The sequence below is a fragment of the Protomyctophum parallelum genome (assembly GCF_964188405.1).
Source record: "Protomyctophum parallelum genome assembly, chromosome: 14".
NCBI classification, from domain to species: domain Eukaryota; kingdom Metazoa; phylum Chordata; class Actinopteri; order Myctophiformes; family Myctophidae; genus Protomyctophum; species Protomyctophum parallelum.
This window is the reverse complement of record NC_139709.1, coordinates 46,152,653-46,224,741: the sequence shown is the minus strand read 5'-3', so window position 1 is coordinate 46,224,741 and position 72,089 is coordinate 46,152,653. Positions and strand designations below refer to the sequence as shown.

Genomic DNA, 72,089 nt, shown 5'->3' with positions numbered 1-72,089 from the left:
CACTGTGCAACGGTCCTATGCTGGAAAATAGCAGATATGCAAACTCACAGCACATCATCATTGAAGACACTGAACTTGCAGATCTGCCATTTTTGCCATCCAAATGCATTATATGGTTAAATGGGCCCTAAAGGATGCAGAAATTAACTAGAAAAAGTGCCACAGGTCTCCACCAGGAGGATAGGAGAGTCTGTGATGTTTGGCAAAACGTTTAGGAGTAATTTAAACGTGTGTGTGTGTGTGTGTGTGTGTGTGTGTGTGTGTGTGTGTGTGTGTGTGTGTGTGTGTGTGTGTGTGTGTGTGTGTGTGTGTGTGTGTGTGTGTGTGTGTGTGTGTGTGTGTGTGTGTGTGTGTGTGTGTGTGTGTGTGTGTGTGTGTGTGTGTGTGTGTGTGTGTGTGTGTGTGTGTGTGTGTGTGTGTGTGTGTGTGTGTGTGTGTGTGTGTGTGGCATTTCTTCCTCAGCCTATAGTTGGAATAGGCAAAGCCGTGGATATGCACGGTTTGCCAGTGCAACTATAGTCCTTCATTCAGTCTCTCCATTTTTTCTGTGACCATTTTCCAATATTGGTCTCCGCCAATTAGAACTCCTAATTCCACTGCATCCATCCCTATATGGGTACATCTGCTATGGGCATTCCTTTGGCTTCCAAGTCCCTCCTTATCTTTCCGTTTGGCGCTTTAATCATAGAAGAGCTCAACTTGGGTGTTTCCAATAAATGGACATCAATGCTTTGATTGTTCTTAATATTACTCAAACGAGCCTTCACTTTCCTGCAGGTAATTCTCTGGGGTGTTTTGGAACCAAACACATACATATTCAACGTTTCTTTATCTATAACTGGCAGGTTAAGTGCTCTGGAAATATCCTCTTTAATGAAACTGTGGGTGCTACCCCCATCTAATAGGCACCTGGCTACTTGGCTTTGCGTTGGTGCATCTATCCAAATGGTAGCTGTCTGCAGTAATACTGTACTATTGTCAGAGTTGCTTGCTACACCACTAACTGCTGAACTGCATCTGCAACACTGTGGTCAGCCTGTCTGTCGTTGCCGTGGTCGGCGCGTCTATCATGAGCTGTATATTGACTGGCTGTTTGATTGCAAACTGTTTTGTGGTGTCTGCGCCCGCACTCTTCACAGTGAATGCCTAAACTGACCATGGAGAAGTTCACTGGAGATGTGAGTCAATGGCAAAGCTTTTGGAGTCAATTTGAGACAGCAATAGACAAAAACACGAGTCTCAGTAAAGTCACATATTTAGTGTGGTTGCATATCCACGGATAGGCTATCCCAAGCCCATATCCACGGCTTCCCAAGCCGTGCATGCCTATTCCCACTATAGGCTGAGGAAGAAATGCCACTTGACAGTTTTCAAATCAGCCTCAGAAAACATCAGGTAAGTGACGATACCCATTGCAGAAATCTGCGCGGCGTAGCACCTGGTAATTATAAAAGCCTAACTTAATTTGCTCACTTCTTCATCGCAGCTCACTTCCAATAACACCCTAACACCCAATTAAAATAAGAAGCTGGCCTATTAAAACAAGAACTACATGTCATGTCTAAATGTAATTATAGAGGGCAATTATATAGTGTATTGAAGTCTGACTTAGAACTGACACCTGCTGGACCTGTTGTGAAAGAACTGCATCCGGGCGATTGACATGCACAAATTAATTTGCAGGATCTGGAAAACACAGGCGAAACACGGAAAACATGTGTGAATTCTCTTGCCGGTCACAAAGTTGATTTGCAAAATGTAAAATAGAAAGATGGCGAGGGTCAAATGAGACATTATTGCACAAATGTGAAATTGGTGCTTCACTTGTAAAAAAAAAAGGAACGACAAATGTGTAAATAATAAATATATAATTAAGTTGTTTGCAAACGCTATAAAACACAAGTGAAGGAGTGCAAATCTTTGCGAGTTGTATTTTGCAGACAAGTGAAGCAGTGAAAACACAAGTGAAGCAGTGAATACATTTGCGACGTGTGATTTGCGAGTGAGGAGACCTAAAATACACGTGACGAATGATGGTATGTGTGCCGAATAATGTCATGTTTTTTAATTTCATGTTTTACTTCCATACCTGCCTGCATGTTATACTTTTTATTTGAATCCACAAATGATTGTACCATGAGAAAACATTCAGATACTAAACCATTTGGTGCTTGAATGATACATGAGCTGGTGAATGTCTGACAAATATAATAACCAGTTAAGTCTAGCAGTATATACAGAGTAACAGGACAAGGCCTGTATATATACTGCAGCCATTATGATCATATTAGGTTCACTTCCCGAAAGCTTTTCACAAACACAAAATTATTTTCCAGACAAATGACCAATTATTATGATTATTATTGTTATTGTTGTTATTATTTTTATTGTTATTATTAGTATTAGTATTATTATTTATCTTACAGAAATGCAGTATTGTCTTCTTTTTCGTTTGTTTTCAATACTGTAGAAAATGACAGGAAATATTTTTATCATATCATCTCAAATCCTGTTTTTTAACATAATTATGTATCACGATACATGATTATTAAATTGATTTCAATTGTCACCAGTTTATATCGATATATATCGCTATACGATATATCGTTACATGCCTATATGTGCAACAGATTGTAGATGGTGACGTAATAGAAGAGAGAGTATAAATAAAGCAAGGACCAAGGCCCTATGTCTTCTTGGCAGGTGAATCAGCAGGATACGACAGCATCACAACAAATGTTTTGGTGATTGAATTAATTGACGACTTTTAAATTGGGGAGAAAAAGTGTGTAAAAAAAGAATTGGCTATACTCGAAGAAATAAAAACAAAATAAAAATCTATTCACCTAATGCTATTGTCTGTATCTGTCAGACTGTCAGTATCTGTTCTTTACTTTAACCCATTCTGAACGGGCACCCATTTTGGTGTTGGCATCATGTTGTGCTTTAGCTATTGAAAAATAGCAGATCTACAAGCTCATATCGCGCCACCGAGTGGCGCGATACGAGCTTGTAGGTCTGCTATTTTTTGAAAAATCGAAGAGCGACTGACATTTTTAGAATCTGATCTCAGGTCAGAATGTGTTCAACAGACCAGTGTGTGTCCGGCGGAAACCTCGTATGAATCTGATCTCAGGTCAGAATGTGTTAAAATAGAGAGTATATGCAGATGGTCTTGATGGCTGCAATCTGGATTTGAACACCGTGACCATCCTCCAGGGAGCAGACTGGGAGGCAGCGTACAGCGTCCCATTAGGGGTTAATTCTCCACGCAGCATCTTTAGCAGAGATTCCACCACCATCTCATCCTTCATCATCATCATCATCATCAACGTCCACCTCGTCAGACTCACTATAGCCAGCTATGCGCCCAGTGCTGTTTTGACTGTGAGTACTTTTAGAGACAATTTCTTGGCCTGGGCCATGGCTCAGCGGTCCAGGCACCTTGGCTGGTAATCCGGTCTGTCAGTGTACCGCGGGTTCGACTCCCGATCCAGACGGCCTTTTACTGCATGTCTTCCCCCCCATCTCTCTCCCCATTTCCTGTCAGCCTACTGTCTGTCCCTCCATATAAAATAAAGGCGAAAGCCACAAAAAAAAAAAACATTTAGAGACAATTTCTTTAATTATTTTTGCCTATACTATAGTCTTATTTTCCCCCCATGTAAAGTGACTTTGAGCATTCAGAAAGGCACTATATAGGTCTGAGGTTGTTATGATTATTGTTATTATTATCATTGTTGTTACAGCTCATAATACATTCAGATGACACTTTTATCCAAATCATCCCATAAGTAAATGCATTTTGAGTGTAGGAATCAAACACTAGATGTTTCTGCTTAGTTTTCAAATCTGACTGTTAGCTGATTGCCTATATGTATGCTCATTGAGAAACAGTGTGTGGAAACACCATTGCATATAAAAATAGAAACGTACTGATAATATTTATATTATTTAATCTTGTAATACAACAGGGATATTTAGGGGATGGCAAGGCTGCAGGTACATTTGTGTACTTAACAATCTGTAAAACACAATTTCAAGGTAAAAAACTAAATTGGCTTCCGCTAGGCAACCCTTACATCTATAGTTTGGGCCACCATGCGGACACCCCAGCCTGTATATTAAGTTCAGTGACAATTATATCCCTCCCAAAGCCACTTGCACCACGGTGGATTTGAACCCCAGACTCTGTGGTGGTACGCAGCTTGTAGTAGCTACTTTGCCACTGCACCACTCGAGCACCTCCCTTTTGAACAATTTAGGATATTCCCTTTTGAAATGTAATCGTCACCCAGTACTGAAAATCTGGTGTTCAACACTCTGTGTCCTTCATTGCCAGAGGAGCATCAGGGCATTTCTCATTTTGGATTTGCAAGGTCTCTTCTTCTTCTTTGGTGCCATCACCTGTGGGTGCTCGTGTCTGCGGTGGCCGCGAGGCTTTCACTTTGAACACGTCCCACTTCTCAGGAATTGTGCCTTTGTTGAAGAGCAGCGAAGACAGGTGAGAGAACAACAAGATGCTGGCCAGGGCGGAGAACATGCAGATGGTCTTGACGGGGGCAATCTGGACATGAACTCCATCCTCTAATTTGCACACTGGGAGGCAGAGCGCAGTTGGAAGCCATAACAGGGGTTCTCCGCACAGCACTCTCAGCACAAACCCGACCAGGAAGCCCATAATAGCCCCGTAACCATTGGAGATGCTGAAGAAAAGGACAGCGACCAGTTGAGGGAGCACAATGATGTAGCTCACCTCCGACCCCAGGAACCAGAACACCATGATGCTGTTGTCCAGCACTGTGAGGGAAGTGCCAGCCAAACCCACCAACACAACAGAGACACGGACTACCCACTGGAACTCCCTCTGTGATGCCTATGGGAAGAAGTGAGTCAAATGAGGCTGGAGATATCCATGAGGTGTCAACAAATACCTTCCTGACCATTAGGTCAGGAAGGTATTTGTTGACAAAGGACATGAAAACGGATTAGAGCAAATTTACATTTTTAAAGGCCACTTCTCGAATATGTAATGTTAATCCTATCATTCTATTGTGAGGGGGAGATGGAGGAATGGAGGAAACAAACAAAGAAACACTTTGTGTTCTGTTGAGAGCTCAATCTCTCACTTTTGGAAAATCTCCACCAGCCTGCATAAAACTTTCAATGTGTTTTATGTAGACTGGTGGTGACTTACCAGTGGTGAGAGAGAGAGAGAGAGAGAGAGAGAGAGAGAGAGAGAGAGAGAGAGAGAGAGAGAGAGCCTTTAGTACACATCCTTGCAACAGGATTATAGGATTCACAGTAAATCAGAGAAGTTGCCCATTCAGAACTTCTGTCTTTGTGTGTGTGCAGACATCGTACAAAGTTGAGGCAAGTTAGCATATGTGGAGGAAAGAAAATCATTAAGTAGGCATACATACATAGGCCTGCATCTGTGAACAAGGAAACAACTTTGATAACCTAACTAGCCTCTATAGGCACCAAGCAACAAGCAAATTAATTAAGGAATTTTATTTAATTGTGGTAGAGTCAGAGGAGTTGGGCTTTCAGACAATGGCAGAAGATAGGAAGTGACTGTAGCACTAGCACTCCTGGGACTACACTCACTGTCACTGTCATTTCACAGCTTGAGAGCAAGGAGGGCCAGTTGAAGTCTAGGCCTGGTCTTGTCTTCTCACCTGGGGCCTCAGGACGGCCTTGTAGATATTGGAGGTGAAGATGGTGGCTGCCGACAGCATGAAGGAGTCCACGGAAGACATCACCGCAGCAGCCACCGCTCCGATTCCAATGAAGGAGATGAAGGGTGGGGTGAGATGCAGAAGGATGACGGGCATGACCAAACTCTCCTCCCCGCGCTCAAACGGGGATGGAGAACCATATGAGGTCAGGTTCCAGTCTGACGAACATACAGTGAGAGGTTCAGAGAGAACAGGTTAATCGGATGTGTATTAAGAGTAAGACTTATTATGATCAACAATGATTATGCAACAAAACAGCATAAAGTCTTATAAAATTATTACCCTTGTTGTACATACAGTGTTTTGTTGGCACTCAGAAGACAGTGCAACATCATGTGACAACACTTGATATTTCTATATATTTCTCTATATAGAAATAACTATATATTTCTTTTTATATAATATATAGCCATAAACAGTGTTCGTATAAACCTCTGTTTTTGACATGTTTATTTTTTATTAATTTCTTTCTCAACATTTTTTCTTTGATACCTGTTGATGCAGCCACTGCCCCCATCAGTATAGGAGGGATCGCAAATACGAGAATAATACCGGCTGCGGCAAGACACATGATCCGGGCGTTTGCCTTAGAAGAGGCAGCCAGGGTCCTTTGGTGGAAGCTTTGAAAAGCCAGGTTCCCAAAAGCCTTGGAAAGGGAGGAAATCACAGTAAGTAGAGCAGGTGATGATGGCACCACCTGTAAGACCACATGTCAGTGTTTCAAATTATTGAAGGGCCACAATATCTTATGATATGATATCTGGAAAATGGAAATTAATGTATTTTTAAAGGGATTAAATGTGACACGACAATATCTAATATAAAATACTGTTCTACTGCCACTGAGCTCCTCTGAACAGATTCTGTTGTTAAGAGTATTGATCAACAACAGTTGCAAGTGGCTTACTTCATTCACTTTCCTTGTCCAGATTTATATCAACCTAGTATCCTTCTAGATACAATCCTGTGACCCATTGCTTAATGAGTATTTCTCTTGTGAGTCTAGTGATAAGGTATATAAAAAGAAGAGTATCAGCTTACAGAAAGCAGAAAGTTGTCCATCCACCTCCCTGCTCTGTCTGCATCCACTGTCCCGACCCAGGAGGCACGAACGGTGTGGTTGAAGGCTGTCTTTGTGATATCAGAATAGGAGGGACTCATCAGAGCAAAGGGGGCACACAGCCACTGTGGAAACATGCACGGTACTTTATATATAAACACTACAGTATGTGCTGATATTTGAGCTCCATGTTGAGTTTTTGACACTGTTGGCTGTTCTTCACCTGCTCATCTACAACAAAATTATATTGTTTACATAGACTGCCCACCGACTGCCCACATAGACTGCCATAACTTCTGTGTGTTTAAAACCCCTGTCCAGTCCATCCATACCCCTAAATGTTTCAGTTTTACTGGTGACATCAGTGCTGCTCATCATTTGCAATTAGTGTGGCGTGCCTACCAGGCTGACGAAAATGAGAGTGAGCTGGACGACATCAGTGTAGGCCACAGAGTATAAACCTCCAAGTAGAGTGTAGAGAATGGCCACCGCAGCGGAGATCCAGATACTCATAGTGTATGGCACATCCAGGATCACGCTCATGGTTGCACCTATCATACATGTAGACGTAGGCACGCACACGTCAGTGACGACACACACACAGTCACGCACGCACGCACGCACGCACGCACGCACGCACGCACACACGCACACACACACACACACACACACACACACACACACACACACACACACACACACACACCCACACACACCTATTCCAGGTCACTGAAAAATACAGCATCCAATTGTATTGTGCCTTATGGCCATAATGCTAATCAGAGTATAGTGTTGGGTCTGACCACCAGGAACATAGAATCTGGCGATCGAGAAATGTGTTGATGTGTGTGATATAGGATTATCTATCTACAAACCCTGGGCAAAGGGTGGGGGACACATCTACTAAAATCTTAAGAAATGTATACAATTCTTCATATATTGAATGCTTTCCGTCCCTGAACTAGCAACAGTTTGGTCAGGTTGCCTGTTCAGTGGGGTGCGGAACTGAAGGAATAGTGTGTTCATCCGCATGTGTTATGCGCCCAACCCAGGGAAACTCTTCACTGTCAGTCGACAAGAAGAAACCAGCTATAAGACATGGTCGAAAAAAATAATTTAATGGATTAAAGGATTTTTTTTTCGACCATCTCCCCATATTTTTAGCTGGTCCACTTCTTTTCGACTGACAGTGAGGATGTAATGTATTACAACACAAGAACATACATTTGTTAGTGTTTGCGTGCACACTGTACCTAAGCCAATCAATGTCCCAGTCAACCAGATGATTTCCGCTACAAGTGAGGCCAGGGACAGAAACACACTCAATACTTTCCCATACTTGATCTGAAATGGGTCCATCATGGTCACATATTTTCTTTCCCTCATTGGCTGGGCAAAGAACAGGCCACCTTAGCAACAGAACATAATAGAGATAGTCAGATGCAGCAAACTCGGGTTGTTATACATAGGGTATTTTGGCACAAATAAATAACTGATAATCTGTCATTTTTGGCAAGCGCTATTATTGTATGATTTAGTCTTACCAATTATGAAGGATGTTGAATGGCCAATAGGGATGACCAGAGCCCAGACCAGGCCCAGGTTTGGGGTATAAACTATTTCTGTCATTCCAACAATGAAACCTCCTCCAAGCAATGTGGCTATAGGGGATTAATAAACAATTGACTCATGGATAACAGTGATTATGCAATAAAAACAAAAAAGTGATGAGAAGTACACATGAGGGTTGCTGGTTTGAATCCCAAAATGTATTTTCTCTCATTCAAGATAGTCATAACCAGTAAGACACCTGGGGGAGGCCGCGTGCGGATGTTATGAGACCTGGGCAGTGGGCACCATATATGGGAGAAAGTTCTGCATCCCGGTTAAGTTCTGATCGGACACCACTGCAGCGGGCTCAGCTTGCCTGGGGTGACCAGGGGGATGATGTCACGTGATGTCACGATTACTTGGGGGATTGCCTGGGGTGTGTGACGGGAATTGCGACTTCATGACAGAGTGACGGGAATTGTAGGTTATGTGACAAAAACGCAAGATTTCATAGTTATCGACCTTCGGTCGCAACAAAACATGTCACTGAAGATGCCGTCAACTTGTTTCTCCGCTGTCATCCCAATAACCTTTTCTTTTTATTATCAGTTCTTTGCATATCTTCATCCGTATCGTATATGGATGATCTGTCGAAATAGTTGAGTGCTGGACTACAGCAGCTGCTCGACATATGTACTGAGTATGGCATTGAAAATGATATCAAGTATAATGCCAGTAAGAGTGTTGTTCTTATTTGTAGAACAAAAAAGGACAAAAGTCAAAGGATTCCTGATTTTAAACTATCTTTTAACACTAACGTCTATAGTAAAGTCAAATATCTTGGACAACAGTTGACAGATGATGATGATGATGATATAGACAGAGCCGTAGGATGTATGCACAGGCGAACACCCTCGCAAGTTCAGTATGTGTTCAGAAGCAGTTAAGATTACTCTAGAGTTTACTGTACACCACTCTACACTGCCCACTTGTGGTCAAGCTACAAAAAAAAAAAGTATTCAGAAACTTCAAGTAGCTATAATGATGCCATATCTCAAAAAGCCTAGATAGTGCAGTGCAAGTGAAATGTTTGTGGCTGCAAGAGTCAATACTTTTCAAGCTGTTCTCTGGAACTTAATGCATAGATTCATGTGTCGCTTGGATGAGTCTGTGAATAGCATCATCGTCAGTATAAATAACCCTGTCAAAGGTTGCACCAGATACTCCTCTAGCCTTAGAAGACATTGGCTTAAAAGCCTTTATTTATAACTGTCACAAATGCCTGTCTAACATGTACATTTGGACTGAAATGTGCTATACAAATAAAATTGCCTTGCCTTGCATAGCAACAATTTGAAGAAAAGAAACATAAAAATGAGTTTCAAAACTTTTCAGAGTAATCCACTATTTGACAAATTAATATATAGCCATATTGTCTGTTTTGACAACCAAAAATATATTGTTGCTGTCGGGTAGAAACCGCCAAAAGTTTTACTTTTCAGGACTCAAATTCAAAAAGCTAAAATTGCAGCTATACAAGCTCAAAACACATCGTAGTTGCATGTATAGCTTGTACATCTGTTATTTTTGCTATACTTTTGTGGGACACTGTAATATGATGAACTATAGAGGATTAATTTATTAAGAGATAAGAGGTTATTGCCCGACAGCAATGATATTGAAACTGATAATTAGAAGAATATAAGACGTATAACAGAATAATCAAGATGGTTATTTTTTACATATATCAACAAATCAACAGAAAGAAATCGAATCAATTTTTCACAATCAACTAAATTGATTCATCTGTGTTATACTTCATTCAACAATGGTGGATTATGGAAATAGTGAAAATAGCCAAACTACAAGCTTACAACGATGTGGCGTGTTGTGAGCTTGCATGTAGATCTGTTATTTTCACCATTAAAAAATAAATAATCCTTTTTCACTTCACCCCAGCCGGCCCTACATGTATATACCAGTCATGGTGAATATCCCCACTAGGAGACTGATGTTCCTGTTGGCCAGGAGGATGGTCTCTGTGCTGTTAATCCCCCCGCCTCTCTTCGCCGTCTTCCTGGCCTTGAGCGAGGCCCAGATACCTGTCCCTAGAACCAGCAGGTAGAATATCACCATGGCAACGACTCCCGGGACGTTGATGGCCATCTGAAACAGACATGTCCAGTAGTAGACTATAATGTTAAGATTGATTCAAATGTACTAAGGGTCCACTTGACTACACACTGCAACTCAGTGACCAACTGACGCACAAGAGAATTAGAAGCCTGAGTATAATGGGGAGGGGGGGTGGTTGCTGGTGCCTCAAGACTGTGTTTACACACTTTTAAAAAATAATATTTTTTACTACACACTCCAAGTGACCAACTGACAACACCCTTGTTGGGTGTGTTTTTAGCTGGTGCCTCAAGGCTGTGCTCAGTGCTCACACAAGGCTCCTTATACTTTCTTTATATATTTACTTTGACCTATTCTTGTTTTGCTGTGAAACCATATATGTTTACCTTCTGTTGTGATCTTTATACTTACCTGCATGTTATGTTGTTCTGAGTTGTTGTACTGTTTGATTTGTGTTGCGTTTCCCAATGTTTTGCCATTGTAGTAGTAGAAGTAGTGTCGGTCGACAGAGGCATCAAGCAATGATACAACTTTACACGAGGATACTATCAGCAAAAACAACTGCAAAACACATAATAAACATGAAACATAACTTACTGCTGGTCAATGATGCACACAGGAACAAAAAGGTATGGTAGAAAAATAATGATAAAATAGTGTACAGTCTGTCCCGGTAAAACAAACTTCTCTCACACAGTCACTTTGATCACTGATTAATGACAGGTTAAGTTCATGCAGGCAGAGTATGCACTAGGCTAGAGGGTATGCACATGCATAAAATGAGTGGCAAATCAAGTTTAACGTTATTTAATGTCGTTTAATGCAATCAGATTAGACATTTCTATTTGGATGAATGCGCTGTCAAGGCCAGAAAGTAGTTTTGATGATGATGGCATGGCACACGCATACCCTCTATAGGGAGCGTGCATGAGGATGTCTCTTGGACTTTGTTACAGAGCTGGTACCGTTTGGGAATTGCCCCCAAACAAACATGTTTGGTCAAACCATGTGACTCCCATTGGAAAAGCATTGTGGTGGCCTAAAAAAAACGACCAAACATTTGTTTGATCGGTGTTTGATACGTGAATGAGGCCTTCAGGCAAAATGTCAATTATGGCCTCTCATTAGTGTTGTAGTTTTGTTCTTTACCACTAGATGGTAGCGAGAAATCGCAAAACCTATTATGTAAACAAAGCATAAACAACACTAGTGATAGGCCTATACTTTGAAAAAGGGAGGAATGCTTTGGTTAATAAAATCTAATATATTTTACTCTGACTGGATTCATGTTTTACAGTATTTGACTATTGAGCATAAAAACAATGACAACTAGATAAAGTGCCAATCGGCACAGGTCTCCACCAGGATTCTTCCTCAGCCTAGTGGGAATATGCGTGCACAGTTTCATCGCAATCGGACTCTGCGTTGAGGAGTTGTGGCCATTTGCTACTCCTGAAAACTGTAGGAGCCAATCGTGGCCAATCAGGATGGAATATGAGAAATCAAACAAACCTGTCTTGATCACATGACTATGGAGATCATGTGTACCGATTTGCGTGAAATTTGGATAAAATGTGAAGGAGTAATAATAGAAAATGTGTTTTACATATGTCGACCTCCTGGTGGCGCTATAAAGAGCAGATGTGAAAAATTCCAGGCAAAGGTTTTTCCTTGGCCTCTAGGGAGTTGGCATACAAAGTTATCCACAGATCCGTGCAGTTAGAGGTAAAAACACTTTTGGGCCAGTTATAGCGCCACCTTGAGGCTGAGTTGAAATTGTTCATGTGGCATTTCGTCCTCGGCCTAGTGGGAATGTGGGTGCACAATTTCACGGAAATCACGCGATGTGTTCATGATTTGCAGCATTTTGTTTGAAACTGAGCACTCCTGTGAATTTTGGAAGCCAATCTTAACCAATCAGGATGGAGTCTGAGAAATCTGAAAGACCGGTTTGGTTGAATGGCTCTAGAGAGACTGTGTACCAATTTGCGTGATGTTTGGACACAATCTGTAGGTGTACTGTACAAAAACTTGTTTTGCACAAAGCGGCCTCCTGGTGGCGCTATAACAGGCCGTTCTGGAAAGTTTGGGGCAGAGGTTCATGGTTGGCATCCAGGGAGTGTGTGTGCAAAATTTGGCATCGACCGGGTTAACGGTGGCCGAGATTAGCTGCTCACGGACGGACGGACGACACACGGACGGACGGACACACGGACGGACGGAGTGCAAAACATACTCTCCCCCATGCCTTCGGCTGGTGGAGACAAAAAGCATAGTCCAGTACCTGCCTGTAGACCCTATCGCAATTTGGTGTTGGGGGAATTTCTCACTTGAACTGAGTCAATGGGTCCCTAGACATGAAAAATCAATGAGGTGCTTGTCCGCCATAGTGCCACGAATGGCGCAATGGCCACATCAAAAATGGCCGCCATCGGCTATGATGAAAATCCAACCTTTTTGTTTTTTAGTGTTTAAGCACATGTAATACATTCATTTTGACTAATTGTGGTGTGTGGAATTCATTTCTGATATTGTTTTGATGATTTGGGGTGATTTTGACCTTGAAAGGTCATAGTCAAGGTCATTTTGCTATTCCACAGACCTTGGCCATAACTTGTCCATTTTTAGGAGTAAGAACAGGAACAATAAGTCTATTTCAACTAAATCTGACTCTTAAAATTAATTTCTGATATTGTTTTGACCATTAGGGATCATCCTGTCATTGAATTATTGATGTTAATGTCATTTTTCAATAATTCGATTATGATTCTTTAGTCGCTTTTACTATATATTTTCATGATTTGTTTTCTTTAAACATAAACAAAATACATGGGCATGAGAAAAACAACAACAGCACCATATGTGCTGTGTGAATAAGCCCATTGTACAAAATACTCTGTCCATGGCCCAAATGAGCCAATTCATTGCTATGGCAACCCCATAGTGGAGGTAAGTCAATATATCATAAGAATCGTTCACTTGATGGTACAAGCACCAAATTTGGTACACAAGTGCTTCAGAACCTACTCTCTCAGAAAAGTACGTTGTCCACTTGAAAAAACTAAATGGCCACCATTTTTCAAGATGAAAAAATGAAAAGGGCCTTTTGTGGCAGTTCTGGACAACCGTGGGTCCGACCAACTCGAGACCGGGCACTGCACTCCCTGTGGGTGTGTGGAACGTGTGTGTCGAATTCGGTGAAGTCGGTGGGGCAAACGGTTCTCGGGTTACGTGGATTACAGATGTACAGACACACACAGACTTGAATATATGTCAATGGGCAATGCCCATTGGGGTTTTTTTTAGATGATGGGTAAGAAGAGAGAGATGTGATGTCAGGTGGTGTGGGCTAAGAAGTGGTCAGGGCTAAGATAAAGTATATGAGATGTACAGTAAGTGCAAAGAGAGATGGTGAGGGAGGGAGAAAATGATTTGTACCAATTGACCAAACAGTAGACAGTAGTGTAACACGTTAAGGTGAGTATAGAGATGGAAATGTTCTAGCAAGTGAAGCCAGTGTATTGAGAATATGGGACATATGTGTCAGGAGTTATTTGTGACAGAAGGCTACCAGTGAGAGGGAAGATGTATACGATGGTAGTGAGACCAGCCATGCCGTACGGTTGGAAACTGATGAAAAGGAGGCACAGCTGGAGGTGGCAGAATTAAGGATGCTATGGTTCTCATTAGGAGTGAAAAGGAAGGACATTATCAGAAATTACTGAATTAGAGGATCAGCCCAGGTTAGAAGGTTTGGGGATAAAGCAAGAGAGGTGAGGTTGAGATGGTTTAGACATGTGAAAAGGAGGGATGAGGGTACATTGGGAGAAGGATGCTGAAGATGTAGCTGCCAGGTAAGAGGATGGCCAAAGACGAGGTTTAAGGATGCTGTGAGAGATGACATGAAGGTGGCAGGTCACAGAGGAAGATGTAGAAAACAAAACCAAAAGGGGTCCTCCCCTTTTCCCTGTGCGTGCACAGTGCACACACACACACACACACACACACACACACACACACACACACACACACACACACACACACGGTACTCTACAGTACACTACAGTATGTTACAGTACAGTATGGTAAAGTACAGTAACGTGCGGTACGGCATGGTACAGTATGATACCATAAGGTATGGTACAGTACAGTATGATGCCGTACAGTACAGTAAGGTACAGTATGATACCATACAGTAAGGTACAGTATGGTACCATGCAGTACGGTACAGTACAGTACAGTACAGTACAGTACAGTACAGTACAGTACAGTACAGTACAGTATTGTACAGTATGATACCATACAGTAAGGTACAGTATGGTACAGTATGGTACCATGCAGTACGGTACAGTACAGTACAGTACAGTACAGTACAGTATTGTACAGTATGATACCATACAGTAAGGTACGGTACGGTATGGTATCATACTGTACCTTACTGTACTGTACGGCATCATACTGTACTGTACCATACCTTATGGTATCATACTGTACCATGCCGTACCGCACGTTACTGTACTTTACCATACTGTACTGTAACATACTGTAGTGTACTGTACAGTACCGTGTGTGTGTGTGCACGCACAGGGAAAAGGGGAGGACCCCTTTTGGTTTTGTTTTCTACATCTTCCTCTGTGACCTGCCACCTTCATGTCATCTCTCACAGCATCCTTAAACCTCATCTTTGGCCATCCTCTTACCTGGCAGCTACATCTTCAGCATCCTTCTCCCAATGTACCCTCATCCCTCCTTTTCACATGTCTAAACCATCTCAACCTCACCTCTCTTGCTTTATCCCCAAACCTTCTAACCTGGGCTGATCCTCTAATTTAGTCATTTCTGATCAAGTCCTTCCTTTTCACTCCTAATGAGAACCATAGCATCCTTAATTCTGCCACCTCCAGCTGTGCCTCCTTTTCATCAGTGCCACCGTTTCCAACCGTACGGCAAATTACTCCTGACACATATGTCCCATATTCTCAATACACTGGCTTCACTTGCTAGAACATTTCCATCTCTATACTCACCTTAACCTGTTACACTACTGTCTACTGTTTGGTCAATTGGTACAAATAATTTTCTCCCTCCCTCACCATCTCTCTTTGCACTTACTGTACATCTCATATACTTTATCTTAGCCCTGACCACTTCTTAGCCCACACCACCTGACATCACATCTCTCTCTTCTTACCCATCATCTAAAAAAAACCCCAATGGGCATTGCCCATTGACATATATTCAAGTCTGTGTGTGTCTGTACATCTGTAATCCATGTAACCCGAGAACCGTTTGCCCCACTGACTTCACCAAATTCGACACACACGTTCCACACACACACAGGGAGTGCAGTGCCCGGTCTCGAGTTGGTCGGACCCACGGTTGTCCAGAACTGCCACAAAAGGCCCTTTTCATTTGGCGGCCATCTTGAAAAATGGTGGCCATTTAGTTTTTTCAAGTGGACAACGTTTCTGAGAGAGTAGGTTCTGAAGCACTTGTGTACCAAATTTGGTGCTTGTACCATCAAGTGAACGATTCTTATGATATATTGACTTACCTCCACTATGGGGTTGCCATAGCAATGAATTGGCTCATTTGGGCCATGGACAGAGTCTTTTGTACAATGGGCTTATTCACACAGCACATATGGTGCTGTTGTTGTTTTTCTCATGCCCATGTAATTTGTTTATGTAAAGAAAACAAATCATGAAAATATATATAGTAAAAGCGACTAAAGAATCATAATCGAATTATTGAAAAATGACATTAACATCAATAATTCAATGACAGGATGATCCCTAATGGTCAAAACAATATCAGAAATTAATTTTAAGAGTCAGATTTAGTTGAAATAGACTTATTGTTCCTGTTCTTACTCCTAAAAATGGACAAGTTATGGCCAAGGTCTGTGGAATAGCAAAATGACCTTGACTATGACCTTTCAAGGTCAAAATCACCCCAAATCATCAAAACAATATCAGAAATGAATTCCACACACCACAATTGATCAAAATGAATGTATTACATGTGCTTAAACACTAAAAAACAAAAAGGTTGGATTTTCATCATAGCCGATGGCGGCCATTTTTGATGTGGCCATTGCGCCATTCGTGGCACTATGGCGGACAAGCACCTCATTGATTTTTCATGTCTAGGGACCCATTGACTCAGTTCAAGTGAGAAATTCCCCCAACACCAAATTGCGATAGGGTCTACAGGCAGGTACTGGACTAGCAGCTTCTATGCAGCTTCAACAGCATTTTTGTGTGTGTGTGTGTGTGTGTGTGTGTGTGTGTGTGTGTGTGTGTGTGTGTGTGTGTGTGTGTGTGTGTGTGTGTGTGTGTGTGTGTGTGTGTGTGTGTGTGTGTGTGTGTGTGTGTGAGAGAGAGAGAGAGAGAGTAGCTACAAGTTACAAGTAGCTTTAATACCTTCTTTTCTATTGTCAAAGACGATAGCAGGAAAATGGAAATTATGGAATTGGCTACATACTTTTTTCTCTCTCTCTTCTTTTTATTTTTTTCACATTTCTATTTTAGTAAATAATCACTTGAACCTTATAAAACAAATGTCTTGAGACAAACACATTCCAAGTATTGTAATACAAGTTAAACACCTGTTCTCTCTATCTTGTCTGAGAGGAAATCTAGTGCTCAACAAAACAGCAGCCTTGCAAGTTTGTTTGTTTGTTTGTTTGTTTCTTTCTTTCTAATCTAGTTACAATAGACTATTCCTTTCTTGCTTGCTTCCTTCCTTCCTTTTCTTCCTTCCTCTCTTAAAAACTTACACACAGTTTAGTGTGCTCGTTACAGTTTGTGCCCCAGCCTCTGGGGACATACAATCCCCTTGTTTTGTCGTATGCGTCGCCTTAAGTTGCGTCACAGGGGCTAAAAATACACCTTGCTCACTCAATTTGCCCCGCCCCCTCCCCTCCCGGGCCGGACCAGCTTGCATTGTGCACGACTGTGCACGGCTCGTTTTTAGAGAAGGAGGAGGGAGGGTTTGGGACGAGAGAAAAAAAAACAGAAACCCAGTCTGATGTCACTGTGATGTCAACGTCCCTAATTGTAATCTTGTGCCAAGTTCACCAGCACTTCTCCTCTCGGTGTTGAAGTTGTAGTTGTAGGCATACGAGAGGAGAGACGCAGATAAAGAGGGAAAGCGAAAGGGAGAGATAGGTTTATGGTTTACAGAGAAACGGGGCAAGAAAAGGACAGAAGTAGACTGCCTGTGCCCTGTGGTGCCGAGGAGTGTTACTAACTACCGTTCTGGATTATTGGACAGAGGACATGGCTGTGACCGGAGATGAGACAGAGTCAGGTAGGGGGAGGGAGGGGAGGTGCATGCGTTTTTTTTTAATTAATATCAATGTTATTATTTTTATTGTATATTATTTTATATTATTTCATGTATAGCCCAGCCTACACATAACATATTAAGTAACCTATGACAAACGTATGGTGGAAAAGTCAAGTTCATATGTCACTGTCTGTCTGGGAAGTAGTTATCTTCTGTTGCTGTTTTTATTCAGATAGTTAATTTGTATTATCCGGCAGGCTACTTTAATCATAACCTGGCAAAAAATATAACTTTGTGTTCATGTGTTTGAATTGAATGCATACATTGCCACTTGGAATATTAGTGGGCTCACTGGGCTGAGCTCCTAAACATTGTGGGCACTTCACTTGACACCTGAAAGAAAGAAAGAAAGAAAGGAAGAAAGAAAGAAAGAAAGAAAGAAAGAAAGAAAGAAAGAAAGAAAGAAAGAAAGAAAGAATTCAGTGTAGGTCTATGCTTTGGAATAATGTAAATTAGGCCTACATGATTTGAACATGCACGGTACATCATCATTATCATCAGACCTATTGGGGCTAGCCTTAAACTATATGCCTGCAGCCTAAAATGTTGGCTCTCCACAGGTGTAGCAACTTTAGAAATATTAGACTGTAAATGTCATAGGAAAATGATTATGTATTTCATTTGGCCCCCCATTTATGCAATAAATGTAGATAAATATAACGTCAAATATAAAATAAATATTATTTAAATGATTCCATGACCCACGGTTCTAATAGTTCAAGTAACATAAAAACAACAGCCCTAGTAATGGCTCAAATTGAGCAGAAATGTTTCAGCATACTTTCACTGAAAGGTGGCAGGTTAACCAAACAAGGCAATGAGTGTTTGGTTAGCTTGCTCTCTGTCCCTGACACACACACACACACACACACACACACACACACACACACACACACACACACACACACACACACACACACACACTGTTCAAATCAAATGAGCTTTATTGGCATGACAAAAAATAGTTTGCATTGCCAAATCAAGTGTCAAATGAAAACGTACAAAAGTGTATGTACAATTATAGGCAACGTGGTATGGTGTAGAGACTGTAGACAGAGCTATGTCACATTGCAAGATGGGAAAGATAGCTTACAAAACCACAAAATTGTTCATTTTGTTGTTAGAATAGCAACAGTTACAGTATGTATGTACTAGTAGCCTACATGTGTATAACACACACAGCCACACTTCCAGGCAGGCAGTATGCAGGGAGGCGGGGTGAGAGGAGAGGAAGGGAGGGGCCAGGAGATGAGAGGGTGGGGGGTGGGGGTGCTGTGGGGGGGGATAGTCAGCCGTCGGTTTGACGTCACACCGGTTTCCTGGAACACGAGGGGGAGAGAGAGATCCGCGCACTCAGACGCACTCGCTGACGTCAGCATAGTGCCTGGCTACACTCCGCCCAGTCAGAGAGAGAGAGGGAAAGGAAGGGAGGGAGGGATGGGGGGGGGGGGACAACTGTGTGTCTGCCTGCTCTGAATGACTGGTTATGAATGAGTGAGAGCTTTTTTCAAGAGCAAGAGTTACAGAATGGTTCCAATCCGGTCATTCATGTCACTGCCTGCCTGCTCCAGAAATAGCTCCTTAATTCAATAGGTGCGATAAATATAGGACAGGCTGTTTTGTTGAGCACTCCCACACTGTGTGTGTGTGTGTTTGTTTGTGTGTGTGTGTGTGTGTGTGTGTGTGTGTGCACACGTGCGTGCGTGCGTGCATGCTGACAAATGTGTCAGTGTCGGTACTTGGAGGCCATGACGTCTATGACACCAGTATGACGTCAGCACCATCTGCCCTGCATTGTGAAATAGGCACAACATACTTGGGAGGTCAATCAGTAGGCTACTATCACATGAGTTCTGTGATAGTCAGCACTGTGATTTTCCGTTTGTCGTTGCCTAGCGTCCAGGTTATTGCACAATAGCTATGGCCAGGACAAGTCTATGACGTCTATTTCTATCTAAATACTGGAAGAGGGCATTGTAGCAGACTAGAATTTCTGATCGAGTTAAATCCAGTTTGAAGAGGTCTCCATATATGGCCATGTTAAGTTTGTGTCACCCACCATCCACCGCAAACAAGTCAATTGTATTAATATACTGTATATGGATTCATTCATTTTTTTTGGTCATCAAAGTTTTTTAATTATTTTTTCAATAAAGCATACAAAATTCACATGACTTACACAAAAGAAAAAGACAAGAAAAAACAAACAAAAAACAAAACACAACTAGCAGTCCCCATGGACAACACCCCTCCACATTCTGTTGTTGACACTCGTGATTATGTCATATGTAATATATGGATTAATTCAGAAAAAGTCATAGCTCTAATAACTTTGCGCTCTACCCTATTTCAGCCGCCACAGGAGACATGCCAACCTACCAGCTGTGTTCGCCCAGCACAGGCCTTACTCAGAGCATCGTGATCGCTGCATCCCCAGGCACCATGCACTGCCCCTCTGGACACATCTCTGAGGAAGTCACTCGCAAGAGGGAGGTCCGTCTCATGAAGAACAGGTGAGAAACGGATTGGAATAGTTTTGATTGATCGAATACTTTATTAGTGAAAAAACGTAAACAGCACTGAAATGGGGATTTTCTTTTCTGTTTTGTTTTCCGTGATCTTTTATTGAGCATTGTTGTGCTCTGTCTGTCTAGCTGTATCTGTATTATGCTCAAATATAGACATGCCCCGCCCCCAATGTATGGGTATGACTGACATCACAACAGTACTAACTTGTGACTTCGTAGTACAGAGTACAGACATCACAGTACCCCTCACATCACAGTACTGCCTTCACAGTTATGAGTTATGACATCATAGTACTGACGTGACATCACAGTTATGACATCATAGACTATGAGTCAATGTGTGAATGTCATCTTGTTCCCCGCTCGTCTCGTTCTCCAGGGAGGCAGCACGCGAGTGCCGCAGGAAAAAGAAGGAGTATGTCAAATGTCTAGAGAACCGCGTGGCTGTGCTGGAAAACCAAAACAAGACACTGATCGAGGAACTCAAGGCCCTCAAGGACATTTATTGCCACAAAGCCGAATAGAGACGTCTCTTATTTTGCCACAAGCTCTACTACTGAAGATAAACACACTGAGCTGTTTACAGACATGTGGGGCTTCCAGAACTGAATGGGCATGAAAGTACAGCACTTGCCTAAAACCCGGGCCAGACACACGTGACAGGCCAATGGACAAGGAGTATGGAGATTGGAGAAGGAAGAGGAGCAAAGTGGCATCCCACGTAAAGAGTCCTGCTTAACCACATGAACCCTAGCGTCCCTATTTTAAGTGAAGAGGTTTGGCGTGGGGGGGGGAGTACCCTGAGGGACACCGGTCCAGAAAGTATATATACGGTTTAAGTGGTTACGTTTGTTCGGGTTGCGGCAGATGTTCACTAGCCAGCGAGTTTCACTCAGGTCTGCATACAAATGGAGCACGCAAAGCTAAAGCTACACAGAACCAGCTAGCACCAGCAAACACAGCCCACCCCAACATAGATCTATACCTACGTTTCTGAGAGTTGTTGTAAATAATTCCGTTTTACTCTCATCAGTGATTGGTTCCGTTTTTTTTGTATTTCACAAATGTATTGATGCATCATTGTTATTCCAATAGGATATTTATACTTTATATTTTTCTACCCATTAGAATGTTTAACCTAATACAAAATCTTTATTTTTCATGTTGGAGTTAAGCTCTGTACACTATTCAAAGCACAGAAAGAAGTACCTGATATCTGAGTGTGGTTATTATTCTTTTTTACCTTCCAAAATGTGCCATTGGTGATACTGTACCTGAAAACATTGCAGATAAGAAAGAAAGAAAGCTCAAATACATAACTTAATTGGAATTAAATATAAAGAATAACTGCCTGACAATAGGTCTCTAAAATGATGTCTCATTCATGTAGCAGGCATGTTCAGGTTAAATTGTTCAATCACTGTATATATCTTTTTTTTTTCAAATTCCTATTTCCTCTAATGAAGTGAACAAGCAATTGTTATATGACTATAATAGAAACCCCTTCCTAGAATAAATTGCTTGTATATACTTTTTTTTAACCATAGTGACATCTGTGGTGTTACATGTCAAAATGTACAGATCTACGTTTTTTAAAGTCCATTAAAATGTCCCTTGTCCAAACAATATTTTGTTCATACTAGCAGATGCAAATCCAACATGAATGTGAACAAGATTGTTTCTTTTTCTGTGGTCAAAATAACAGATTAAACACGTTAATGTTCAAGTACAATGTCTGTGTCCATATTCTGTGAAAAGATGTGAGCTCCCATTAGCAAAACGGAGCCAGTTTAAGTCCATACTGCGAGGAAATAATTGTTGCCAGGGAGGAAGAGGTGAGGTGAAAATATTAATCTCGCTTGAGCCACAGTCTGAGGCTGAGCTACCCACAAGAGATTTAGAGATCTTCATACTTGAGCCACAGTCTGAGGCTGAGCTACCCACAAGAGATTTAGAGATCTTCATACTTGAGCCACAGTCTGAGGCTGAGCTACCCGCAAGAGATTTAGAGATCTTCATACTTGAGCCACAGTCTGAGGCTGAGCTACCCACAAGAGATTTAGAGATCTTCAGAATTGACAAAATGGTGACTTTGTTGCCTTTTCTGGTTTCTTTGAGGATATAATTTTTCAGCCCAATAAACAACTAGATGCTCTTTATTACTTATCTTAACACATTAGAAGGTTGATCAAATGGTGCATTTCTCAATTCTGAATGAAAGAATTTAGAGCTCGACGTCAACTAAACGCTCTGAGTGTGATGCCAGTGACTGAGTGTTTTTTCTTGATGTAAAGAACGTTTTATTTATATGATTAAGCAAGTGATGTTTTCCAGTAATTCGTGGACTGGAGGGTGGCTTGCTCCATTAGCCACTTAAACCCTACTTAGTTGACCGGTATCCCCCAGGGCTCTATACTAGGCCTGGTTTCGCTTCTTCTATATCTTTGCCAAATCTTCACACCAAAATAGGGATGCTAGGGTTCAAGTGGTTAAGAATGCTTGGAATGCCTTTTTCCTTGTGTCTTTCTGTTTACATAGCCAAGCAGTAGCCTGTTCCACTGAATATATTGTATTCTAGAGTTTTCTGCTGAATCTGTCTTGAGTATCGTAGTAGGCTGGCGTTTGAAAGACTACTCTGATACAAAATTACAAACCAATAATTGGTTTCCAGAGCAATTATGTCAAGGTCTCAATACGAAGGACTTTGGATTCGATTTGCAATGCAGGTTTTTGTTTTGTTTTTTGTTTCCAAGCAGTTAGATAGAAAGGGGGTCCTTACAGTATATCAAGTAATTTAATTTCATTCATCTAAATTATATTGCGATGATATAGGACCAAGTTGACCAATACTAATTTATATACACAATAGATTCCTCAGTTTTGATTCAACTGAAATGTAACCAAATGGACCTGAGTTTGTTTCAACTATATACATTTAAATTAAAAGGGATTTGTATCAAAGTCAACATGTGTACCATTTAAATGAGTAAGGAAGCCCATTCTATGCTTTCTATCAGAAGTGGTATAGGCCTAATTGAATCTCCCCACACATTCTTTTTTCATCTGGATTTTTATATCTCCCATCTTTGTCTAATGTTATATAATAAAATAGGAAAATGTTTTTGAAAGTAATTAGGTTTGATGTTTTCTTTCTCTTTTCCAGAGTTTAGCGTTGTGAGCTTGTAAATCGGGTGGTAAAGTGGTTGAACAGATTCTGATGCTATAGCAACACATTTTTATCATGAAACATGCGTAAGCTAAGAACGTAACAGTGGAATATCTATATAATGAAACTATACATATATACTATACTATGCTATACATATGTACTATGACGTGCTATGACTACATACGATGCAATTATAGTGCTGTCTATTTTCTGGGGGTCCCCGCACCCCACTTTGAGAACCACTGATTTAGATGGTCCCAGACATTAACACATCTGCACACCTGAAGGTTCCAATGTTTGTAACTGTTAACTAACTGACCGTAAATATTCCATGAGATATTTGTGTTTTCAGTGTGCTTTGAGACAACCCTTTACTGTTCTCGAGTCGACAGACAGCTGACAGGATGTTGACAAGGGTTTTCACACGTCCCCCAGCAAGAACAGACTGTTGAACTTCAAAAATCACACCTGTGTGAAGTGAGGGGCGCTCTTATCATCGTACATCATCATGACGTAACATGTCGATTTGATCGTCCACATATGACATACATTCTCCATTCATTGTCAATGGGAATTTAATGTTTGTGTAAGACAAAAATCTACACTAATAGCTGAATATAGGAGGGGCTAGCGCCGTGTGTGTGTGTGTGTGTGTGTGTGTGTGTGTGTGTGTGTGCGCGCGCGCGCGCTCGCATGCATGTGTGTTGAATAGGATGGAAGAGGCATCCAAGGACAACCTTGAAACAACTCTTCATGTGAACAACAACAAAAACATTCCTTTCTCCTTCCACAACACTATTGCATAAACAATCCTTTCCGCACTCTGAAATGAAAGTGTACCATGAAATATATGCACACATTTTGTGTAATTATTTGTTCATCTCCCTTGCATTCCTCCAAGACCACACTGGTGCCTGTAGAATGGTTATTATAACAACTGTTCAGTTGTTATAATAGTAATAGAATAGTGTAATAAAAGCCAGTGTTTCCTAACCTCTTGTGTAGGTGCCAAAGATCACAGTGGGGGGGACGTGAATCCTTGTCTGTTTGTAAGTAGTCCAACATTTTAAATATGTTGCACAAAATCATGAATTTCTTTCATCCACTTTCAAGTTTCAACCTGACAATTGCATCCCTATTTGGGGCAGTGATTGCATTGTCACAACATCTTTTTCAGAAATAGCAAGTCTACAAATTCTGTGAAAGGATGCTTGATCAATAGTAGTTACTGAAAAGATTTTGTTTGTAGATGGTCTGAACTCAAGAGAATTGTCTTGAAGAGCTTAATGTTTGAGTATTTGTCACACTTTAAGCTAAATGGAGAAGTTGTGGGTGTGTTAATAGATCACGCTTTAAGCTTGCTACATCTTCCTGAGGTTTCATCCACTGCTGCTTGAGTGGAATTTTCCACTGTCACATATGAATATGTTGGGAGATTTAAGACATATACCCCTTTCTATTTGTCAGTGGTGGACAACTCAATAAGTAATATTTGACCAGGAGGTTACTACAATTTGACTCAAGTACTAGGGTTACTTGAGTTAAATTGTAGATAGCCTACTCCTGGTCAAATATTACTCAAGTACAAGTGAAAGTTGTACCAAAATTAAAAGTATTAGAGTAGCTTTTCTTGATTGTTACACTGTATAATAGTCTACTGTAAGTGAATTGAGGTTGGAAAACAATGTGTAAACAGTTGCAAGCAATAGTCAGAGTGAGACCTCTACTGTCCCACATATGGTACTGCAGAAAAAACATATTTTCACTGTCTTTTTTTAACCCCAAGCTGCAGCACTTTAATCTCATATATTTGTCAGGTGAACTGAAACCTGACTACAATATATCATGAAATGTACAAGACCTAGTCATACCTTTAATCTTGAACTGGAGAGTCTGGATTGGTCCGATGAGCTCAGGAGCACACTAGTCGAAGAAGCATGGCTTGGCTTCAAAACCAAATTTACATCAGTACTAAACAGCATGGCTCCTTTGAGAACCATCAGGGTCAAAACCCACTCGGAGCCATGGATGAATTAGGACATACTGACTGCAATGAAAGCCAGAGACAAAAAGTGCTCTGAACTTGAATGCAAGTCCAAGCTAGCCAAGCTCTTCGACAGTGATCTCCAAACCCAAATAGGCATCCTAAAAACCCAACGTAACAAGCTAAGAAACAGTGTAACTGCCATGACCAAATCAGCTAAAAGAAACTTTACCAATGATAAAGCAGAGGAGAACAAATGCAATCCCCTGGAGCTCTGGAAGCTACTAAACAAGACCTCCCTTGAAGACCTCCCCACCTTCTTTTTTCTTTTTTAGAAAAGCTGAGGCCCCCCAATTTACAATTTACAATTTAGGCATTTAGCAGACGCTCTTAATCCAGAGCGACTTACAATAATCAAGAACAAAAGCATGGGAATACATCACAAAAGCATTTATCATAAAACATGCGTAAGCTAAGAAAGTAACAGTGGAATATCTATATTATGAGACTATACATATAAACTATATATATATAATACTGTGCTATACATATGTACTATGGCGTGCTATGACTATATACAATGCAATTATAGTGCCGTCTACATAACATGCTATAAGTCTGTATCAGATGCTATCTAAGTCTACAGAAATGCTATCTAAGGGGGTAGGGGTAAGTGCTATGGGCCATGATGGAGTCTAAAAAGGTGGGTTTTCAGACTACGGCGGAAGATTGGGAGTGATGCTGCAGTTCTGACTGCAATGGGAAGTGCATTCCACAGTTTTGGAGCCAGAACATGTACGCGCACGCACGCACGCACACACACACACACACACACACACACACACACACACACACACACACACACACACACACACACACACACACACACACACACACACACACACACACACACACACACACACACACACACACACACACACACACACACACACACAGGCCTGGAACAGGTCTGTAAGTCTGAGTGTACATCCTGTAGGTTATTGTACACTGGGGCCTATTGTACTGTACATCTGGAGCAGTGGTTCTCCAACGTTTACATTTCAAGGACCCCGCATAACTCTGAGAGTTTACAAATGGAACCAAATGGACCCTTGGACAGTGCAGTACACAAGTGAGCGTTGCAATGTGTGTGCCTTGAAGACAACACTGTCCAGGACCAATCCCAGCTCCCAGGTTCTCTCGACAGCTGCAACAGAGCCTCCAGGCCCAGGGTGTTGTCTATGGAAATGGAAAGATCCGGCAGGGGGCAGGAATTCTCAAGGAAGAAAAGAAGCTCAGACTTGTCTGACTTTCTAACAGAGCCAATTCAGATTTTACAGAGCCCAGTTTCAAATTGCAGCCATCCGTAGGTGCCCTTTGAGAGCGGTTTTGAAGGAGTCAAGGGATTCACATGTCTTAATGACTGTTGGTAGGGTGTTCCACATTTTGGTGGCATAGGAGCGAAAATAATTTAGTCCCCGAATCTGGGTTGTACATGGTTTGTTGCACTCCCTCTGGTGTTGTGGGTGTGGACTTCGTTTACATTAAGGAAGTATTTAGACAGGTACATGGGTATCTTGGTGGTGTATCGAATCTTGTGGACCAGACCCATTGCAAGATGCTGTACTCTGTCGTCGACCCTAAGCCATCCCAGCCTGTCAAAGTGGGCAGGGGTGAGGTGGGTTCGGGGGGTGAGGCCAAGTAAGAGCCTGACCAGTTTGTTTTGGGAGGTCTGGAGCCTTGTTTTAAGGGCCTTTGAGGTGCTGTGGTACCAAGAGGTGGATGCATAGTCAAAGAAACCTTGTACAGTAACCTGTTAAGGTCTTCAAGGTGTTTTTGCTGACCAGTGAGGACATCCTGTAAAGGAATCTTGTTCTTTGATTGACTTTTTTGATTACGTTGGTGGCCATTTTATCACCGGAAAGATTGGCCTCCAGGATGGAACCTAGGTAGGTAATTTCATCTTTTCGTGTGATAATATTGTCACCCACTCTAACCAAGAAGCCTACTATTTGATCCGAAGAGAAATTTGGATTCAGTTTTTCCCAGGTGTAAGGATAGTTTGTTATCAGCGAGCCAGGTGCAGATTCTACCGAGTTCAGAGCTGAGGGTCTTTTCAACCTGCAGTTTGTTCCTGTCCGAGACCAGTAGTGCTGAGTCATCTGCGAACAGGAACAAGTTGCAGTCACAAGCTGATGTCATGTCGTTAACATATATTAGGAACAGTAAAGGCCCTAGTATGCTTCCTTGTGGGACGCCACAGCTCACTGGGAGGGGACAGTGTTCCGTTCACCTCCACCATTTGTTCTCTCCCCTCCAGGTAGGATTGCATCCAGCTCACTGATGTGCTATCAAAACCAATAGCTTTAAGCTTGTTAACCAGTATGGAGTGGTTCACGGTGGTACACACACACACACACACACACACACGGGTCAGGCCCCTATGTATCCTGGCCTTATCTTGGCTTAAAAAAGGATACATTTGAAAACAAAAAAAGGAAAAACACACAAATCTTCTCCTGGGGCGGGGGGGGGGGGGTGTCCTCTCACTCCTCTGGCACACAATATATTCTATATTTTCACATGCGGGTCCGACCGTGACCATATTTGGGGGTCGTCCTAAGTTGTCATGAAAATGTTTGATAAATGAGAACCACTGATCTCTCATCACACAGTCTATGCCCCACAGTGCTCTACTCTAGAGCCCTTTTTGAAACCAGCTCCTCACCACTCGCCCTACACACTTCCACTCGGTTTTAGCATAGATATATAAATAATAGAGACGCAATGCAATGCAAGTGGATGGGAGGGGAATTCCGGTGCCGTCTCTATTATTTATATATCTATGCTCAAACCAAGTGGAAGTGTGTAGGACGAGTGGCGAGGAGCTGGTTTCAGAAAGGGGGTAGTAGTTTGTTACCGCCCACTTGAACCGGAACCTTTTCTGGTGTGGCTACAGTGACCCTGTGTGCGACTGTGACAGCAGCACGCTCACCGCCAGTAGCCCACAACTGTGTTGTTCATCACGTATTGACGTCAAGCGGATCACCGAAACTGTCAGCTGCAGACAGACATGCATCCTATTTCACCCATGTTGTCTCGGGTAGTCGACGTCGTGGACGGTGGACGAGTCGGTCCGATATTTTAGCACATAACGGATGTGAACTCCACATTTTCCGCCGCTCTCCGCTTGCATGTTATGAGCAGCAACCAGAAGGATCCACGAATGACAGGAGCCGTGTACCACGGACGCACCCACTTTTCCCAGACTGAATCGGGCGTTTGGGTATCATACTACTAGGACTTACTTGTCGCAGCAGGGTCTGAGTTCTAGGCTACACGATGGGGAGCACGACCTCCTGCTGCGTGTCTTCGAGCCCCAAGCTCCGGAGAAATGCACACTCGAGGCTGGAGTCCTACCAGCCGGAGCCCGAGCTGAGCCGAGAGGAGACGGCATGCAACCTGCAGCACATCAGCGACAGAGAGCACGTCGACGGTAAAGTAGCCTCGGCTCTTCTGCGGTGGAGTCGTTAGAGACATAGAGGGGCTAATCGGCTATGACGCTGACACACAACACAGCCTGTGTGTCGTGTACAGGATAATCATGGGTTGTAGTTTTGTATAGTCAACTAGACTAGTATGCTAATAGTTGGGCGAACAGCAACACTATTTTACCATAATAACGAGGGCCTAAATGACGTCGATACGTGGGCTAGCCGCAATACATGATATAATAAGAAAGACTAGATAATCGTATAGGCCTACCGTAACCGACGTCGTACTACTGTTTTTTTTACACGAGTTATCTGTCTATATCTTATTGTACACGCCGATGACGGATAAGGGAAAGTGTATTTTATTATGATCAACACAGCTACAACTCTGAGCTATTAAACTGATTATCAATTACCTGAACTTTACTGGTCTAGATACAATGCTGTTAAATGACTGAATTCATGCCTATGTCTTGTGATATTAAGCATTGATGTAGTATTCAGTCTATAGTAGCCTACATGTAAAACTGTACTAATGTATTGTACCTAATGTCAAATAGTGGTGTGGTGAAATGGTTACAATACTAACCCTGTATAGTATATAGGATAGCTTTTGAGTGACTGACTGTAGGTCTAGTAATCAGTCATGTGTGACATACTGTATACAAGACCTTACTGTGGCCTAGTGTAGCCTAAGTAAGAGGTAGATAAACATTTTAGTGCCATCTCCAGGCTCCCCTCTGTGGCTTATAGAAAAATATTTTGTTGGGTGATATGACTTCAAAGTTCAAATCACTATCACGATCATTACCAACTTTTATTAAAACAAGGAAAAGTAGTGAATATAACAGATCTACAAGCTCACAATGCACAGCAACGTGGCAGTTATAAACTTGTAGATTGCCTATTTGTGCTATTTTTGTATGCCACCATTGTACAATGAAGTACAGGGTGAAGTGGTTAATCATACTAAAAATTGATATGAATTATTTTGTTGATGTATAAGAAAATAATAATAATGAAAAACCCAGTCATTTGTAGAATCGGCCTCGGGTCTTGTTAACCCACATAAAGAGAAAGATGAGGTCGGTTTAATATTGGTTCTAAATAATTATGAGTTTTGATATACTGTATATATAGCCTACAGCCCTACTGCAGACATGATGCTCATGAAGGCAGATTCCTTTGTGTTATGTCTTTGTTTTCAAGGCTGAGCATGAAAGCAACTGTGGACAGCAGCCCCCTCCATTGACACATGCAAATGTGCATTACAATTGACCCATTCACGCTGGAAAGTGTCTGCTAAATGGCTATACATACTAGTCTTTTTCAGGCAACAGACAACTATTATTATAACATTAGGCTTAAATCAAACATTGTACACAAACCCTTATTTTTAAGAACCTAGACACGGTATTAAAAGTAAAACCACACCACTGACTACATGTACTCAAAGAGCCTACACCTTCAAGGCTGATCATTACTGTATCATACTAGAAGCTCACAAAGGCAGACAGCAATGTGTCGTTGGCCACTGGTCGGTCCATCGCATCACAGAAAGGGAAACTGTGAACACCCACAAAGCTGGGTTGAAAACGCATAGGTAAAGTCAGTGACGTATCACGGCCACAAAGCACAAACGGCACTTCCGCATACTCCGCATACGTCACACGGTCCGAGCACACTTTGTATGCTGTGTGTGTGTACAAAGTGTGCTCATCTCAATTGTGTATATATAGATTCCAAATACCGTTAAGGATTTGATTTGTATTTAACTTGAAAGGCCTTGCAGGTGTGTACACGTATAGCCTACTGCCACACAGACAGTAAGTATTGGGTTTCTGTGTCGAGATATTTAACTGATCTCTGGGCTTGTCACTGAACAAATAATCCAGCGTTGATTTTTTGGGGAGACAATCAATTGGGGCACTCAACAAGACAGTGTAGTTTGGTATATTTTAGTGATCTAAAGTGGTGATCTCTGAAGGTGAGACACTTGATTATAAATATTGTAACAGACCTTTGCACCTTAGTGTATAAGTCTCTCTGTCCCCTGTGCGATTTCAAGCTAAAATGAGCTCCTTCCATCGATCCCTGTCCTTGACATTGTGTTGTGCACGGCCCACAAAGAGGTTCATCCTAACGGCTCATCAGTCACAGTTCTGTTCTGTACCAGCTTCTTTTGTTTGGTCGAGGGCTTGTGATCCTGCTCCGACCAGAAGATTATGTTTAGAATTTTCTTCAAGTTATATTTAGTCTCTCTATTCCAGGGGGGCAGTCAGCCAGATATTTCGTGAAGCCTCATTTGAAATCGGTAGTTCATATAATGGCCTGTTGTGGCGCTGGACTGGACCCAAAAAGCCCCATAGCTCCATAGAGGCCCATGTATTTTGGCCCAACTTCACCTAGACTGTATTACCTTAATAAACATGGTCATGAATACTTTCTTCTTCCAGTCACTAGTTTAAAGTCTCATTTCTAATGTCATAATATTCTTTTTGGAAAATTATGGTCCCATTAATTAAAAAAATGACCATAAAGAAAAAAAAACATTGCGTATGTTCTGAGGGGCGTGGCTACCGTTACAGTCTATGTAACTCGAGTCAAAATAAAAACCAACGGAGAAGAAGGGGGGAAGTCCCGCCTCGTTGTCTGGGCAGCCAATGGCCAGCTGGTCCAAAACGGAGCCAGCCAATGGCCAGCTGGTACCAAACGGATCTAGAAAGATGGCGACTTACATCAGGAATTACCATATTATTACAGGCTTCATTTTACGTTCATGTTAGACCCGGCGAACGCTTTGTCCATATTTTTTACAGTCTATGCTCTATTCCCATTTGTACAACTCTGACTCCCAAATAGTTAAACATTTAAACTAGCCATTGTAATTGTGAAACAAATCTATTATGAGCAACCGCATGGCCTCAATTCTTGGCCAAAAAAAATCCTAAAATGTTATCAGAAACTGTTTTTGTTGGACTATAGAGGTGAAACAGACGAGCCATGACTAATACTGGAGCCTGCTGTCTCATGTCTCTCACCTCATGCCTGGTACGCAGGAGCACAACAGCAACTGCACAGGGTCAAATGAACCAACAGGCTCCAGTCCTATGTGTTTTAATTAGCAGTGATATAGCAGTGGTTCTCACATTTTTAATTTCAACAAGGACCGGACCCCACCTGAAAAGGTTTTGTAGAGACACTACAAGAGAATAGTTATAGAAGTGTATGAAGGGCAGACTTCATAGTATGGTGGTATCGTTATAAATCCACACCTATTGGCCAATCATTGCATGATTTTTACTGAGCTTGTAAGATTGCTTTTATTTTTTGCTAATTGACAACAAAGTGTGTTACACTACGTGTTTTCACTGTCGGGCAAATTCTCATGCCGGGATAAAATCATGAGAGTTTTGCTCAAGGAGTTGTGTGCTCCCAATAGGTGTAAAATGGCGTATAGTGTTCTGTTTTCTGTTGCAGTATTTTGACAAACTTAATATCAAAGCAGATCTACATGTTAAATTACTCCCTTACATTAGGTAAGGTAATCATAAAACTCTGTCCGAGCTTCGATGACGGGTCTTTATTGCTTCAGCATGGAGCAGACATATACTGTACATCAAGGGTCTGCAACAAAGTTTGTCCCGGGCCAATTTCTTTCCAGGACTCTATATGGGGGGCCGGACTCTTCGGGCGGTGAAACATTTCAGCCTTTCGTAGTCCAGCGGAATACCATAATGCTCACCCGGGGAGTCCAAATCCCAAGAACAGCTGGGGATGAACGGTCAACGGAAAAAATGGGGCGAGTGTGTTTTGGGCCGAGTGTTCCAGTTAACCGTCCAGGGTACTGGAAATACAGTAGGCCAGCGCCATTATATAAACATTTGTCATGGACTGGTACACATGGCACAAATATTGCTGTGCGTGTATGTCCGTGACTCTGTGTGGACATCTGCTCAAGACTAACCTCGGTACCCAGGCTTTTGTTTTTTGTTGAAAAACTAAAAGCGAAACAGCCTACTCTACATATGCACGGATCTCAAGTGGGCCTATGTCTAGGTTTAGGAGGTCTGCAGTCTACTCTGCACAGCCAGCAGTCATTCTCTGTGCATGATTGTCCGCATTGTGTATAAAGGTAGAAGATGTAAGCTGTTAGAGTTTCCCTGCCTAGTCCAGGCCCCCACACTGTTGCCACTTGCCAGTATACTCTATAGAAGGCAGAGAGCAGTTGCTCCCGGGAAGAAACAATAGAGCTACTGTTAGTACTGTACAATAATTGTGCTCGCAATATTCTATTGTGAAAGTGAAAAACATTAAATACAACCTACTAACCACCCCACCAAATTAACCCACAATAACACAGTAGAAAGTAGTAGTATTAAAAATTACTTTCAATTTACTGTAATTGATAGTTGTAAGTGTAATCCGGCTTTGCCATGCTTCTACCTACTTTCAATATGTATGGTTTCTAAACAATAGTGCAATCTGTGTCTGACAAGTGGTGCTTTGCTTTGATGTAACCTTGGTTACCGTCTAAAGCCCACCACACACCGGCTGCGTCCCCCGCGCGGCGGACACAGCCGCCTCCATTATTTTCAATGAACCTATCGCACACCGGCTGCATCCGACGCGCGCTGGCGCGCGGTCACGCCTCGCCTGCCGCGCCGATGCACCGCTGTTCTATTTTCCAGGCGTTGCCGTGCGGCCTCCACCCGGCTATCCGTGGGCGTGGCAATGGAATATAGTCAACAAAACTCCCCAGCCGCGTGGTAGCGCGCCGCGTCCTGTTGGTGTTGCCGTGCGGCTATGGCGTGCGGCAATACTGTGCCGCGGCGGTACGCGCGGCGGTCGCAGACGGTGTGTGTCGGGCTTTAGAGAAGAGGAGGGCAGGGTGACGTCACGTGAAAAGGTCCATGCCCATTGAGCTACATGGGGAATGGAACCCCAACCCTCCTGGCAGTGCCAGCCATGATAGCATCATAACAGTTTTAATATCATTGCTGTCGGACAGAAACCTCTTATTTCCATATTCGAACAGTTTTTTGGGGTAAATTAACGCCTTAGGTGATGATACTACAGCGTTACACAAAAGTGTAAAAAAGAGCAGATAGACAAGCTCGAAATGAGGAGTAAAGGTCCCTACACACCGGATTTTTTGCGGCGTTTCTCCGTTATCCGAAAGACAGACCAGTGTGCAACCTCTTTAAATTGTGCGCTTTTACCTTGTACTTGTAGATCTGCTACTTTTGCTATTTTTGAATTTTAATCCTGTTAAAGGTGATATAGACAAGTTTCCAGTGTTTGTACACAGAAGTGAGTGAGTGTTTCCAAACAAATGCATATCTAGCTCCACCCCCCTCCCCCCTCATTCTATTGGCTGAGCCAGGTCACTTCAGGATATGGGATTGTTGTTGCTGCTGGGACGGACGCTATGGATATTGCGCTCGTATGGCTAAATATGACATTACAAAATTATGAATTTCTATCTATCTTAGTTACAACAATGACATTGAGTTGACATGTTTTTTTAAGGGTAACTGTAGCATAATCGCAATATCACACAGAGTCCCACAAATGAGGAAGTAGGAAGTAGAGGAGACTCACTGGCTCTCAATTCAATTCTCTTTTATTTGTAATCGTGCATATAAAACATATTGCCCCTCAAATGCCCCATGCCACTACAGCATCGTTCATTCATGTGAACTACTCTGTCCACGGTTATTCATTGCAATGAAGAAAAATCGCTATGATGATCCGCGACGGCCTGTCACCGACTCACCGTTGGCGAGCACGGGTTGAATGCATGCTTCAAGCCGGCCGGCAGGCAGTCGCTGTGGCGACGCGGCGGTGCAGGGTGAAATACTATTACTCACTTCCACTTCCACCATTTCAACAAAAGCACATACAACCCACTCCACATGAACGAGAACGATATTGATGTAGGCCTAAACAGGAGATTTTATTGGGGTCTGAGTTGTTCTGTGACTAAGGATCCTGAGTTCTGTGGGGTGCTTATTGCTGCTGGTGTTGTTCAGTTTCACACCACCCAACCATGCACTATACATAGCGATTCTCATAATTTCAATAGGCTTACATATTAAATGATAAACATACTATTTCACATGAACAATGTTAGTGAAACTAAGATATGGGGATAATATTATACATTGCAATTGAAATCGCATCACGTTTTCATTATAATACTGCAGTGCTGGGTTGAACACACCGTCACAGCCTCGCGCTGCAATTGGCTAAAAGTTTAAATTCCCTCCGACGTCCCGAGTAGTAAACTGTAGTGGATATAAACAGCGCATTCAGCCACAGGGGGGGGAAAGGGGGAGTGTGCTGTTGCAGGAGAACACCTCAGCATCATAATATAGGGGAAGATACAGGGGGAAAAGGCCAAAAGAATACATTTATATATATTTTAAATTATGGCTGAAAACTTGTCTATATCACCTTTAAAGGTATATTCAGTGATTTCACTTAATTCAAATATCACTTATTTTTTTGTTTTGTTGTGATAATCCTCCCTACTATAGAGTGTGCTGGCCATATAAGGAGTTCCTCACTGTCCCCAGTTAACCCCTGGGGGTCAAAAAACCTTAGGTTTCGTTTTTGACTCTCTATCCTGATTGGACGAAAGGCTGGGTCCCACAGCCAAAAACGAAACCTAAGGTTTTTTGAGTGAAATCACTGAATATACCTTTAAAGTAACAGTTTCCACCCGACAGAGACGAGATTTCTTTTTTCCCCCTAATCTGCACAAATAATGGATAATATGCTGTGAGTAGGGTATCGTCGTTCTTCTCCTATAGTGCAGAGAGAATCAGAATTCAGAAGCACAATAGCACATTCCTCTACGTCTACCAGATCAGTCCATTCTGTAGATGCTTGGATTCCTTATTATTCAGTGCTAAACATGCATGAAAGGATATTGTGTGCACTGCAGTATGAATGACATAATGGGCCCCATCTTGCTCGCCGCCCTACCCCTTATGTCTAAACCCTTTAGGCATTAAAAAATAAATAAATAAATAGTGAAAATAGAGTTGTGAGCTGGTAGATCAGTGATTTGAACTATTTTGAAATTATTTTCAAAACAAAAACACCCTCAAGTGAAGAACAAGACCTAGGCATCATTTTAGATGGAATAAATAAATAAGAATGGCACAACAATGTTAATGGTATTCCAATGCTAATTTAGCACACACACACACACACACACACACACACACACACACACACCAGTACATATGTCTAAATTGTGGTATTCCCCCCCCACACCCATTTCTTTTAATCCTGCTCTGTATCCTTTCTTTTCTCCAAAATGCAATGTGACAAACTGACAAAAGCGGTTGCTCCAGCAGCTTCTTCTAGCCATACCACTTAAATGTATTCTGACGTCAAACGGGACAGGATGCATGTTGCACCCAGGCAGACGTCCCGCTGGCGCGTGGCTGGAAACATGCAGGCGGTTGAGATTCAACTTGTGTCGTCTCTCTTTACAAATGGCTGCATGAAGACGAGCTCTGAGGGGACCCCTTTTCCCCCCTCCCCCCCTGTGATTGAAAACAGAGCGTGTCTAATGCATGCTGCGTGTATTAGAAGTTCATAGACGGTATAACCCATTCTGACCTGAGATCAGATTCTAAAAAAATGTCTTCTATGTCAGTCGCTCTTCGATTTTTCAAAAAATAGCAGACCTACAAGCTCGTAGCGCGCCACCGAGTGGCGCGCTATGAGCTTGTAGATCTGCTATTTTTAAATAGCTAAAGCACGACATGATGCTAACACCAAAATGGGTCCCCGCCCAAAATGGGATAAGGATGCAGATGAATGGGTTCACAGCACACACACACACAGACACACACATACACAGAGTGACACCACATTTGTATTACTATTCTTCAACATCAACATTTTAGGATGTTAATTTTATAATTGGTATTTTTAATTCCTTTTTTGCCATTTTTCTTAAAAACCTAACCATCAATCGCTGTCATGCACCCAAAATAGCCAATCTGCAGGCAATGTTTTGTGAGCTTGTAGATCGGCTATTTTGAACTATAAAAATCACATCCGTGTGAAATGAGGGGCGCTCTTGTCAATTTATGTTAGCGGACATTTGAAATTGCTACATAAGGTACATAAAGGTGGTCCCTTATTGGCCAAGTGCTCCCACCGACATGTGATTTGTTATCAGTTTTGCTTGTTTATATATGACGTTACGTACATTTTCCCTTCCATGTCAATGGCGTTTAACGTTTAATCTAGGTCATATTTAGCGGAATTCTGACGTCATTTCTCCGACAAAAGCTGTTTATAGAAGGGGCAAAATAACGATTTGTCTTGTTAGGGTCCTCTCAAGTATAGTAATAGAAGACGTACAAACACACACACAGCTCCATCTGTGTCAGAGCAGATACTGATGACAGCCAAGAACTGACACCTCAGTTTAGACCTTGATGCGCTTTTGAAAGGGCTTCCTTGTCCTTGATTGGATGGGCTGTTGGTTTAAATGAGCAGTTATGGCGTTTATTCCTATTGGTCATGGAGAGCAGGCCTGCTGCTGCGAGATTAGATTTCCAAAAGTGTCACGTTTTGGATCATGTTCTGAGATGGCTGATTTTAAGAACACATCATCGCTGAATTATATAATGCGATTATACACCTTAGTGTCCCTATTCCTGGCATGTCGTAATGGCAGGTTAACATTTGGAAAAATGTGATGAGCATTCGTCATGAATGGCACATGCTACACATTGTGAGCTTGTAGGTCTGCTATTTTCGGCGAGGTGATTTGGAGCAGAGGGAAAAAAGGAGAGGAGGATCCCGTAAGGACCCTGGGCAGACCTCGGTTAACAAAGTGTAGGGCAGGCCGTCTACCAGTAGATCACAAAGGCTGTGCAGGTAGATCACATGACGTGCCCCTAAAGAATATTACGTTTACTTTAAATATAAAAAAAAATATTTTTGGCATCTGCCACTTGAATTAAGGTAACTGGATAAGATTGATCGATGTCAAAATGGCCCGTCAGCTCAAACCCACAATGCAATATTTTGTTTTCAAGAGTGTTGCTGTGCACAAAAACATCAGTAGCATAAAAAAACAAAACAAAAAAAAACACTTCATTTCTCCCTCCTCTATTTCACGTCCCAATGTGCATTTGTCTTATACTGTGTATGTAACGCCAGCTCTGCTATTCCTCAGTTACATATTTAAATTATTTTCAGCAATGATATTATCATTTTGAAAGTGGCTCTCAAGTCAAAAAAGTGTGTGAACCCCTGGTGTAGGGTCTAAAGCCTCCCATAACTTACACTACAAGATTTTTGACAAGATTTGGATTACTACAGGACTACATTAGACCAGAATATAGTCTTATAAAAATCTTTCCAAAATCCTCTTCCATCTGGAGGTGGTAAAATAAATCACAGCCCAGTGTGTGCAGCAGTTTTCTTCTCTATAAGCATTTAACTGGGCCGGTTTCACAGATCAGAATTTCAGTGGTCTAGTCGCCCTAAGCTATAAGATCAGACGACAATGGTCCTTTATGCAGAGAAGACATGGGGGCACATCTTATCCACTTAAGCTTGTAAATCTGCTATCTTTGGAACTTCATTTCCACCTATAAAGGCATGTCCAAAACAGGGACACCAACTTGAAAGTGGTTAGACATATTTTTAAGACAACGTAGAGAGGGAGAGATCTGACGGTTAGTGGGTCGACAGAGGGAAAACATGTGACACGGGTCAGTAAATCAGATTCAAACTTAGGATGCTGTTAATAGTATTGACAATAAAACACCTTGAACCTTGATAGCACAACATCAGGTTCAGCCATTTGGTTGCCCCAATATGAACGTAGAATCTTCCATGAAAAATCACTGACAAATCGTTGATGATAATATTTTGCAATAACTTAATGTTCTGAAATGTCTGATACAATATTCCTGCCGTATGTGTTAACGTTACGTATAACGTATCCTGTGGAATATAATGCAAATAAATACACAATTGTAACTTGTCTAATACCTTATTACTTAATCACATGAACCCTAGCATCCCTATTCTGTGGCAAAATGTTTTGGCACATTTGGCAAAAATAGCTTTTGGCACATTTGGCAAAAATAGCTGAACTACAAACTCACAATGTGTTGTCAGCTTGTAGATGTGTAGAGGGTGGGAAGGAGGGGGCTTCATATGTGGGACGGTCAATAAATAATGAAATAATCTATTTCATGCCACAGGGAAATAACTTCTAACTTTTAGTACACCTGTAATAGTCTACCTCCCTTTTCCCTCTACACCAAATCGCTTCACGGAAAATAGTCCATCTCTACAAGCCCACAATGTGTAGCAATCTGCTATTTTGGTTATTATTTAGGCTACATTGAAAATGAGGGCCTGCCCCTCAATTGTACTCCGAGCTTAAATAAAGGTTATGATGATGATTTAAGGCGAACTAGTGGTTGAAAACATACGTAGGCCTATTAGTATTTATGAAAATGTTTACTACATGAAAATCAAGTGTGTAAAGTCCGGGTCAAGTCCCCTATTGTAATCAACTAGAGCGGTGCCCGTTAGTGCTGCCGTAATTGTCCAAAAATTGGATTCGGATATTCGTTTTAAAAACCCACGTGGATTCGAGCAATTCGACCCATTCGGATTTCGGATTTCAATTCGAGCCATTCGGATCTATTAATAATTATATTTACACCAATACAACCTGAGACATAACATTTAAGATCGCATTGCTGGCGCAACTCTCTCTCCGCGCATTGGTGCTGCTGAAAAGCGAGTTGGAACACAACGCATGCATTCTCCTTTCTCCAGTAAAACTTTTTTTTTCTTAAATCAGCAATCCTACCACACAGCCTTATCAAAACGAGGCACGGAGGCAGTATTAATTGAATTCACAGAACAGAACACTGCATTGCTGCTGCTGCTGCCGGACCCAGTACCACATTTCATCCTTACGCATTTTATTTATGTTCTTATAATTTCCTGAAGGATAAAGTCGCTTCATGATTCTCCCGTCTGTCCGAAACAACACCGACCCAGATTCTGATCACTAGATACGCTGTTGACGGAAGATTTCACCATTCTGAGCAGCCTACACTCACTGCGCAAAGAACGTAAAAGGCTCCCGCGGCCCCGCCTGCCCTGTGCTCACTACGCAGGCTGCGCTGCTAGGAAGAGTACGAGGCAGAGATGATTTATTCTTTAATGTATGCCGGTGTCGGCGTGTCGCGTGGCAAATATAACTAATCTACAAGCTCACAAGTCACAACGCGTCGCTTACCCATGGCACCGTCTCGCGAAAACTAATAATAATAAAAAAAAATATATATATATATATTTCTTTTTTAATTCGGACCTTAATTTGATATATTCGGTTATTCATTTATTTTTTGGGTTCGGAAATGGATTCGGAAAACGAATATTCGTTGGCAGCTCTAGTGCCGCCTACTTGGAATGATGCAAGTTGGAAATGAATAACCCACCCAGTTATTATGTCTGTGTCCCTTTTTATGCCCATATATTTGTCAGGCATGCCAAAATATGGAGTCTATGCAGATGTCAGAACAGGTCAGCTCCATGGAGGCTGGGCAGGGGCCCTGTCCAGAGCCTGGGCAGAGGCCTTTTGTGGCGGTTCTCGGTACCACTGTACTCCCTGTGGTGTTGTGGAACGCATGTGTCGAATTTGAAGTCGGTGGGGCTAACGTTTTCCGAGTTACGTGGATTACAGACGTGTACACACGTACGCATAGACACTTTTATAGATAGATGTTCATGTTCATCTAATTTAGCAGAATGTTTGGCAATTTTAACATGCCAAGAATAGGGGCACTAGGGAGAGTGGATAGACACAAGAGAAAGCCAGAGATGGAAGGAGAGAGACACACAGACAAAGCAGTCCTATGATCTCCCTCTCACTTACAAAGCTTACTGTGTATCTCTGTTAAGATGACTGTTCATTCTGCGAGGCGCCAGGCATCAGCTGATGAGCTTATATATTTAGGTGTGGCCTACGGAAGCCTGGAAGCGGTTGACTCTCTCTTCCCCATGTTTCAGGGCACCCATTCAGGAAATGTGCGTTGTGGGTACTTTGAACATGGATTATTGTTTTGAGGTTTTGACTTTTGGCAAGTGTGGTCAATAGATAGGCTATTTGTGTGGGGTTGCTATCGTTGTAACTTGTTATTACGTAATAAACTGCTGTCTGGAAGATAGTAAAAACTGTAAACAAAAAAACATTTGAAGACTTTAAACCTTTCTGTATGTTTGGGGTTTGTTAGCTCAGTTCCATTTTGGAAGCGGAGTGGACCTAGAGTAGTAGTATTCAGATTTTATTTATTTTAAGTCTCTTATGATCATCTTATTGCATTGTTTCACCCCAAATCTGAAGGTCGCGCCACATGTATAAATATTTAGAGAGCATTGTCTCCAAATACCTTAAAAGGTTGATATATATATATTTTTTTGTTTTTGTTTTGCACAGCGAAATGGTTTTCCTCACTCTGTCCACAATTTAGTTGAGATTCAGAAGGATTTAGATTGCAGTGAGTAAGCGGATTCACATTTAGATTGAGATTTGATAACTTGCTCAGCTTTCTCTCAGCCTGCATATCTCTCTCTGTCTGCATATCTCTCTCTCTCTGACTCACACACACACTCTCTCTCTCTCTCTCTCTCGCTCTCTCTCTCTCTCTCTCTGTATTGTGTTCTTGATCTCCCTTCAAAACCGCTCTTTCTGCGTCGACACGTATCAAAATATGCTAATCCAGAGGTGCACTGTCCTACATTAAAGGGTTGCCTGCTTACTAGGAGACAAAACGGTCCCATTCACTTGTACCTGTAAATGTAGATTGTAGGGCGTTCTGGTCAGAGCCAGTGGGGTTTGATAATGGTCTACTTACACGTGAGGCTTTTTTTTATGTTTTTTTTGTGGCTTTCGCCTTTATTTTCTATTTTCTACGGAGGGATAGAAAGTAGGTTGACAGGAAATGGGTAGAGAATCATGGGGGGTGGGGGGGACATGTAGTAAATTATTATATGCCATATTCTGCATATACTTTCCATATATTGGCATAATATGTTAATATATTTCAAATAAAACCATAGCACCACTATTAGCCTTTTCACGTCACGCACCCCCTAGAGGGCGCTCACGGCCGCGCACCACAAGGGGTGCACACACACTACAGTTTGGGAACCACTGTTGTAGAGCAATGTGCTTCTGATAGTGAACCAGACACAATGCATTGTCTGCTCGGCACTATACGAGTAGACCGACTTAACCCATTCTGACCTGAGATCAGATTCATACGAGGTTTCCGCCGGACACACACTGGTCCTGATGAACCCATTCTGACCTGAGATCAGATTCTAAAACTGTCAGTCGTTCTTCGATTTTTCAAAAAATAGCAGACCTACAAGCTCGTATCGCGCCACTCGGTGGCGCGATATGAGCTTGTAGATCTGCTATTTTTCAATAGCTAAAGCATGACATGATGCCGACACCAAAATGGGTGCCCGTTCAGAATGGGTTAATGAAAATATCCTGTATACCTTTTGAGTTCTTCAGCAAGAATCACAGCATATTATCCATTATTTGTGATTTTGTGCATATTGGCACCTCTTTGTCTAAAACTGTAGGATTCAAATTCAAAACCATCAAAAGCAGCAGATCTACAAGCTCAAAAAGCATCGGTTCGCACCGTGTTTCAAGCTTGTGGACCTGCTGCTGTTGATGCTTTTGTGTAGGACATTAATCTATGAAAAAGCAGAAAAGTGTAAAATATGGAGATAAGAGGTTTCTGCCCGACTGTAGCGTTATTCCTGGTAAATGACTCTGTGGTGAAACCAAACAACTCCCGCGGGCGCTGCAGTGTATATTCCCTCATTTCTAAAGACGTATTCTTCCCACCCAGGTCAGAGTGTTCACGGGAGAGAGAGGTCCACGATTGATTTATTGACGAGTAATGAGAAAGTAATTCACTGCCTTCCAGAGCCCCTCTCTTCATCACTTCAGAGCGCTGCCTGGTTTGAACTGGCAACCAGTTGCCATGGCAGTTAAACACTCAGGCTATTACATTAGCATTTTATTCACAGATTTATGCTTCTGGTGTCACCAAAAGAAAAAGAAAAAGAAAAAACATCCCACAGTGCTTTAATCACGCTGGACCCAACAATAATCAAGTGAAGAAAAAGTGAATGTGCTACTCTTTTATTTATTTAACGTTTCGCCCATGTTCATGTTCACCCGATGAAGCCCTGCAATGGTGAAACATTCATTATTTTTGGCTAGATAAATAAAAAACACCGGAGAGCAGTTTGTAATGTGTGGACATGAATCTCTTTTTCTTCATCTGGTGTCACCAAACCTGCCCCTTCCTGAATAGCCCATGTGACCCCTAGGTTGTCCTCAGAGTTACTATAAGGGGCTCTGCCAAATGTTTGTCATGGGAACGTTTAATTTGTTTTCTACATTAACCACTTGAGCCCTATAGTATCCCTATTCTGAGGGGAGAATTAGCCGAAAATAGCAGATCTACAAGCTCAATACATTAGCAGCATCCGAAGTTTGAATCAGATTTGTGTCTTGTTGTTGGCTTGAAGATCTGCTTTTTTGGCCAAATGGTAGAATAGGAAGGGACGCCATGTCACATGTGGTTAACATTAACAACACAGACAGAACAGTGGAGTGACATGAAAGGGAGAGGGTAGAGGTGCACGGTGGGGTGACATGCACATACACATTTCGTGTATTGAAACCCACAAAATAAAATTGTGCAGTACATATATCTCTAATGTTGTGCGCAGACACTAACTGCCGCTACAATTTAACAATGTCCCACTCCCCCACAACATCTCCTAATATAGAGATAACAGAACATTCATTGACCGACTATAATGAAGACATTCCCGGCAGGGAATAAGGCAAATTGATTGCTGCAGCCTAGCTGGTCAATAACTCGATCAGGCTGCCCGATGCAGAGGTCGAGAAGGTTTGCACTCGGCTCTTTGAGGTTCCAACTGTAGCATTTCCCAAGTTTGTTATGCAATAGCATTAGTAAATACTAGTTCCACCTTCTTTGATCCCAGATTAAACTTTCTGAATTTCATAATCCATTGGTGATTGTAGTTTCTATAAAGAAGGCACTAATTGGCATGCTCAGCTGAACCCTGTGCTTGTTTGTATTTTTGGGTGGATGGCCAGAATGGACTGGCCTGGTCCTACTTATCTGCTGTGGATTCAATAGAATGGATTCAATAGAATGGACTCCGACTGGCCATCTTATCTGCAGTGGATTCAATAGATGAAATCAATGTCTCGCCAGTGTATTTCCCCTTTACTGTGGCCTTTTTACATGGCCTCCTACTCTAACCATTCTGAACGGGCACCCATTTTGGTGTTGGCATCATGTTATGCTTTAGCTATTTAAAAATAGCAGATCTACAAGCTCATATCGCGCCACCGAGTGGCGCGATACGAGCTTGTAGGTCTGCTATTTTTGAAAAATCGAAGACACTTTTAGAATCTGATCTCAGGTCAGAATGGGTTAATAATGAAACTGTCAGGATGTAATAGACATTTTTAGAATCTTATCTCAGGTCAGAATGGGTTAAAATCGCATCCACATGGGAACGTTGTGGCTGCGATGAAGATCTATCATCTCGGACTACATGTGGTCAGTCTGTCCGGTTCAGCCTTATCCGAGCCCCAAGTATAGTATACTTCAGAAAGTATACTATAAAACCTATGTGAAATGTTTTTAGTTTTTTTGTGTGATTATTACTTTTGTTTTTTCAATCAAGATTAAAAAAATCTACATTAAAATGTGCATACGTGTGAGAACAATGGCTTCCATACAGTGATGGAAAGCCTGCAGTTTCCATTAGCTTGGATTCCCCATCCATCAATGATGTCACTGGTAGTCACTTTCTAAACTGTCCACAGCCCTTCTCTGAGACTCAAAGACCAAAATGGTACTGCTGTGGTGGAATTTATAGATTGCCAAATCTATGTTTTACTTTTATTGTGTACTTATTTGCCTTCCATTCAATCTCATTGAATGTCTAGTCAGCAGCGTCTCACATGAACAGGTCTGGTCAATCGTTACATGGTTGATTTACTAACCCACTAAACATACAGTGGACATTTGGAAATAGGTTGCGTGTTTCTGGGCGCGTTCGGCTATGCGCACCGGGAATGTGGTCAGTTTGTTGAGTGTGGTGGGCGGTGACGTCACAGAGTGCGTTCAGTGTGCCTTATTTACGAACGACCAGTTACAACACACCATTCACACTGAGCAACCCTACCCTCAGGGTAGGGTTGCTCAGTGCGTGCACTCGGCACACCCGGTGTGCAGCGCACTGGATTTTCGAACGACAACGCACTGAGTGCACTGAATAAACGAACGACAAGAGAGCACACCAGTGCGTTCAGGGCGCATTTCCGAACGCGCCCTCTGTAAGGCCCACACCACACCAATGCAACTCCTTGCAACTACCATTTGAGATAATGGTTTCATGCAACTACTCGCAAACGTTTGTTTGCGAGTAGTTGCATGGTAACCCCCACAAGGAATAGAAAAAATAGAGTCTGCAACACTGGTATGAAAAACCACTGGTTTATTTGATTCAACGTTTCGATCCCTTAGGATCTTCTTCAGGAATGAACCCCCACAAGGAAACATGCTGAGCTCATAGGTTACCAACAGGTCAGAGCTGTAAATAAACAAACGAGTCGACGACAACACATCTTGCCTGCCCAACATGTAATTCCTGGAAACGCCTCTGGACAGTACTATTATGTTGGAAATGTGTGCATTTGCACCTGGCAGTGTGCGCGGGATATTTGGCACTGCTCAGTACAGAGCTTTGTGGGATTGTCTACTACTACTAGTACCCACAGCAGACCCTCTTATTGACTGCTAGCCATTTGCAGAGCCATGCCATTAAAATATACAGAAGTTGCAGCCATGTGACTACTGTTTTAGTGCTTGGTTCTTGGCAGCTGGAGGATGTTTCAACTGATGCAGGTCAATCCTCTCTCCCACGCAGGCAGGCAGGGATGACTCTGCACTGTTTGGTTAAACTGTCCTACAGTCAGCTTTTACAAGCCAACAATGGTGCGTGCGTGCGTGTGCGTGCGTGCATGTGTACATTATTAAGGGGGATAGAATGGCATGCTCTCATCACTGTCCATCTCCATTAGTCTGCAGAGTGTCGGGCTAATGGAGATGTAGAGGAAGTGAAGGGAAAGGTCTTCTCTGGTGCTTTTCAATGTTTTGCACGTTGGGTTTTGTCCCTGCTGGCTGCACAGCTTTCATGCGGGCCTGTCACGGTTATTGCATAATCGCTTAATCGCAATTATTTGAGATGTCGTCAATCGTTTCCATGTCGAAAAATGTGCATACATTTTCAAACATTTTCCGAAAATAGCGGAAATAGTTTATCTACATTCTACAACACGTCACAATCAACTAGTTCCACTGTTTAAATTCTTACACATTTTTACAAGTCTACAATTATTAAATTTGTCATTAATGTTTTTGTATATTCAAGTAATTTGTCATATCTGTCTTGTGCTACTACTAGATTACGAAGCCTAACAGCCAAGAAGCCTAAGAGCCTAAGTTCCAATGTTCGATGCCAAAAAACACAATTAAATCTCGAATTCTTCATTTTTCTTTCGCGTTCCTATTACTGGATACTGTAGCAATCCAGTTGATCCACAGCGATCAATAAAGTTTTATCTTCTCTTAAGTTATAACATTGTTTAACCCATTTAGGCCTGACCTCGAAAAAAATAAATAAAATCTTCTAAATCCTCCAGTTTTCTGAAATAAATATTTTCACTATTTTATTTAGGTCTGCTATTTTTCAATAGCTAAATTATAACATAATGTTTAAAACACCAAAAGGGGTTCCCGTCCAAAATGGGATAATGGCACGAACCATGGATGGGATTTTGATCCTGTAGGTCGGCAGAGGTAAAAAAGGATGCCAGACAGAACAGCCTCAGCAACTGCACCGTCTCACAGTATTTACTAGGTTCCAGGATTAAGAGCGTAGCCTGCTAAATGCCTAAATTGTAATTTAATGAAAGAATAACGTTTTTGGCATATTTCTGCTCAACACAGTTATGCGACAAAGTATAAAATAATGCTTAACTTAAGTATTTAATAGATTTGATATACACCACAAAAATAAATCTATAAAATATGCTGAGAGTTTAATCGATGGCGCAGTCCTACACTCCACACACACACACACACACACGCATGGAGTGGCCACAAAACCTACAACCATGCTGGCGGGCGTCTGAATGCACCTGCTAGAGAAAACAAGCCAATGTTCAGTGACTGCATGGGAATGGAGTTGACATGACCCATCTCCCATGAGCAAGTACATTTTTGCATCCTAAATTAGCCTTTTGTAAGTGCTATTCTAGCTATTCTAGATTTTTACCCTGGCCTTTTGCAGTTGCACCTGGCACTATCGTTTGTAAGCCTTGAGTCAACAACGCAAACTGTTCCACATGATTGCAACTGTAACACCCAAATTCCAGTTCCAGCTCCAGTTTTAATAGTGTCCAAATAACTGTAAATTCAGTTTTTCTAACTCGGACTATGTTACGCAGTCTAAAGTGAGGTATTGCTCATAACTAATTCACTTGTACTTTACTTATTAACCTACACAGGTTCCCAATTCCAAAGTTGCCTCCTCTAAGTTCACACTCAGGCCACCGTTCCACCGGGGTTGAGCCGGTTCTGTTCCTTTTTTTCCTAAATCCCTAAAAGTTGGTTCTGAAATGGAACCAAAAAATACTACTTCTTGCCCTGAAGTGGGCGTGTCACTTTTCAGGTTGAAAGATGCAGATGTGATAAAATAAAGAACAGAACCAGTTCTAGAACCAAAAATTGTATTTACAGTGTTTGACTGTTGTGGAGGCTGGGAATGAGATGCAAGCCTCCACTGACTCCTACATGTGACACCAAGTCCCACTGTTCCCACCTCTACTATTCCCTGGCCTACACCATATCCCTCACTGCTTTCCTCTTGTTGAAAAGGGGAATGCTTTGAAAGGCATAACAAAATATGAGGGAAAAATTGTTCATGAACGACGGACAATAAATCAGTTGGAGAAGAAGCTTGTGAAATCCATTAAATCACTATATAAACAAAGGCAGTAGTGTGAGCGCACCATCACGCTACAACTGTTTGGCCGTGTCTGCAACAGGCTTGTTCATTGTTAATTCATTAGCAGAGCGGTAGGTTTTGCTAGCTGACCGGGCTAGCTGGGCCGTGTCGGCTTACAACGCGCAGGTGCCGAGCGCGAGCCTTCGTTAAAGTTTAGCCGAGGTGCTGGTTGGTTTTGGGTGATATCACATATCTGCATTTGACACCGGCACACTGAGAACTCTGGGAAATACAAGGAGGAGAACGGTGTTTTCCCTCCAGGCTGGGCTGTTGTTGCTGTTGCACTTGGTTTGCTGTTTGTTGGCGATATTTGTTTCTGTCACATCAGTTTTGCTTTGTTTTGTTGGACGTGGAACATACAGGGAGGTTAACTCTAAATTAAGTATTTTCCTCTCATTTTATTCATTTATTTATTTAAATTATTTTTTACATCAACCCTATCTCTAAATCTGGTAACTTTGCATGCAGTTATGCAGACCTACCTCTCACATAGCGGTAATGGAGTACATGGCACCTGACTAGGGCCGTGCAAGTCAATACTATGACATGAGATTTGGAAGAGCTGACCACGTCAAACCCAATTAACATCACATTAATTAACTAGGTACAATAAATACCAGAGCAGCGCATTAGCATCACTACGCTACGTGGTGTGTGTCCCCCCCTCCTCTTGGAGAGACAGGGAGACTCCTGTTACTGAACATACGCTAGTCTATAGCAATGGGTACTATCACAATATAATCTATCACCTTTAAAAAAAACAAAAGAGTTTTGTTTTAACCAAAAAATATCACATTCCCCATAGCTTGTGACTTACTTTTACTTAGATTTGATGAATGCGGAGATGACGTGGAGTTTAATTTATGTTGTGACTTGTGATTATCTGTTAAACAAACTGACTGGTTAAACTTTGTAACGTTAAGCTGTACCGTATCTTTATGCGCTGTCATTGTGCCATTGTCCCATCTGACAGGCTGAGCGATGTGCTTCCCATGGTGGAATATTGAGCTTGAGAACACTGCTTGCATCAGCTCTTCTATTGTTGCAGCCAAGATGAATTAGCCAGGCCAGATGTGTGCGTGCGCTAAATTGTGCCTCAGCCTTGGATTGACAGACTTGTTGTTTGACACATGTGTGACATATCTGACATGTCTATGATACATGTCAGGAGCAGCATTCCACAGTAAAATTGTGTGTGTGTGGTGCATGTAGACTATGCACCTGTGTGTGTGTGTGTGTGTGTGTGTGTGTGTGTGTGTGTGTGTGTTCTTACTCTTTATCATGTGTGCCTGAAAGCATCTCTTGTATTTGAGTCTCTGCTGACCTTGAGGGGAAGTGTTCGCCGATAATAACGTTGTGGGCTTGTAGATCGGCTGTTTTCAGCAAAATACATCTGGTATAGACTAGAGGGGGAAAAACAAGCACCAAGTACAGTAACAACTCGGATACATTTCCCAAGTATAGGTTCATAAAACTCCTGCTCAGTGTTTGTAGATGTGTACAAGGTTTATTGCCAAAGCCCACGACAATAGAGCCTAGATAAGAGCCTATGACCTCATGGCCTATGGCCTCATGGTGCTCACAATCTTTCCATGTGAAATACAAGGCCAACCTAAAGGTGTGTGTACTGTGTAGTTGAACTGCGATATGCCAAACTGCTACGTCAGCTTGCATCATTAACTTGCATCATCCATTCTAGGAAACCTAATATAAGGAAGTGAAATGATTGGGACAAGCGTTCAAATGGGATCAGTCTCACATCCTACTGTGATGAATAATTCAGAGGACATGCAAAACAATGTGTGAATCAATTGTTGACCTTTCGACAAATTGCACCATATGACGAATATTGAGATCTATATTATATGTTTCAAGTTTCATGGCCGGTGATTTGAAAAGTTTGAATACGGCGTATATATGTCTGTCGGGGAGAAACTTCAAATCTCTCTGTATTTCAACTTTTAATTAATTGCCCGGCCAATATATATATACATACACATACATATACAACCTCATCATTACAATAGCTTTGCATTGCTTCTCTCTCGGCTCAACTAATAAAGAGAACCGTAATCTGTAATCAAATGGCTGCAGAATTCTTTATCTGCTGCCCTGCATCTAATACAGTAGGAGTATGTGGCTGCATCCACTGCATACCAGGCATTTTTAAACGCTGATTTCACCAAATAACAAAGGCTCTTTTACAGGGAATGATGGGGGCTTGTGTCAGGGTTACAGAGCTGTGCATTTCTGCTATAAAAAAAAATTCCCTGAATGCAGAAAATATTATGACCCCATTTCACACGCACATAGCCACACAGACATTTTGCACACCACACTGCATGCATACAGTACATACAAATATATCTGCGCCTCATAATCCCAAGGCGATGCAGCACAGGACGGCATGACTCGCATGCGGCTGTAGCTTTGTTGTGAGTGCAGGTGTTGGTTTAGTTGATTCTCAACCTATGGTGGGCCGTGAGGATACTGCAAGTGGGGAAATAATTTGATGAAAAATTCTAACTAATAATATATCAAATTCTAAACACAATCTTTTTCATTAGAATGCCAATAAATAGGAACAACGTATACTACATTAGTTCCCTTGATCCAAGTCGGAACACGATGGATTAATTGAATGATCATTAACCCATTCTGACCGGGCACCCATTTTGGTGTCGGCATCATGTTATGGTTTAGCTATTTAAAAATAGCAGATCTACAAGCTCGTATCGCGCCACCGAGTGGCGCGATACGAGCTTGTAGGTCTGCTATTTTTGAAAAATCGAAGAACGACTGACATTTTTTTAAATCTGATCTCAGGTCAGAATGGGTTCATCAGACCAGTGTGTGTCCGGCGGAAACCTCGTATGAATCTGATCTCAGGTCAGAATGGGTTAAGATAATCATGTTCTGAAAATGCATGCGGCCGACCATTTAACACTTCTACCGGGTTTAGTGGTCAGATGGGTGTGCCGTGAAAGCTGTTGAAAAATTAATTGAAAACCACTGATTTTAAGTCCCAACATGTTACTCAACATAATGGAACTAGAAAAAGTGCCCTTCTGGGCACAGGTCTCCACCAGGATAGGAATGTAGGACATTGCAGCTTGCCTTCATCTGGTGGTTGGATAAAAGGGCAACAAAAGTAAATTATCCACAGATCCGTGCAGTTAGAGGTAAAAACACTTTTCGGCCAGTTATAGCGCCACCTTGAGGCTGAGTTGAAATTGTTCATGTGGCATTTCGTCCTCGGCCTAGTGGGAATGTGCGTGCACAATTTCACGGAAATCACGAGATGTGTTCATGATTTGCAGCATTTTGTTTGAAACTGAGCACTCCTGTGAACTTTGGAAGCCAATCTTAACCAATCAGGATGGAGTCTGAGAAATCTGAAAGACCGGTTTCGTTGAATGGCTCTAGAGAGACTGTGTACCAATTTGCGCGATGTTTGGACAAAATCTGTAGGTGTACTGTGCAAAAACTTGTTTTGCACAAAGCGGCCTCCTGGTGGCGCTATAACAGGCCGTTCTGGAAAGTTTGGGGCAGAGGTTCATCGTTGGCATCCAGGGAGTGTGTGTGCAAAATTTGGCATCGACCGGGTTAACGGTGGCCGAGATTAGCTGCTCACGGACACGCACACGGACGGACGGACGGACGGAGTGCAAAACATACTCTCCCCCCATGCCTTCGGCCTGGTGGAGACAATGATGTTTTCACATTATGCCTCTGCTGCCTCAGTTATGCTTATTTGTGTGTGGTAAATAGCAGATCTACAAGCTCACAACGCATCACATTCGTGACCCGTTACTTGTGAGCTTGTACATCTGCTGTTACTAACATGCAACAGCAGTATGCGACGAACATTCTACAGGCCACAGCATCCAACTCATGCATTTACACTGACTCGCATATATTGACTAGGAGAGGTCAGAGTGCAGGGGCACGACACGTCGAACTGCAGGCTTGTTCAACAGCACTTTTATTTTTTAGATTTTTTTGGGGCTTTTCTGTCTTTATTTTTATAGTTGGAGATGGACAGGAAACGGGGAGAGAGATGAGATCGCCGGGAACGGGACTCGAACCTGCAATGCACTGTCAGGCTGCTTATGTGCCTATGTCTGAACCGCTGGCCCGGGCCGCTCAACAGAACTTTAGAAAAATTGGTGTGCACCATAAATAATACCGGCTGCCTCCTCCTACCATAATACGATTTCAGCGGAACCATCGGTTGATCTTTTACAATGGCCAACATTAGTTATACACATTTTCTTTATGGTGACGAACCTCAGCCGTTTGGACGGCTTGGAGGTGTTGGACTTGAATTGTAAAACAACCTGTAACCTGTAAATACTGTCATTGAAACCTGTGGTCTTTGTGTCGTTTCTTTTCCAGAGTTGAACATGGATTTCAACCCTTCAGACCACCCTAGGGCCAGCACCATCTTCCTCAGCAAGTCCCAGACAGACGGTGAGTAACTGGGTCCTCTCTCTAGTCTGTACACTCCTTGTTCTGTCTCTATCGCTCTCTGTGTACTGGTCTCTCTGAAATAGAGAAATAGCCAGCCCTCGACTCCAGTCCAAAGTCTTTCTGGTACGTTTATAGCATAATGCTGCACGGACAAACAAAACACGGGCGCATTTCGGCGCCAAGCCTTCCTTGGCGTGTATATCTGGTCTCTCTCTCTCTCTACTAGTGCTGTATTGGCCCCGTTTCCACCGGGGTTGAACCAGTTCTGTTCTTTTTGTTGGTTCGGAACTGGAACCAAAAAATATGACGTTATATAAACCATCATAAAAGAAAAGAAAACAGAACCATTTCTTGAACCACGTTATTTTGGTGGAAAAGGAGCCTCTGTGTGCTGGTTCTGTTTCTACTGGTTCTTCTGTCTCTCTTGTCCCTTTTCCACCGGTGTTGAACCGGTGTTGAACCGGTGTTTGGTTATTTTTTCCTGCCTAATATTGAAACAGTTCCGAGTGTTTCCACTGAAATTGAATTGGTTCAGAACCCTAAAAGTTGGTTCGGAACTGGAACCAAAAAATGTCTGCCGGTTCCGAAAAAGCACCAAGGTTCCAACTTCCAAGAATCTAGAACGCAAACCGTTCTAGAACCTAAGTCCTTTTGGTAGAAAAGGGGCCTTTTTGTACTGGCCCTGTCATTTCTTGTACTGGTCCTGTGCAGTCTACAATACACACACACACACACACACACACACACACACACACACACACACACACACACACCCTAGTGAGCTATCATCTACACAGCATATTGAAGTTGTAGATTACAGTGTTGTGTGTAGAGGGTTAAAATTTGGTAATTTATGCCGATGACTTGAGGCGTGGGGCCTGGAGTATTAGCTCCCTGTGGGGATTTGTGTGCGTGCGTGTTTCAAATAAATATCACCAATATTTCAAACTTTTGCCTCAAATTTACAATGAACAATTATTTCAAAAATAATAATGTAGTAAAAATAGAATATCTGCTATTTTCACTATTTGCATGCCAGATTTGTTTAGATTTGTTTTTCGTGTTGATTTTTTTGATGTATAAGATAAAACGTAAATATATTGATTATTCTGTTATTCATCGGACTGGTTCTAAATATGGGTTTTGATGTGCATGGGTTAATTGCCCAGTCCTGATGCCAGAGACCGTATGGGTTTCTCAATAAAACCCACAGAAACGCAGTAGACATAATTGTGGTATTGACCAAACAAATTAAAACTATTAATTAATTTCAGTTCTGTGTATGAACTGTGAACCACTGCTGTAATGTTTTATTGTCCTTGTCATAAATACATAAATTGAGTAACTGGAAGGTTTTTTATTAGTTTTCGCTTTTTCCCCCACAGAGCCAAGCAGACCTGGTGAGTTGTGAAATCAATGTCTCCCCCTACTGGACTATCTATATATTCACCTCTGGTCTGTTAAAATGGGGTTCTTCTGTCCTTGTCTAACATTGTGATTTCTCACCACTTACAACCTTTCTGTCCAATGATGCCAGTAACGTGTGGTGTTAAGTGTGCTGATGCTATGCTGCTGTCTGCTGTGTCATTCGTATTACCTTGCTGTTTATGGAAGTGGTTCTCAAAGTTTGGTCTAGGGACCCTCTTGAGTTCCTTGGGGGTTGGGGGTGGGGTACCCTTACAGGTCTGTAACTCTGAGAGTGCATACATGGAACCAAATTTGCCCCTTGGTTCATTTGGTTCCATTTATGCTTCACTATGATTTATGGGGGTCCTTGAAAGAACATTTGAGAACCACTACTTTAGGGTAGGGCGTAACAGCTTGGGGCTTCATGCTGAAACTAACACTCAAATCTAACTACTGAGGTTCCTATTCTGCAATTGTACCCTTGCAATGTTTGTGTGTTGCCATGATGTTCAACCCCCGGAATGCAATTCAAGCCGATGAGACTCCTAATAAGCATTAACACCAATCAAACGTGTGTGTGTGTGTGTGTGTGTGTGTGTGTGTGTGAGAGTGTGTGTGATGTATGTTACAGTCAGATTGAAAAACCAGTCGGGTTGAAAAAGGAGTGCTTGTTTTTTTTGGAGTTCACCTCGTGCGCTCCCCCACGGCCTGGCCCTCCCGTCCAACTAAGAAAATACATCTCCAAGACTGTAGAGCGACTGTTTTGTTCGCCAAAAATAATTCGTATTTAGTTCTAAATGGTCTGTTACTCCTTTTTCTTTTCGTTTTTGTTACTTTGTAGTTGGTTGTTGGTTGATTGTTGTTTTTTATATATATATATTTTGTTTTTTATTTTAAAAATGTCACAAAATACCACCCGTCCAGCGTCCACAACCCTCCCCCCTCTAGGTGGTTGTACTTGAAAAATAACCATAAAAACCAACATGAAAAATCGTGATATTATATTTTTCCATATCGCCCACCCTTAATTGTGTCCCTATCGGGACATAACTCGGGGTGGTGCCGAGTCGGCTGAAGGTGACTTCACAATGCTCTGCACGGCGACACAGTGCCTCTCGTGGCTCAAGTCACATTCAGACGGCATGCCTTCGTCGGTGCACCTTTTTCAATCCGACTAGTTTGTGGTTTTCCAATCAAATGGTGACATACTGTATATACATGCACACACTGACACACACACACACACACCTACTTCACAATTAACATCTTTACCCTCAGCTGTGTTTACCTGTGGAATTGGCTGCTGCATATCACTATGATCATTCCATTTTGTCATTATGATGCAGCCCAAGTGAGGTGTGCTACTGCTACTGTTGGTCTCTTTCTACAAACTGTTTTTTTTCCCCCTGCATAATTTAACAAAACAAACGTTTTATGTCTGTCTTCTATTTGTAGTGCGAGAAAAACGAAAGAGCATGTTCATCAATCATGTAAGTGTCTTACATAAGTATTTAATTAGTCCCTTTACTTACGCAATTTACACTGCTTCTGATTTATGTGACATAAGCTTATTGACAATGTATCATAATTATTGTTTTACAAGTTAACACATATTGTGGAATCAAAGGTAACATATTTATCTACCGTATGTCATGAATACTCCATTGAACCCGTTTAGCTCTATTTCATTACATTTCATATCGTTTCACCCTGTGAACCCGTTTACTATGATTTGATATCATTTGCAATTCACTATCATATTGTGGCATGTTGGCATTTTATGTGGAAAAAATAAGCAATAATATATATCAGCCATTCAATTTATCAAGTTAAACTCACAATAAAAAAACTTAGCCAGCTAGTATTGTAGCATAGTACCAGCTGATCAAGGCAATTGTTCATGAAAAGTAGGGAAAGTCAACTCACAAGCTTTTTTTTTAACCCATTCTGACCTGAGATCAGATTCATACGAGGTTTCCGCCGGACACACACTGGTCTGATGAACCCATTCTGACCTGAGATCAGATTCTAAAAATGTCAGTCGTTCTTCGATTTTTCAAAAAATAGCAGACCTACAAGCTCGTATCGCGCCACTCGGTGGCGCGATATGAGCTTGTAGATCTGCTATTTTTAAATAGCTAAAGCATAACATGATGCTGACACCAAAATGGGTGCCCGGTCAGAATGGGTTAAAGTTTAGTTTAAAGCTTTAATGGTTTTGATTTTACACACCATGGCTTGAAACAGTAGTTTTCCGCTATTAAAATATTTACTGCATGACCTTTCCCCATTATATGCCCAGGTTTACTAGCTGTGTAATCTGAGAGAAAAGCCTTCATCTTAGACCTAGTTTAAACTGAATGCAAAGAACTAGTTTTCTAGTTGTATCACTAAGCATTTCAGAGCCACTGTTTTAGCATGTTTCATTAACAACAGCACGTTTAGTGTGCAAACGATACAAAACAGATTTGTGCAAAATGTTGAATAGCTGTACTTCAATTAATTCATGTATTTATTAATTCATTATTAAATTAATTAAATGAATCAATCATACGGGTGAAACAAGATCTCTGATCTTCTTATTTTAATTAAATCTTTCATCGGCATAAGGGAAAATTAATTCAGCCGCTCCCTTGATAATATCAAAATGAACTGTATATGGACGTACACCGTATTTTAACCCATTCTGAACGGGCACCCATTTTGGTGTCGGCATCATGTTATGCTTTAGCTATTTAAAAATAGCAGATCTACAAGCTCATATCGCGCCACCGAGTGGCGCGATACGAGCTTGTAGGTCTGCTATTTTGGAAAAATCGAAGAGCGACTGACATTTCTAGAATCTGATCTCAGGTCAGAATGGGTTAAGCTTTGTTGCACAGCAGCTAAAGCAGAAAATAAAATCATCTTCTGCATGGCTTGCAAGTGAGATTACCTTTCCCACACACAGTGCACGCTTCATTTGGCGCCAACAAAGACAAGTACACTAATAACTGTGTGTGTGTGTGTGTGTCACGGTGACTGTGTGTGTGTGTCACGGTGACTGTGTATGTGTGTGTGTCACGGTGACTGTGTGTGTCTTTGCAGCATGGGACGATAAGGCGGAAACACAGCTCCTGTTCCACTATTTACTTGGATGACAACACAGTCAGCCAGCCCAACCTCAAGTACACCATCAAATGGTGAGAGCATGACTGTGGAATGCAAATACTGTAATAAATAAATAAATAATGAAAATGCGTGGTTTCCTAATATCTCCAGTCTAAATCTGCTCAATTGCGTCACAAGTTTAACAAGTTTCACCATCTTCCTCTTTTCTGTCTGTCTGTACAGTGTTGCACTGGCCATCTACTATCACATCAAAAACAGGTGAGCATGAGCAAACCTTTTAAGTTTTCTACTCCACATAGTTTATATTGTGTAACAGTTGCTGTTAAATTAATACATATAAAAAAATCTGTTGCAACATACACGTGTTTAATATCGTTGCCGTTGGGCAGAAACCTCTTATCTTCATCTTTAACCCATTCTGACCTGAGATCAGATTCATACGAGGTTTCCGCTGGACACACACTGGTCCGATGAACCCATTCTGACCTGAGATCAGATTCTAAAAATGTCAGTCGTTCTTCAATTAAAAAAAAAATAGCAGACCTACAAGCTCGTATCGCGCCACTCGGTGGCGCGATATGAGCTTGTAGATCTGCTATTTTTCAATAGCTAAAGCCTACTTGATTGTCCTACCTACAGCATCACTCAAAAGTAGCAGAACCACAAGCTCGAAACGCTGCGTGGGTTTGAGCTTGTAGATCTGCTACTTTTTCTTTTTCTTTATTTGAATACTGAAAAGTAACAGTTTTAACCATCTAACTACAATATTTAAAAACAGACCTAAGTGTCAGTAGATTAATCTGAGGTGCTTTGTGCTTCCAGGGACACAGATGGACACATTCTGCAAGAGATCTTTGATGAGAAGCTACACCCACTCTCGGTAAATCACCTAATCTCATTTGTGGTTATCGTATGAATATAAGAACTCTCTGTCTGAACTGGTTTGAATCTGACTCTGAACAGGTCTGAACTTGACTGTACTGGTCTGAACTGAACTGGTCTGAACTTGACTCTGGACTGGTCTGAACTAGGGATGTTAATAGTTGATCATTAATCGCGGTTAAGAAATTCTTCAATTAAACTTAACATATACCGGTAACAATGAATCGAAAATGCTGCGGTTCTAACATTGGGCGGTTTTCAGTGAATGTAATGCTGTCTGTGAGCGCGTGGCCGAGGACCGCACACATGTGGGCTGGTTAAACACGATAATTCACCATCCCTACTCTGAACTAGACTCTCCTTCCTGTTCCAGAAATCAGTGGTTCCTCCAGACTACAACTCGCAGGACCCAGAACAGAAACAGATCTATCGTTTTGTCAGGACGCTGTTCAGTGCTGCACAACTCACGGCTGAGTGTGCCATCGTAACACTGGTAAACTGACACACACACACACACACACACACACACACACACACACACACTGCTGCCTTGCGCTACTCGGGTGTTAATGAATAAACATTATACAGTAGGCATGTAGGTGCTCTGTGACCTCCTGGAGATGAGTGGCAAAAATAGTACACCCAGTAGAACAATTATGAATTATTCCATTTATTGTTTTTGTATGCGTCATGATCATGCCAGTATGAACATACTAAGAAATAAAACAATGTTATTTAAAAAGAAACAAGAAATACAATATTTCAGATTCTAATCCAAAACTTACTTTTCAAGAAGAAAATTATTTGTGCCAAGCTTCAAAGCTTGTAGATTTGCTTGTTTTGATGCTTTTGTGTGATGCTCGGCTGTAGTGTGATCAAGTAGGGCGTTTATTTACGAAAATACCCCCAAAAGTAAAAAATATGGAGTTAAGAGGTTTCTGCCCGACAGGGACAATATATCTCGTTCTGTATGTACCATATAGTGTATTGGGGTGAGGAGCATGCATGCCACTGTGTGGGGGAAGGATTGTGTGTCAGCACCCTTAAGGCTCATACATAGTCTGGTTTTACGGTGGTTAGGTGACCACCGAACTACAACATGATGTCACGAGCCGCGGTGAAGAGCAAACCACCGCCACCGCTCCAGCCCTTCTCTCTGTTTTTACTCACCACCGCTCAACGTTATTTCAGCTCCGGTGGTCAGCTCACCACCGGAGCGGTGGTCACCTTATCACCGAAAATCCAGACTATGAATAGGCCTTTATTATTGACCCCACTACCCCTGGGGCTTTTCATGTGTCCAGGTGTAGGCACATGCACAGTTTGCACACACAGGCATCAAAGTGCCCTTTTTACTGGTCTGTTTACTGGCAGCATCCAGGAGAATTCTCCAGGAGAACTCTTGAAGGCAGCATTTTACTTTGAAAGAATGTGTCCTCTGTTTAGAAATCCATGTTGCATCATGCCACATCTCCAGCAGCTAAAGAGTGTGGGGTCGCGCCCCGAGAAAAGCTGGTCAACTAGCTGATACAAGCTCTCAACGCTTGCAACAAGCTTGTAGATCTGCTATTTTAAAGCCCCTGCCTCTCTCTAACATTCACTGCGTGTCCCTGTCCAGGTGTATCTGGAGAGGCTACTGACCTACGCAGAGATGGACATCTGCCCAGGGAACTGGAAGCGCATCGTCCTGGGCGCCATCCTGCTGGCCTCCAAGGTGTGGGATGACCAGGCCGTGTGGAACGTGGACTACTGCCAGATCCTCAAAGAAATAACAGTGGAGGACATGTGAGTGATGGGTGGATGGATGGATGATGTGTTTGTCGGTTTTTTTGACGCTTGACTACTTGGCAAATAATTAGGGGTGCATGATTATGAAATCATGACCGATATCCAATCTCTGATCATTTGCAGGGTCATATCTGCCGATACCGATTCTGACCAATTGCGATATTATATGGATTATACTGCCTTCAAACATTATAAATAAATACACAAAACTAAAGCGACAGAGCCATTGGTGGTCACATTATTATTGCGTCATCAATATCTGTAAAGAATTATCTGGATTATATTGAGACCGATCCGATACCGATATGGCATTTTTATGGCTGATTACGATATGCTACCAATTATATCGTGCATCACTACAAATAATGAAAACATTATTTCCTCCATTGCAGCACAGTGCAGATACTTGCCAGTAGGGTCAGACTCTAGATAAAGGAAGAACTAGCAGTTCTGTGGGTTTTATACCGGTAAATACTGAACCAATGGAAAGTTATTAACAAGATCAATTGGCCAATGGCACAGGACTCAGGCAATCATTTTATACCTTTGCAACCACTATAATTAATGGCAAGTATTTCCTACAGCTTTAAGTCCAAAAATCTGAACTAAGCCTTAAGATGCAGTTCATAAGCCACTATATTCGCCGCCACGTTTGAATCTAAAGCTCAGCTGAGATTTTCCCTTCCCAGGAATGAGCTGGAGCGACAGTTTCTGGAGCTGCTTCAGTTCAACATCAACGTGCCGTCCAGCGTCTATGCCAAGTACTACTTTGACCTGCGCTCCCTGTCTGAGACCAACAACCTCAGCTTCCCCCTGGAGCCCCTCAGTAGGGATAAGGCCCAGAAACTAGAGGTGTGTGTGTGTGTTTATTTTTGTTTGTTCCTCATGAATAAAACCCTCTTAAACCATTTGAAATTTGGTTGAATCGGCCAATCAACTAATCGTAATATTACACATGAATGGAATCAGAATTGCTCTTTGTGAAACTGGCATTTCAAACAAATCCATCTGACTACCAAGTTCTCTCACAAGATTACGCGCTACTGATTGTGTATTCAACAGAAGTTGTTGGGCAGTTGGATCTCAATTCCGTCCACAATTTTCTTTGCACATCACACAAAAACTACACCGTCCATTTTGGTTATTCCTTGTAGGATGAAGTATACAGTACAAGACTTAACCCATTAAGACCTGAAAACAGATTCTACAAAATGTCTTCTGAATCCTGACAGTTTTCTGAAAAACCTATGTTTCCATGTCAGTGCTTCTCAAACTATTTAATGCCAAGGAGCCCCAAAAAAATATATATATTTGGCTGCGACCCCCATCTCAAAATATGTTGTTTCAGGGAAGCAAAGATTTTAGTTAAAGTGAAAGAATATATATTCAAAGATTTGCAGTTTTCGAAAATAGCAGATCTACAAGCTCGTCACGCAGCACATGTGCCGTGCTACAAGCTTGTAGATCTGCTATTTTTCAACAGCTAAAGTTTAAAATAATGGTTAAAGTGGTTAAAAGCTAACGGACACAGATGCGTCCTCGAGTCTAAATGTGTTAAGTGTTTAAGGCCGTTTGTCTCTGCTCTCCCTCAGGCCATCTCCAGGCTCTGCGATGACAAGTACAAAGATGTGCGAAAGCTGGCCAAGAAACGCTCGGCCAGCATGGACAACCTCTGCGGGATTAAATGGGTCCCTGCCATCCTGTCCTAACCACTACAAATCCACTGCCATACCCATTCCCCCGGACCCCTGGGCAGGACAGAAAACCCCCCAAAGTACTGGACTGGACTGTACTTGGCTCGGACGTGTCTCCCTGGGAGGACATGGACATGTTCCTAACAATGGCGCTGTGTCCAGGTGAACACAAAATGATCCTGCTAAAGGGTCCGGATGCCAAAATAACTACGAAGTGGCACCGGTGATAATAACCCTGAAATGACCCATCCTGAATTCAGAACTTGGGAACGGAGTTCTAGGAGGGTGTCACCTTTATAAGCTTTCCCAGACTTTATCAGATGCCTTCACTGTGCCTCCTCTCTTTCATTCCAGAAGAGAGAGAGAGAGAGAGAGAGAGAGAGAGAGAGACAAAATGGATTCGTGTGAAAAATCACTGGTTGCTGCGATAATTGTGGGGGGAAACAACAGACTTTTGGATCAATGTTAAAGTCACGGCTTGGATCTTCAAACTAAAGTCATAGCCTCAAAACTATTTAGGTCATTTCCACTTCAGCATCATTTCTGAGGAGGCCTTTTCGTTGAACATTCTGTTATAATACCTGTCTTGGCAGGATTCATCCGTGGTCAGGTTGTCCAGATCTACATGAAAGACTTGATGTAACATTGCCTTTATAAGGGGCTCTGTGGCTTTCGGTTTTTAAGTATTCTATTTATTTTAATCAGTGGTTTGTTGTCGAGCCAAACCCTGACTAACTTCAGTATTTTTTGTGAAATTGAAGAGCAGTGTAGCACTGGGACCTTTGTCTGGATTTTTCCAAACAAGTTCGTTGAATAAGACGAGTTAAGCCTGAGTCATACTTTGTCGTGCGATGGTGTCTCATGCAGAGAATAGCAGATCTACAAGCTCACACAACAACGCATTGCCGATGTGTCGTGAGCTTATAGATCAGCTAAGCTCTGCCGTTTTCAGCATGCAACGGAACATTAATTAGGCTTTGGCGCGATGGCCTCTTTAAGCTTCATATCCAAGGTTTACAATATTTCTAGCGTACCTCCCAATAACTCAGGTAGTCCGTTTTAAGAGTTTGGTGTTGTCAGGCGTTGTGCATAGTTTGGCTTATGCTGGGGTTTGAAAGGAGAAAGACAAAACTAAAAAATTACTAATTCCTCCAGACGGTTAGTGTGACACACATTCCTGTACAGTTTGTAAGGATAATGCACAATCAGACATTCAGCTGACCCCATTTTGTCCTCGTATCATAATCTATGAACCATATACCCCAGATTAACAAAACATCTTAGACATAAACTGTATGTCTGTATATTCATTACAGTTGATTTCAAAATATACGAAGCTCATGTTAGAATGGGGCATAGGAAATCCCAATGAAGCCTACAGTTGAAACTGGTGAATCCCCACTCTCTGGTGACATCTGCTGGTTTTGTTAGGAATTGCACTGTTTTAGGCTTAATGGGCCTGATGCAGAATGTGTGTATCAGTTGAGTACCTGGTCCTGCACACATCATGACGTTTGAAGGGAGAGACTTGATCAAAATGAATCACTATATTAGGGGTATTTCTCTTTAAATCACTGGTCATTTTAACGTCTACTATTTTGTGTGCACCCAAGTTTTTAACTTGCCTGATTCAATATTTAGAGACTTTTACATTCATTTCATTTAATTGTTACGTTTTATAAAAATTGTTGTCATAAAAGAAACACAAATAAACAATACGGCCCCCTCGTGCATTTGGACAATAGTCAACAAGCAGGGATGTGTGTTTTCAATGGTTTTTAATGGAGCTTGAAGTTACAACGGGATTGTGGGAATTTAAATAGTAAGGGGGTTTGATTGATTGATTACTTTATTGGCATAAATGTAAACGGTACAGAGTACGATCCAAAGGGATCACCGAAAAAAGTCCATAGGCTGTCTGATAAAATGAGTACCATCTAAACATTGAATCAAGAAACTGTCTGGGGTGTGCAGTCTATGTTAAAATTACCCCAGAAGTGTGTTAAAGTGAAATGCCCATTTAGATTTAAGATCTATAGCTGTAAATGACATTTTGTCCCAGGGTGTAGACATTACAAACTCCCTTTAGCTTCAAAATCCAGTTCAAACATGTACTTGAACTGCTGTATACTGTTCTCATTATTACAACCATGAGCTCAGTCAACCAATTTCATAATGAAATGGCGTAATCTGCAGTTACACCTTCAAATGCATTGATCAAAATGGCTGTCTCATACTGTAACATTGAAGTATCAGTCCAGTACTTGGCCTGCTGTGATGACTACAGTACTCCAAATCTTAGCTTGGCCTTAAAGTTTTGCTGACGCATGCATGTGCACATCCAAAATTGTAAACCACGTGCTTGACACTAAAGGCCAGGCAATGAAAAAGAATAACGGATACACACCAACTGGACTGATGCCCACTTTTAAGTAATTCATTGAGAAATATTTCATGCTCTGTTGCTTCCGCTGCAGCCAGTTATAGCGTAGTAACTAAGACCACTGAACCCTGGCGGTGCACATACCCCAGCTGGTCCAAGGAATGACCTTAACCTTAACCTCGCACTTTGTTGACTCTGCCTTGGGCAGAGTGGCATTCATTCTTTACGGACAGTGATGGCTATTGTTGGTGGTGTTTTGAAAGATCACAGTGTCAAGACCCCTAAACACCCGAACGCGTGTCCCGACGGCAGGCTTGTGTCGTGTTCTTTAACCCATTCTGACCTGAGATCAGATTCATACGAGGTTTCCACTGGACACACACTGGTCTGATTAACCCATTCTGACCTGAGATCAGATTCTAAAAATGTCAGTCGTTCTTCGATAAAAAAAAAAATAGCAGACCTACAAGCTCGTATCGCGCCACTCGGTGGCGCGATATGAGCTTGTAGATCTGCTATTTTTAAATAGCTAAAGCATAACATGATGCTGACACCAAAATGGGTGCCCGGTCAGTGTCCTTGAGCAAGACACCCAAAGGCCCTGCATGCTCGATCACTGCCTGAGTGGAAGCATCAGCTAGTTGCCTTAAAACATGTAACATGGCCGCCGTGGAAGCATTAATAAAGCACAAAGCAGAGTGTCAGTCCAGTACGCAGCTGTGTTTTGCGATGCCTTTTTAAAACTTCTGAAACATTCTACTGTCGGACGGGATGAGTTGAAATGTTGGGAACCATTAAGAGTGATTGACAATGACTGAGAGAACATTTTATAGATACAACAAAGTTTAATAAAGGGTTTTAATACACTTGCTTTAAGAGTATGTTGGCCTTCTCGGGGTAAAATAAGGAAAATAAAACCTGACTGAGCCAAGTTCTTAATATAAAAAAACTGTACTTAAATTGAGTTTGTTTTACCATTCCACTGAAACGTATGGCCGTACGTCCACCAATGCGTTTTCCTTTCGTCTCTGTAGGGGTGGAAACCTCATATGCCCAAAACGGTTACCTTTTCACGGAAAAAAAAAGCAAAAGCAGCAGATCGTCGAGCTGAAAACGCATCGCTTTGAGTCGCGTTTCGTGCTACTTTTGATGCTTTTGTGTGACGCTGTGGTATGATCAAGTAGGGCATTCATTTAAGAAAAAACTACGTATAAATATGGAGATATTCTGCCCGACAGCAACGTTTTGTTTCTGCTGTTTCTCTGCTGAAAACAATGTTCTCGCCCCAAACAACCCAGAGCTGAAAACATTTAACCCATTCTGACCGGGCACCCATTTTGGTGTTGGCATCATGTTATGCTTTAGCTATTGAAAAATAGCAGATCTACAAGCTCATATCGCGCCACCGAGTGGCGCGATACGAGCTTGTAGGTCTGCTATTTTTGAAGAAATCGAAGAACGAGTGACATTTTTTTAATCTGATCTCAGGTCAGAATGGGGTTAATCAGACCAGTGTGTGTCCAGTGGAAACCTCGTATGAATCTGATCTCAGGTCAGAATGGGTTCTGGGTGACCAGATTAAAAACGGCAGGCATGAACGTTGTCAACGTGCAGCACAGAACAGGAAAAGCCCATCAGTGGATCATACAGCCGAATACTGATTCGCATTTTATTGCTGTTGAGCAAAAACCTTATGTCCATATTATAACTTTGTGTATTTTCTTTCTTAAATTAACACCCTACTTGATCCTACTACAGCGTCACACAAAAGCATAAAAAAATTGCAGATCTACAAGCTCAAAACACTGCGAAGCGTCCCGTTTTGAGCTTGTCGATCTGCTGCTTTTGAATTTGAATCCTGGAAAGTCAGGTTTATGGTTTTATTATTTGTCAGACAGCCGAAGCACTAAAATATAATTATTTAGCAAATCGACTTTGTACAGTATATAAACAAATATTAAAATCTGAGAGCGAGAGAGATCATTAAGTTAATTGTTAATTATTTATACAGAAGTGTTGATGTGATGTTTATAATAAAAATAGCCTACACTTTCCCTGGTCTGTCATCTTGGTTTATTTTTCATAATAGGTGTGTACCAAAAAGATACTGTGAACTCCGTAAATGTCATCTGTTGAAGTTGTACATTTTTGCGAAAATTCCACGCAGATTTAAAGTGGTACCGTTTACAAATTGTCACTCACATGGATATTGACCAATGGCCATAACCCATAAGATAATGCATTTACAGTAAAACACTATTCAATTGTTTTACTTATTCAGCCAAGAGAGTAGATTTATTGTGAAAGCATACAAATATTTTGTGTTCCTTTCGACACACATTTGTGTTTGGGACTTCTAAACCAAATGGCAACACAGTCCGACTGGATTCTGGATTGTAACACGATTGTGCTGTAATTTGCCACTTTCAGATTCAGTTTTATTTAAAAGAAACAATGTCGCAGGTTTCCCTGCGACCCATCGCATACGATGCTTTACAATTACAATTCTCCTTCATCCCACTGCACAAAGGCTCACTGCTGCTTAGCTATTTCAACAATGCTTTGCTGGCAGCCTTGCTTGAAGGCTGATAAGAATAGCCCACAGGACAGGTCCTGGGTTTCTGGTGACAAAAGTGAGGTAGGAGCACACTTAGGAGGAGGTGTCTGGATATGACAGTAGGCTGTGACAAATCGAGAAATCATGCACTTTTGACACAGCGGGTGGGCAGGCAGGGGTGAAACCTCTCTACTCGCTTTGGAGTCGAGTCTGTTTTAGATTTGTGACATTGGAAAAGGGATTCGTGGAGACGGAGCTGTTTTTCTTTCTTTTCTTTACTTTAAACGATGACAAAGATGGGAGCAGTGGAAGTACTAGTTGTCACCATGAGTCACAATGTGTCCTTCATGGGTAGGTACATGCAGCGTTTGACTATATACCAAAAATATATTGTTTTTGTGTTAGTGAATCTGTATAGGAAGATGTTTGTCTTTGTTTCTGAGCTCAGTGGAAATATGCACTCATCTACACCGTAAAATACTGATCATTCAACTGTGTTAAATGAGCGTTGAAAGTATTTTACAAAAGCAAAAATGCAATCTCTTATGATTCCAGGTAAAATGTGGTGGATGGTAATGGTAGTCATTCGACTCTTCGTGGTGCTCCTGGCCGGCTTCACTCTCTTTGGCGACGAGCAGGAGCGCTTTGTGTGCAACACCATCCAGCCGGGCTGCTCCAGTGTCTGCTTCAACAGCTTCGCTCCCGTCTCCCTCCTCCGCCTCTGGCTGTTCCACCTCGTCCTCCTCTGCCTCCCTCACGTGACGTTCGCCACGTACATCACGCACAAAGCTCTGCAGAGTCGCCGTGCCGGAGGAGCCCACAATGGCTGTGGTGGCGGTCAGTTGTGCAGCTCGCGTCGCACGTCGACCGAGAACTCGAGCTCGTCGAGAGAGGCTTCCCTCAGCAAAACGCCCCTTCAGGCGGCGTGCCCGTCGTGTGACGGTGCAGCGGCGACCAGCTTTCACAGCGCTTACTGCCTGGTCGTGGTCCTCCGCCTTCTCCTGGAAGCTGCGTTTGGCGGGTGCCAGCTCTTCCTCTTTGGTTTCTCCATTCCCGAGAGCTTCCTGTGTTACGAGGCGCCCTGCACCTCCGGAGTCCACTGCTACGTTTCGAGGCCCACCGAGAAGACCCTGATGCTCAACTTTATGCTGGGCGCCGTAGCCGTGTCTGTCCTGCTGAGTCTGCTCGACCTGGTGACCTCCATGAAGACGGCGATGGAGAGACAGAGGATGCAGGGGGAGAGGCTGATGGAGGAGATGAGCAGAGGAGAGCAGAGTAGCGTCTTCACCAGCACGAGCGGAGCCGAAGACACCGACGTTCTTCTAGTTAAAAGAACCGTCCGCAGCGGGAGCTTAAAGAGCGACGGCAAGAACGGAGAGGTCGAGGCCGCAGGTGGCATGCCGATCGGAGCGGTTCCCGGTACTCGATTCAACACTGGAACCAACCTTAAGACTGGTGTATCTATCAATGGAAAAACCTTTATGTGGAGGGATGACAAATTGGAGGCACCACATCCTCCCAAACCAACGGAAACACCGTCTCTTGGACACTTCATAAATCACAACCATCTGAGGCCACCTCTGTCCCCTCAGGCTAGAGGACCTCCACAAAGCTCTGCACATCACATATCAGGCGACAGAAAGGTGGGACAGTACGCCTCAGCGACCATAGATTCAGACCAGCAGTCTGACTACAGCGATGTCAGTGATGCTAAAGACATCAGGGCCTGGGTGTAATGTGCTCTGGGTAAATATAAGAGCATTGGGAGAGTGGCCGAGGATGATCGTTTATTGAAAAGCATGCATGGTTTCAGTCAGTGAGATTATTCTTATTAATGTCAACATCTCCTCTTCTCAAAATTATAGGGTTAGCTGTTATTTTCATGTGAAACTTGAGCCGATCGAAGAAATGCAAGGCAGAGCTGGTTGGGACTGTAGTTACAGTGCTCAGCTGCTGTCTGGCTTTTATGTGACTTCAGTCACAACAGACACACTGACCTAAGCTCTGACCCCAGAGTGACTGACCTGACCTGACTGAAGGCAAACCTTCTCAGATTGCACAAAGAAGTGAGTGACACTGTTAGCTCAAATACTTTGGGCCATTGTTCAATCCGGAGGGCACGGTAGTCCGACATCCCATTCTGACCTGAGATCAGGTTCATACGAGGTTTCCGCCGGACACACACTGGTCTGATGAACCCATTCTGACCTGAGATCAGATTCTAAAAATGTCAGTCGCTCTTCGATTTTTCAAAAATAGCAGACCTACAAGCTCGTATCGCGCCACTCGGTGGCGCGATATGAGCTTGTAGATCTGCTATTTTTAAATAGCTAAAGCATAACATGATGCCGACACCAAAATGGGTGCCCGGTCAGAATGGGTTAAGACTCACCCGTGCCTCCAACATACGTGGCCATGGCGTGGTAGGGTTAGTAGTGTCGGACTGTCAGGATGTCGGACCAAAGATACGCACCCTGCTAGGCCGGTGGTTCTCAACCTTTTCTGGATCAGGGGGCCCCACTTGAAAATCTTTGGAAAACGTTTGTGGCCAGATGTGGCCGCGAATGCTTTCAAGGCTGTATTTTCAAAGCATGTTTATGTTAAAGATTCATCGATTTGTGTGGTGCTTGGATCAATTAAACTAATATTATCTGATAAATCTGATGTTTCAAGGTTTTAAAGAACAATACCATGATTTTATCACTTTTATATTATGGTATTTATTATGTACAAATTGTACATTCATCTTATATCATTAAAATATTAGTGTTTTTCCAATTATTTGGGGTCCCACTTGCAATCCTCACATCTGAGAATCGCTGTGTTAGGCTATGACTAACATTGTATGAATGAAGGAATTTGAGTCTCAAACTTTCATAGAATAGCACATGAAAAGCTCAAGCTAATAAATAAAGCCATAGTAGGGCCTACTCTGAGATGTGGTTTTTAGTGCAACAAACTGTTATTATTTTATGCAGTATATGTACCAAATACCCAGGTACTATATGGCATTGATATCAGAAGATTTTATTTCATTTTATTCTGTTTTTACTTTTGCTACGCCAGCCGCTATTTTAACTTTTATACTTTCTGTATTTCAGTTGTTTATCTCTTAGTTGATTGTGAAATTTGAAAACGTAATAAACATTGAGTCCTAAATGAACAGTCTGCCATAAGACGTCCGTAAACAGTCTTCTTGTTTTACATTTTACACAAGTAGGGTGACAGTCTAGAACGACAGTGTTGTCAATTGACTATATTCACACATTCACACATGGCGTGTGTGTGTGTGTGTGTGTGTGTGTGTGTGTGTGTGTGTGTGTGTGTGTGTGCGCGTGCGTGCGCGCGTGCGCTTGTATAATCAGCTGGAACGGTTTGCACTGCTCAAAAATGTCTGTCGTGTGAACATTGGATAGACCCACCAGTTACCATGTGTCTGATTGCAGCCCCTGGGCAGGCATCGTTTTACTGCAGAGGTTAGGGTTAGGTTTAGACATAGTTGCAAAAACTAGAACTGTCAGTCACAGCGACTCCTGGCCAATTACAGCAGGGTTTTCATCGATAATGCATGAAAGGTTGGTCTGAGTTGAAAAGGTTAACTTTCACAACAAACCCTAAACACTCACATACTGCACTGTACTATACACGGTACACACTGTATTTGAGCATGTATATATTTGACCGTAAAGTAATCCAAACATAATACTCACACACGTACAGTATATCTGATGTGTTGTGTGTGTTACACTGGATTGGGCTGGAGCTGCAGTGGAGATGACTTGGCCAGAAGTCACATCCAAGTGTGCCACAAATTAACGTTCCTGTCTGTTGTACATGTTCTGTACTATCAAAGCCAGATTACAGATGTTACCATGCAATATCAATACCAACCAAGTACAACCTAGTACCTACTCTATGTACGACTGCTTTATTTATCCCATTCTGACCGGGCACCCATTTTGGTGTCGGCATCATGTTATGCTTTAGCTATTTAAAAATAGCAGATCTACAAGCTCATATCGCGCCACCGAGTGGCGCGATACGAGCTTGTAGGTCTGCTATTTTTGAAAAATCGAAGAGCGACTGACATTTTTAGAATCTGATCTCAGGTCAGAATGGGTTCATCAGACCAGTGTGTGTCCGGCGGAAACCTCGTATGAATCTGATCTCAGGTCAGAATGGTTTATTTATACTTTATATACTATTTATATAAAGGCCTTGTCCTGTATACTGCTAGACTGAACTGGTCATTATAGTTGACATTTACCAGCTCATGTATCATTCAAGCACCAAATGGTTTAACTCTACGATCAATTCCAATAGCAATACCACTGATATTGCTTTTGTAAATCATGATCAAAGATGCTGATCCTTGAGATAGACCTACTGTGGGATGATCAGTTGAACTTTAACTATTATGGAACAACTGCTGTGTTCCATAATGGGGCTGTATAAACCCAGTTTAGAGTCATATATCACCACAGGCTGCGGTAAGGTTATGTTTATAGAATAATGGTGTCGATATCTGGCAGTCTTGGACATTACATTATTGTCCTTTCTAAGTAAAAGGCCAAACTACTACAATACAAACAGACACACACACACACACCATGGCAAAATTCCAGACAGCGTGTCCGTTTACAGTGGTAAAGGCCCAATCCAATCTGTTTTCCTGTTCCCCATGCAGTAAGCCTGAAGTAGATACGCTTACTAGACCTTTGCTTCTGATAAAGGAAGCATTAGAAACACCAATCATAGTCTTTATTTGTATTGTACAATGAGAAAACATTCAGATACTACATGAACACTTAGGGGCAAACATGGCAGGTTTTCTACACATCCTGGCTACCAGAATATTGTAGTAGTTTGGCCTTTTACTTAGAAAGGACAATAATGTAAGGTTTATGCACAAGTCCAAGACTGCCAGATATCAACACCATTATTCTATAAACATTGTGTTTATGTAGACTCTACACCAATCACAAATATGTTTTTCAAATAAGTAGTCAACACACTACAGTTTTTTATTTACTGTTGCCTTTACTGACCTCTGGTGGTGAAATGTATGTAGTGTAGCTGATAATGTAGTGTAGCTGTAGCCTGGCTAATAAGCCAGACCGAATCAGCCGTTGGCAAAAAATAATTGCCTGCCGGCGGATTACACGACAGTGTGATTTGAGTCTGGGTTATTAGCCAGGCTAGTGTAGCTGACCTGTAATTCAGCTGAAAGGTTATGACAATGTTTGGACAAGCGCAAATATGCACCAGATCATAATGTACATCTACCACACCTGAAGAGGTCCATATCCATATATACTATACAATACAATAAAAACGAATTAGTAAAAACAAAAACAAATGAATACATCAATAAACCATTTTTATAATTCGGTATTTCTAGAATATACTGTAGAGCAATGGTTCTCATCTTGACACGTACTGACGTGATAGGCCTACTATGATTATGATGGTATACTTTTGAAATTGATTGATTGATTGAAATATTTATTAACAGTTTGTAGAATTTACAGTACATTTTAAGCACAAACTCAATACAAAG

At 42.0% G+C, this 72,089-nt stretch overlaps 4 protein-coding genes across 5 annotated transcripts; 3 read left to right on the top strand and 1 right to left on the bottom strand.

The window, feature by feature from the left end:
• Positions 1-4,315: 4,315 nt before the first annotated feature.
• On the bottom strand, positions 4,316-10,518 carry LOC310871344 (high-affinity choline transporter 1-like; the record flags this gene model as incomplete). The annotated part of the gene is made up of 8 exons (XM_083782830.1): positions 4,316-4,876; positions 5,682-5,899; positions 6,234-6,387; positions 6,783-6,926; positions 7,204-7,352; positions 8,055-8,210; positions 8,346-8,462; positions 10,332-10,518. The coding sequence occupies 8 exons, from the start codon at positions 10,516-10,518 to the stop codon at positions 4,316-4,318; spliced, it is 1,686 nt and encodes a 561-aa protein (XP_083638956.1).
• Positions 10,519-17,575: 7,057 nt separating this feature from the next.
• LOC310871502 (cAMP-responsive element modulator-like) lies at positions 17,576-24,447 on the top strand. Of its 2 annotated transcripts, none has more exons than XM_083783064.1 (3): positions 17,576-17,802; positions 20,195-20,354; positions 24,251-24,447. In XM_083783064.1, the coding sequence occupies exons 1-3, from the start codon at positions 17,772-17,774 to the stop codon at positions 24,342-24,344; spliced, it is 285 nt and encodes a 94-aa protein (XP_083639190.1). In that variant the 5' UTR covers positions 17,576-17,771; the 3' UTR covers positions 24,345-24,447. The 2 variants fall into 2 exon arrangements, with proteins under 2 accessions (XP_083639190.1, XP_083639189.1); XM_083783063.1 differs by lacking the exon at positions 24,251-24,447 and adding an exon at positions 20,749-21,675.
• A 4,063-nt stretch (positions 24,448-28,510) lies between these two features.
• LOC310871494 (cyclin-Y-like) lies at positions 28,511-65,278 on the top strand. Its single transcript, XM_083783054.1, has 11 exons — positions 28,511-29,018; positions 52,633-52,707; positions 54,093-54,107; positions 55,570-55,604; positions 57,202-57,296; positions 57,448-57,483; positions 58,048-58,105; positions 58,481-58,600; positions 59,726-59,892; positions 60,585-60,747; positions 61,488-65,278. Exons 1-11 carry the CDS (start codon positions 28,865-28,867, stop codon positions 61,602-61,604), a joined length of 1,035 nt encoding a protein of 344 aa, XP_083639180.1. The 5' UTR covers positions 28,511-28,864; the 3' UTR covers positions 61,605-65,278.
• A 1,811-nt stretch (positions 65,279-67,089) lies between these two features.
• On the top strand, positions 67,090-68,265 carry LOC310871343 (gap junction delta-4 protein-like; the record flags this gene model as incomplete). The annotated part of the gene is made up of 1 exon (XM_083782829.1): positions 67,090-68,265. The coding sequence occupies one exon, from the start codon at positions 67,090-67,092 to the stop codon at positions 68,263-68,265; it is 1,176 nt and encodes a 391-aa protein (XP_083638955.1).
• Between the last annotated feature and the right edge of the window lie 3,824 nt (positions 68,266-72,089).

Excerpts from the sequence above, each read along its gene's own strand:
- LOC310871502 (XM_083783063.1), top strand. The coding sequence starts at position 17,772 with ATGGCTGTGACCGGAGATGAGACAGAGTCAG. Across the intron at positions 17,803-20,194 it reads CGGAGATGAGACAGAGTCAG|CCGCCACAGGAGACATGCCA; the intron begins GTAGGGGGAGGG and ends ACCCTATTTCAG. Across the intron at positions 20,355-20,748 it reads GTCCGTCTCATGAAGAACAG|GGAGGCAGCACGCGAGTGCC; the intron begins GTGAGAAACGGA and ends CTCGTTCTCCAG.
- LOC310871494 (XM_083783054.1), top strand. The coding sequence starts at position 28,865 with ATGGGGAGCACGACCTCCTGCTGCGTGTCTTCGAGCCCCAAGCTCCGG. Across the intron at positions 58,106-58,480 it reads AGAAGCTACACCCACTCTCG|AAATCAGTGGTTCCTCCAGA; the intron begins GTAAATCACCTA and ends TTCCTGTTCCAG. Across the intron at positions 60,748-61,487 it reads ATAAGGCCCAGAAACTAGAG|GCCATCTCCAGGCTCTGCGA; the intron begins GTGTGTGTGTGT and ends GCTCTCCCTCAG.